This window comes from Osmia bicornis, chromosome 1, assembly GCF_907164935.1.
Source record: "Osmia bicornis bicornis chromosome 1, iOsmBic2.1, whole genome shotgun sequence".
Classification (NCBI taxonomy): Eukaryota; Metazoa; Arthropoda; class Insecta; order Hymenoptera; family Megachilidae; genus Osmia; species Osmia bicornis.
In genome coordinates, this window is record NC_060216.1 from 4185624 (window position 1) to 4250161 (window position 64538).

Consider the following 64538-nt stretch of genomic DNA (forward strand, 5'->3'; position numbering starts at 1 on the left):
GTTTCTTCAGATTTTTTGTTAGGTTTTTCATTTTTTACAACTACGATTTGCAATGAAAAAGTCTGAAAAAATTCCCTAATATGCGCTACCGTGTTTGTAGTGCATTAGAATTTTTTCACAATTTTCGAATGTTATTAAATAAGAGAAATGGGGCACCATCTGGCGTCTATTTTGCTCCCCATCACTGCCCCCCTGGTTAAGATAGGGGGTTGAAAATTGATGTACAGTATTTTCTTTTGATATGCTATCGAATGACGCATTGTGAATTTAATTGGGTTCAAGGGCCATTTTGCCTACCTTACCCGGCTATACCCTTTGGAGAGATCATTTTCAAAGACTGCAAGTTTCCAGAAAATCAGTTTTCCGTCGATTGCGCTGAGCTCACTGCGCTGAGTGGTGGGGGAAAAGTGGGGCTGGGTAGTGGAAATTCAACAGATCAGCTTTTAGGGAAATTGAGCAGAGCATTCCTGCGTCAGTAGTCGTAGAAGAAAACAATCTTTGAAACGTGTCAAGTTCAGTGTTTGGAAACAGTTTTGCTGTAAGTGAAAATTTTATTTTCTCAGAAATATGTGTACTTATGGAAACCACTCACCCTCGATTTTTTTTAAAACATAGTATTCTTACGTTTTTTTTATACGCTGATTACGAATATCATAGTGAAAAGTTGGAAACTATTTGGCCATCGTAAGGCGGCCGGTTACGAAGTTCTAATTATTAAGAATAGGAATAATTAATTTTCAAATTTCAAATGTCAAGCTTTTAATTTGATACTTTACATTATTAGTATAATAACAATACTATTGAAAATAATATTTTTCTATCGTTTTCTTTTAACTAATGGAATGCGTGTAATTTGCGATGCCGGTCACCGGTAACCCCCTCGACAGTCAACGTGTAAATTGTGTGCGCACACTTGTTGGACTCACTGTACGTTTAATTTTTTAACGCGTCGCCGCCATAAGAATTTGCAAATAATAATGTTGTTTAAAGAATTTGTTATTATTTCGCAAAAGCGTTGCCGGCCGCCTTACGATGGACAAATAGTTTCCAACTTTTTACTTACGATATTCGTAATTAGCGTATAAAAAAAACGTAAGAATACTAACTTTCAAAAAATAGAGGGTAAGTGCTTTTCGGAACTTTATCCACAAATTCCGATTATTTTTCTTTAATTAATAACATTTTCTTTTTCTTTTTTTTATCATAAACAGATGGATGACGAACAAACGAACAACCGTAAGTATAATTTCAATTTTAATTGAAAATGAATATACTACATGATTCAAAAATATGGATGTAACGTATATATTTCCCCTTTTTCTTTCAGAATAAACTCTTATGAACATGGTGCTGCAGTTGCGGCAGCAGATGGCAGACCAACAACAGCAACATCAGCGTCAGCAAGAACTGCTGCATCAGCAGGTGCACAGCAGCAGCAACGGCCGGATGACGATGACGACGTGAAGCCGTTCCGCCGTAAGTACCACAGATTCCATCAAACAAATAACACTGTTGAACAGTGAATTTGTGATCCGATCTCCACTAGGTGATTCTTATAGTGCTTTGCACGCTGATTACAAATCTGCAAACCGTTTTGCCCCTATACGTACAGTTTTTGAGAAATTTGATTTTGAAAAAAAATCATATTTTTCAGATTTAAACAAATTTTCTAATGTAATTATAAAAGATATTGAAATTCAATTTATACTAAAAGATTCTGTAGACTTTCCTGAATACAACGATACCTATCTTTAATACATTGTAAATGTTTAAGCATGTTTAAACGATCATTGAGCGCGGAGGGACCCCGATTTGGCACCAATTTTTTAGGATATTTTTCAATTTATCTGAAAAAGTAGAGGTCCAGCGTAAAATCCAATCATACCACGCGATAGAGCAGATTTTTATCTTGACAAACCACCTGAAGAAAGTTGCAACATCGATTTTTTTATTAAGCCAGAAACCGAAATAGCTTTGCGAGAGACGAAGTACCAACAGTGGCGCTCCGCGACAGGACGGTTCATCGGCGTCCCGCCTAATGCAGTTGTTTTAAGTCCTGACGCGGAGCGCCACTGTCGGTACTTCGTGTCCCGCGAAGCTATTACGCTTTCTGGCTTGATAAAAAAATAGATGTTGCAACTTTCTCTGGGTAGTTTTTCAAGATAACAATCTGCTCTATCGCGTGGTATAATTCGATTTTACGCTGGACCTCTACTTTTTCAGATAAATTGAAAAATATCCTAAAAAATTGGTACCAAATCAGGGTCCCTCCGCGTTCAATGATCGTTTAAACATACTTAAACATTTATAATGTATTAAAGATAGGTATCGTTGTATTCAGGAAAGTCTACAGAATCTTCCAGTGTAAATAGAATTTCAATATCTTTTATAATTACGTCAGAAAATTTGTTTAAATCTGAAAAATATGCTTTTTTTTTCAAAATCAAATTTCTCAAAAACTGTACGTATAGGGGCAAAACGATTTGCAGATTCGTAATCAGCGTGCAAAACACTATAAGAATCACCTAGTAGAGATCGGAACACAAAAAAAAAGTTAAAATTTGTTGGACAGTGTAGTAAGTAAAAGCTGGATAAGTGCAACATCGCTATCCTCTCCACTTGGGGAGATCCCCCTAGGCGAACCGAGACGCTCGACCAGGAAGCCGTGTAATATGATTCGAACCGTAATATCGGTGTGACTAATACTAATTCAACGATAAAACTTTTTTATTTTTACCTTTTTCTTAATGAAATTTTTACTAATGCATTGGTGAGATTTTTCTGATTAAAATGATACCAAACACGATATAGTTTGAATTATATTTATTTATTTATTCAGAATATGCTGCGGTAATTGTAAAAGTAACTAATTGTAAGTCACGGTATTTTCAGTGTTAGATTTGTATTCCACGAAAAAATAAATATCTAAAACTACCACAATAGTATATACAAATTTGTCCACTGCTTGACGCAGTCTGCGACCTTTCAGAATATTCGGGGTCTGTTTTCTGTTATAAAGTCTTGCCATAAAACTTTGAAAAAGGAAGGACAGTCAATGATGGGCCATGATGGGGTATGTGCGGGCAATGACGCACTCAGAATTTGTTCTTGGAGGGAGCTAAGTTGAACGAATAAAAATATTTTTAATACAAAAAACAGTGTTATTAATATGTGACATAAACAGTAACACTAATTTAATTAGGAACAGATTTTGGAAAATTTTCTGCTGTTCCCCTTCGTTTTTCTTTGGGGGATGCTAGAGCCCCTTAGCCCCCCCGAGTGCGCCAGTGTCAGCGCGGGGTATGCAAGGACGCGAACTTTCAAACGTTTGGGTCGTTCGACTCTGTTCACCACATGGCAGAATAAGGGAATATACTAAACGCTTAGTATGTCATTCTCTGTTAAAAATGCCTACTTCCGCTACCTGTGAAAAAGGTAAAAATGCCCACCTGTTAACAGTCTGCAAAGAGACGAGTCTCTGTTAACAGTTTAATGATATTTTTGGTTTAAGAATCATTATTTTATAAATATAACAGTAATTTTCGAATTATTTTTTATTCAGTTCTTGTATTTCTTCAGAATGTTATATATCAAATATTCTTATTTTTCATATATTTATTTAGTATCAATTATTACAATAATTGTATTATTGTATTACAATAAGAATGTAATACAATGATAAGGTAAAATATAATTGTTTTCCAAGCAGCACCGACGAGATAATTATTGTACTGTGGCAAAGCTAAATCATCTCGTTGGTGGTATAACAGTTTTTTTCGGCGGTACAATGGGTAATATCACTATTCTACATTATCCATCATTCCTATTTACCGATCATACCCCAGGCCCACTGGGCCCACTTGGCGTGCCGAACTTTAACACAGGGACTGGCAGTCTTTAACAGTATCTCGTCGGTGCTTTAACACAGAGGTTAGCAGTCTTTAGTAGCCTCTTGTCGGTGTCGGCGATGCGTTGTTTGGTGAGGGTCCTTGTGCTGGACGTGGAGATGGCACCACCAGGACGTTGGGTGACTTCTTCGGACCGGACTGTTGGCCGCAGGACGTTGTCCCCGGGGGTGCTTCTTGTAGGCCGTCGGCATCCTTGTGGATTGGATCTCCTCTTCTTTGGGATGCAGCGTCGTTGGACTTTATCCTGTCTCCCGATCCTTACTCTCTCTGACCCTTTTGACCCGAAACAGGTGATTGGGAAGGATAGGGTTAAAGGGGATATTGGGAAGGGGGTAGTCACTTGGCTATGTAAATGGAGGGCAATCGTGTCACCACGTTATAGTGTATAATACATATATTGTATACATATATTATAAGTACTTACACAAATTACAGTTCTACTGAAACAAAAAAGTAATAAAAAAGGAAATTCATACAATGAAAGAAACAATTATTTAAGAACTGGTTGATTGAGATTTCACTACATTACAATGTAAAAAATGATCTATGTAAAAGATCTATTTATGTAATTTCTAAGAACTTTCTCATGCACTCGTGTAAATAGTAAAAGGTATACTTCATTCAAAAGTAAGTTTTGAAGAAAAGATTTATTTACCAGAATCCTTATCGTTTGTCCTCAAATATAATTATCACGATTGATAACAATAGCCGAAGTTAAATTATAGTAGACGGATTATATTTAACTAATTTTGTAAAGAGTGTTTTGAGAACCACTGATTATGATAACAATAGTTGATTGATAAAATTATACGTGATAATAATAACTGTACCTTCCCTGATCACTTGTAGTACCGTTGCAGTTTCCAGGCATATGTACTTAAAAACTCTCCTAAGCTCCACCGTACAGTAGACTCTTGTTATATTGCCATGCGAGCGATTTGACATTTACATGAATTTTAAAGCATACCAGTCTTACTCTTCCACCATCATAGTCTATGAAAAAGATATGTTTTTTTCTCTCCCCTCCTCCCTTCAAATGAAATCTTGGAAGTCTGGTAAATTTTTCACTCTACAGCCCCGTCAGCGTCAATATAACAAAAGTCTACTGTACCAGGGTTAAGGTTTAAAGTGCCAAGACATATATACATACATTCTCCATATGATGTATTTCAAGTATCTCACGAACATATCACCTTATTTTTCCTCATTCGAAACTTTTCATCGGAACGCGTAACATCCCGACGTGTCCGTAAACCACGCCTTAATCCTTTGCTCCCGGCCTTTGAGTGGTGGCAGTCTCGTTTTTCGGCAGTAGCAAACTGTGTGCCGCGTCGCACGCGTATTATTCGTTCGCGCCAACGCATTCGAGTCGGTTCGCCTCGACATCGCGAACACATTATCGTATAACCTTCTTCCGATTTCAAATATAACCTTCGACAGCCTTCTTCCAATTTCACGCTGTCCATACCTGAGAAAGTGTTTGTTTAAACTGTCGCTGTTCCTGGATTTCAGCCTATACACTATTCACCTACATAATCGTTGACTACCGATATTAGGACTCTGATCACGCGCTCAGCAGTAAGTAACTTGCGGTACTGATTGCACGCTACTTTAACAATATATTTGTGTTTGTAAGTCACATTTTCAATCAAATTGAGGATATACCTTAACCCTTCAAAACCTTGTGGTACATACGTGCACCGACACGGATATTTTTTCTCAAAATTATTCTTTCAAAAAAGACTGACAGTATAATTAGGTACTTCGTGTATAACTTTTTTTCATCCCCAACACTCTTTTATATCAAAATATCTAATTAGCAACTCGATTCTGAAAATTTATAAAAATTGACAGTCATAAATATTATAAATTCGTCTCCAAAGAATTAATTAAGATCTGAATGCCAATATTTGTGTATTCAGAAGAGAAAGGATGCATTAAATCGGCTTTTTTTATTGTAATTGGAATAATTGTATTTGGAAATACATTGATTTTTGTGTCGTAATGCAAAATCATATGTCGAACACAATGTTATTTAATTCACGTATTATGAATCGTATACATATGTACTAGGTTATTTTGATGCACTATATTTTGTATATTCCAAAGTTGCAAAATTGTGAAATTCGAAATTCAGAACTTTTATATTACAGAATTGACAAATTTTCAAATATCCAAATTTCCAAATTCAAATTCCAAAATTGCCAAATTCATATAAGAAAAATCTAAAATTCGGATTCTAAAATTTTGAAATTCAAATTTTCAATTTTCAGGATTGATTAATCCTTACTAATTTAACGTATGATTTGGAGTTTAGATCTAATTTTAACCTTGTATATTCCTATGTATACTCGTTTTGGTGTACATACATTGCTGTACTTTAATATGATTTTATTTTTGTATACCACTACCATCCCCATCGCGGCTTCGCCCGCTCTCATAAATAAAAACTTTGAGAATTTGAAGTAATAATTGATGTATTATTTTTTGGTGATCAGAAACAGTAGAAAAGCGGCGATCCCATACTAACGCGTACATTGTCACGATCGCACATGGATAAGCAGAATTTAATGCGATAGTTTCGACAGTTTTTCAAAAATATCTCAAAAACTAAGGCCGAGCGGCGGTTAAATGTATAGGAAAAAGTTGTTCAAAATGTTGATTTCTACAACATATTTAAAAAACATCGAAATCGGAGGTGCTGTCCGTAATCTAAATAATTACTTTCACCACTGAATCTAGATTTGCCCCTTTAGAGGTTGATTAGAACAAAATCCTGAATTATGTTTTTAATCTTTTGTATGGGTGACCTTCGTGAACAAAAACCAAGTCGATATCTGTTCGGGCTTAAGAGATATTGACGAATCCGTGTAAATGGATTTTAAGCCTTTTTACACTCTTAAGGGTCAAATTTCTAAAAATCCCTTCTTAGTGGGTACTTACGTCATGAGAGGAATACACTACCCGAATTTCATGTTTCTAGTTTCAGGGGTTTGGGTTGGGCATTGATGAGACAGTCAGAACATTTGTCTTTATATAGATTATAATAACATTGTTGGGGATCAAAGTGGCCCTACATCAGACTATTGGACAGACATGTAACATCCGTCTTTTCAGGGTGAATATTATACATTTTTAACTGCGAATATTTATGCTGATATAACGAATGCATGCAAAATTTGCTTAATATGCGAAATATGTAAAATAAAATACGTTTAAATATTTTATAAAAACATATTTATATAAACATTTAAAAAGAATTAACTCATCATAGAATAATAATATTTCGTTAAACTCCATGATACCAGTAACGTTATAATTGTATGTGTGAATTTGCTAAAAGAAAAAGAATTTTTCAAGGATCTGAATAATAGATCAAAAAGTACCTTGTATGATTTTTTTACATACAGTAGTCAGAAATCTATTTATTCATTTTTAATGATTTACCGTGTAGAAGATCTACCAGTATTTAACTCTTGGACAGCAGAGTCTGACTGAGTTAATCGTGATCCAAACTTACAAAATATATACAAGGATGTTAACCTAAAATTAAATGTATAATTCTTAAACAAATAAGTCTCACATATTGGAATAATAACTTTTAAAGGAACAGTGTAAAATTCAGAAAATAGAGATAATATAAAATACGAAATTACATTGAAATTAGGGCTCTCTTTATGGTCCGCCGTATGAGAGTTAAAAGAAATGTATACTTAGCATAAAAATAACAAGAAAAAAGATATCTAAACCCTTTCTAAGAACTTTTGAATATTTATTGAACGTAACTCCTTGGAAGCAAATATTTGAAACGACAATAGACATCAGGAGACAATGAATCCTGCCTAGTAACTTAGGAATTCGAAATTACTTATTCTTTCTGATGGAAAAAAAGTATAAGCACGCCTTTGAATAATTAAGTAACATGTTGGTGAAACGTATATGAGTATCATCTGAATATCAGGCAATGACCGGAATATGGAAATTGTAAGCGATAGAAAAGCTTGATTTTCGAATCTTGTTGCAGAAACTTGTCCACCAGAACCTGTTTCGATAACAAAGAAAATAGCAATAAATAATGCATTTTATCAATTCCATTATTAAACTTGTCAAACAACAATTCCAATTTTTAATAGCAGAAAAATATCAAAGTAGCGATAAAATAGCAAACATCGAAAGAAAGGAATGATTTTGTTGAGTCAAGGTCATAATCAAGGTTGACGGAAAATTAGAAATACAAGAATCACATAAATATTCTGTGGGTTTCGAATAAATATAAGTACCATTGTTAAATCTTTATATTTATACGAAGACATCAATTTAGTACTTACACTTACATCGCTAACTCTTTTCAACTGAACATGGTCAATGACTGAAGATGGTCATTTATGACTGAGACGGTCGTCGAATAGAGGGTCAGATTGACCCATAACAATTTCAATAGTTGTACACAAAATTGAAGCTATATTTAAGTAGAACAAAGGATATACAGATACCGGAAAGAATAAACATTAGAACATAAAAATTCATATTGGACAAAAATGTACCAGCATTCGCCATGCCAAGGTTAAAATTAAATTCAAACTCTAACTCATACGTTAAGTTGGTAAAGGTTAAATAACTTTTAAACTTGGAAATTGGAATTTTGCGATTACGAAATTTTCAAAATTGAAATATCAATTTTGCAACTTTAACGTTTAAATTTTGAAATTTGTTTTTCGACGCTTTGAAATTCTGAAATTGGAATTTTGAAAGTTTGAAATCAGGATTTCAATATTTGACAATATTTCAACGTTGAACTTTAACATTTTTGAAACCCTCATACTCTGAATGTTGTGCCATTTTGACCCAGTTTGTAAGTACTTATATTAGGTAAAACGGACGCGACATTCAGTCTGTGAAGGTTAAAATATGTCATACCAAACATATCCATTTCTAAAACGACAGTTCAGCTGTTAGTCATATCAGAATATTGTTAATGACCTTTGTGATTTATTCAAAAAATTTTCAACAATTACTACTTTTCTCAAACTAATATTTTTTAATTAAACCGTCCAAGATTGAATTGAGATTAATTAAATTATTTTAAATTAATCTTACAATTCATTTTCGAAAACCATATTTTCTGATTGGAACTGGTTATGTATCCTTTAGCTGTATTTTATTAAAATGTTTTTCTTTTATTTAACTTGTAAAGTAGTATTAACATAATTGGTTATTGGCAACTGCAGTGTAATTAACCTTCGAACGGTGGTCCATGGAGAGCGCCCCAATTTTAATTTAGTTTTGTGCTTCATATTACTTTCGTTGGCTATATTTTACACTGTTGTTCAAAAAGTTATTCTTCCAATATATGAAACTCTTTCGTTAAAAAATTACACATTCAACTTTAGGTTATTATGTTTGTACATGTTTTGTAAATTTGGGTCTTGATTTACCTACACTCCGCTATTCAAGGGTTAAACAAATAAAATTAAATTAAATGGAAAATACCAATATATTTTCCTGATTGAAATCTAACTGTGTTAGATATTATTATTCGAATGACTTTTAAAACCAAGATTTTTACGAGAAACAAATAATGTTTTACTAGACGTATTTTAAAATAATTTATTCAATGAATAATACGCTATGAATTTTTGATCATCACTCGTTGAATAAGTAATTATTAGGAAACTTAACAATACTTAAATAGCACTAATAATAATTCTAATAAGAAGTTATAATTATTAGAATAATAAATTATTCACTTATTATAGCTAATTAATTTTATTATATTTGAAAATTATACCGAAAGATATTCATTATTCGTAAATAGGTATACACCTTTCTGAAATTAATCTATAAGGAAATAATATATGAACTGCACTTTAATTTACTGTTCACTGTAACTGATAATGCTGTTCACCATTTAACTTTCTTTTAGATCATTCATATGCAATAGGCGTTTCTTATAGCTTTTCATGCGCTGAATACGAATTTGTAAACCGTTTCTTGCAAGTAGCTCCAGTTTTTGAGAAATTGGATTTTAAAAGGAAATGAATGCAATTTTTCAACCTTGAAAATATTTTATGCTTAAAAAGGGATAGCTATTTAATTGTTTTTATCATAAAATTATTTTATGAACTCTTTTAAATGAACTCATATAACTGATACGAAAATCTATATATGTAGTTTATTACTTACATATTTTTAATATTATTAATTTTAATTTATTGTTATTAAAATTGAAATTTTAAAAGCTCAACGTTCTAGAATTCAAATTACAAAGTTTGCAAATGCCAGATTTTCAGAATTAAAAGTTCCATAATTTTAAAGTGTCAACATTTCAAAATTTAAATAATAAAACGTCAGAATTAAAATTTTGAAATGGAAATATAAAAATTTCAAAATTCAAGATTCTATGAATTTTCCAAAACAAAAAATATTATTTATTATGGCATTAAAAACGTTTGAATCGATTTAGGATTACGATCAAAGCGAGTACGACTAATTAATGCCAAATCGCATTGATTTTCATAGAAATTTATCAATTTATTTTAAAAACTAACGTATTGAGGGAAAATCTACTAATACTATATATATAATGGAGCACACGTTTTTCATTTAAAACAAAAGTAATAAATATTCGTTGGACCACTTTTATTTCCAACGCAAGAACAAAATAGTTAATGAGCACCACTGTCGATGAACACCGCTCTTAGCCCCACACGTTTTACATTTTACTGAACTATTTCGTTTCTTTATTCAAAACGAAAGCGAGCCAACAGTATTTTTCTATTTTCTATTGAAAAAACATGTTGTAGATAGATTCTCTTTCACAGCTCTAGTTTTTAAAACAAGTTGAAAAATATTTGCACAATATCTACAAAATAGAAGATCTACCTTTTTGCTTTCAAAACTGAATTATTTAAATTACTCATACAAGGATATTAACATAAAGTTATGTGTATAATTTTTAAACGAATGAGCTTCACATATTGTAAGAGTAATGTTTATAAGAAGAATATAAAGTTTAGAACATTAATATTAAAATAATATTTAAAAAAAAATTAAATCAAATTAAAATTGGGGCTCTCTTTATGGTTCGTCGTCCGAGGGTAAAGAATTAGTAATTCAAATGCGTGTATTAAAGAAGTCATTTGTGTAGTCGTTTTCATGAAATTTCAATTTTCAAATTAAATGCTATTTTATCATCTCGAAATTTTCTGTTTAATACGGAAGAATTTAATATATCTATCATTTATTATTTATGCAACAAAGTAAGAAAACAAAAAGAAACGTATGTAATAATAATGTATGATAACGTTCATGATATATCTCACGTGATTCATAAAGCGTGCATTCGGATTTTGGTCGTCGTCAACCTTTAGTAATCTCCATAATGCAAGAAGCCAATGTCCCTCACGAAATCCTTTTAACTTTTTTTGCTGTTATCTCGTGAAACAAGCTACGCGCGCGGTAAGATTACGAGCGTGGGTTTCAAATGTATATTCACTTCACGATTTGTCCACTTTCAGTTTCTTTCGTATACATAAATCGATGACACTTCGAAGCAAAGGAATATGGTCGCTTTTGAAGCTGATTTAAAAAAAATTGTTTCTCTTATGTAGAACTGTCTCTAGAAATTGCGGGACCTGGGTCAAAAGTGAAAATTGTTGAAAATATTTAATTAGAAAGACATAATATTTAAAATATATTGATAATACGCATATTTTATATTTGTTATTTATTGTAAAATTTTGTACTTATACCGATTTGATTTGTATTATAAATAAAAATTCTATTGCTCAAACGTTCGTTGTAGAAGCTGACCGCAACACTTAAACACTGATCACTGTATACACAATATTAAGTGATAGAATTTTTGATAATCGAGCACGGGGTTCGGAGCAAATGCCCCGTTTCCACAGTGCTGAAATTTCCTTCAGCTGAAATTTTTTTCATCTGAATTTGTTATAGAATAAATGATAAATCTTTTTTTTTCATAACAATGTAGATGTATAATAAATCTTAATTTAGTAGTAATTATAGATTTCTATGTATTACGATATTGCCCTTTTTTCGCTTACATAAATTGTCTTCAAAAAGCATACAGTATCGAGAATGAAAACTTTCGTAAGGAAAATGGCAAGGTAGAAAAAAAAGATCCACTACTCGTTATAATACTCAAGAGTTAGCAGGTATTATAAATCAATTAAATTTTAAATTTATAAAGTTTTTATTCGGTTTTCGAACCTCCTCAATAAACATTCCAGTCTACTTCTACTTGTGTGCTACTCCAACCCATCACTACATATAAAGACTCGAATCTGCTTTGTTTAGATCCTGATACAATTGGAAGTAGGTACTATTCTTTCTTATTTTATAGATAAATACTGATAGAGAAATCAAATTTCATTATTCAGAGTTTGAATCTACTTGCAAATTGCTTCAACTACTACTCGTGAAAGATTGGAATTTGTTTCGCTTATATTTATTTGTATGTATGTCAAAGTACTATTTTTATTTGGTGAATTTGTAGAAAAGACGTTCCTCCACCGATTTGTAAAATTCGACATTTTAAATAACTTTTTTCCTCTAACCTATATGTCGGACTTGCTTAGTTTCCACGATATTCGCAAAAAACTGTGAGTACATACTACTGCATTGCATTTCGCCTATACATATACGTTCGTGGCCGTGTGTTCGTTGACAAGCGACCTTCGCTTATCTATTGTTTTTGCCAACAACACTACGTGGTCCGGCTATCATCCATATAACGGATGAACTAAAAATCAAATTTAACTGATTTCAATGATTATGAAATTTGACTTGCGTTGCCAAGTAAGAAACATTAATTTTACTTAACCTATCCTAACTTACTCCACTTATTAGTTTAATATCTTTATATATATAATTCTTCTGTGCGTGTGTATGTGACTGAACTGCTCCTAAACGGCTGGACCGATTTTGATGAACTTTATTGTGTGTGTTCAAGTGGATTCGAGAATGGTTTATATTCACAATTCGGTCCACTACAAAATGTTTTTTTACTTAATTTTTTATTTATAAGTTGTTGTTGATCTTGGAATGTTTTACATTGGATCTGGCAAACAGCGCTGCGATCGCGAAGCCGAATATTCAAAAATATTTTATTTTACTTCCAGTTTGTCCCGATAATTGATAAGTCGAATTGCGGTAACTGTACACGTGATAACGTCAGGTATTGTAATAACTTTTTTTATAAAAATTTTCATCAAAACGGTACAGATTGTTACAACTTATTCAAAAAAGTTTGAAATTTTCGGATTTAAGACATCTGTACAGGACAACGTCTGTCGGGTCCGCTAGTATTATATAGAAATCCACATTTTCATTAACCTTTTCTTTTTATCCAACTAGATTATGTTAGGTTAGATTAAATTAATATACTGGCTGCCATTAAGCGGCCGGCCATGCCATTCAAAATTATTGAAATAAGTATACTCTGTTCAACGTAAGAATAACCAGTTTTCAACCAGTTTTCGACCAATCTGCGCATCCCCCACCATTACCTACCGATCTGGCGCATACGATTAGTCGCGATTCTATCCCTACCGGTGTCTATTAATAATGGTACGGCCCAAATTGGGGGCGATATCGGTGTATAAGGAATTAATTGTCACCGCGTATGAAGTCGTCAGAGTAGCTGTGTTGCCTGTGGCAAAAAAGAGAAGAACGTATGCGGTAAGTGGGGGCTTCGAACGTCGTTGCGCCACCTGTCATCCAACCCATACGCGAAACGAGTTTATTCTTACGTTGGATATAGTTTATGTTTGATTTTTTATCTGACTTCGAAAAGGAAGAGGATACTCAATTCGATGTGTATATATATATATATATATTTTTTTTTTATGTATGTTCACCGATTTCGCTGAAACGGATGGTCCAATCGGAACAAAACCTTTTGCATCTGCACGCAACGGAAAGCTACTAATCTCAACATAGAATGATTTCAATGATCCTTTAATATATTGTCGGGGGCATGATTCTAAACATCTTTTTCATTATGCATAATTAACGGAAAGCTTTAGTTTTCGAGATATTCGTGAAAAACTATTGTTATTTTTTCTGCATTTGCTCGCCGATTACTCCGAGACGGATGGACCAATCGGAACGAAACCTTTTGTATCTTCTAAAGTATGTCTCCCGATTGGTCCCGTTAAAAAAACATTTTGCATTTTTTCATTCCTGACGATTTTTATTTACGTCCGGCGTACGTTTGCCGATTACTCCAAGACGTATGGACCAATCGGAAGGAAACTTTTTGCGTCTTGTAGAGTATAACTCCTCATTGGTCCCGCAAAAACATTTTTGTATTTTTTCATTCCTAATGACTTTTATCGCAGAAAACGTAATACTTCATTTATATCTTTCGGCGTTTATGCTGCAGGGAATGTACCGATTGCGATGAAACCTTTCACATTTAATAGGAGGTATATCCGCGATGATCCCATTTGCAAAAATTTATGGAATTTGTTAATAACTATTGTTATAGCAAAAAATCGATTCCTTCATGTTACTTTGCAAGGAATGTATCGTTCGCGATGAAACCTTTCATATTTAGTAGGATATACAGGGTGTCACGCGACTACCTCGACAGCCGAAGAGGGATGATTGCTAAGGTGATTCTAAACAACTTTTTCCTTTGCCAAAATGTTGATTAAAGCTTGGTTTTCGAATTATTAACAAAAAACACCGATCAATCCAAGCGCGTATAGCGCGCAGTCTCAGGGACTGCAGTGTCGGCTACGAAAACCTGGCCTGACGTAGGTCGCGAACGAAAGGCTTGGCACCCCGTTGGCCTGGCACAATAAAAAAACTGAACTGGTAGAACATTATTCGTCGTTGTTTAGAATGAATACGGAACCTAATCTCTTGTCGCCTGTCATAATGTAAAAAAGGAAATTCTAAGGATTCTAAACAACAAATAAAAATGTTTGAAGTAGAATAATTAATAAACGTTTGAATTGGAGGTTACGTTAATGATGAAAAATTCGAAAACAATTTAAATGAAATTTACCCATTCGTTTCTAAATTAACCTGCTGTATATCCGCGATGATACCACTTGCAAAAATTTATGAAATTTGTTGTTTATTATCCATTTAAATTCGGTCAATTTTTTTCGGTTTATGGTTATTAGCTAAGCAACAAGAACACAAAATCGCCTTACACTATCCTACAAATACTATAGATTCCAAAGGATTTAAAAGTGTGAAATAAAATAATTTTTAACAAAAAACAAATCCAACTTCGAAATGCACTAAAAAGTGTCAAATAATTTCTATTTCATTTATACCAATATTCCATAGCTATTAATAATATCTACTTAATCGTTAAATAGGATATCAAATTCATTTCAAAGTTTTCTGCCAATAACGATTTGATTACGGTATGGTAAACTTGGTAATTAATATGTCGTAAGAAAAAAAATTCGAAACATTATAGATACGGCAGAAAACATTCGTAATTGTAACGATTGTATCAGAAGTTGGTAGCACTTCTGATGTATGTACACTGAGTTGCAATGAACTTGTCGCAGTGAAGTTGGCTCCAGATTTACTGACACATTCACGCCGTGTCGGTGAGACGATGGGCGAGATCGACTCACCGACGCGGCGTGAATGTGTCAGTAAATCTGGAGCCAACTTCACTGCGACAAGTTCATTGCAACTCAGTGTACAGGGTGTCCGCGCTAAAGTGTGACAGACGTTTTATTTCGTAACTATTGATGATAGGAAAAATTGTTTATATGGAAATTGCACGGTACAAGGGGGCCCATGTTTTGGCGTGAATGAAAATTTAGTTACATTATTAGTTTAAAAGATATGATGGTCAAGTTTCGTTTTTTAAATGGAACTATATATTTTTTTCAGATCATGTGATAGTGCTTTTCAAGACGAATTCATTAAGCTTTAATGTATACACCCGATTTTAATTAGTTTTCAAGATATAACGTTTACAAATTTCCCGATTTTCAGTAGATACGTTTCGGTTTGAGTGGCAAGTCGTAAAAGCGGCCCTATTGTTGTATTAGAACAGATAATACGGAAATTATCCTTAGATACATTATCAACAGGTGAACCTATATATTGTCCAACGGCTTATGACAAAACTCCAGATCTACTGAACTTCGCAATTATCAAAGGATTAAACAAACCACACTTTAAGATGCAATCTTGTCTGGATCTTACCTTTGATCATTCTCCGATCTTACTTGATTATCTGTATAAGGCTACACCCACAGAAACAAAACCATACCTATACAAAATCAACACAAACTGGCAGCAATTTAAAGAATACCTGGAAAAAAAATAAGCTGCAATATAGTGGAGAGCGGTGACAAAAGTAACAGCGGGGCGAAGGTAACATTGTAAATAACTCAAAATCTATTATTGCTTTTATCGCAAATTTTGAATATACAATGCGGAATTGTAATTAAAGTACATACAAATATGTATGTTTTAACAACATAGATAGACGATTAATACATATATTAAATAACATTTGACAGCCTAAAGTAACTTTTTCTTTGTGTTTTAAAATTGTAATATAAATATTCCTTATGCAAATAAGTGCTTATCCTTTCTCTTAATCTTTGATTTGACTCTTCTGAATGTATTACAGGTTACTTGACGCTTTTAAGTGTCCCGTTAGTAAAAATTTGTAATGTAAATCTAAAAGCATGGTCGAGGACGATTGTAACATTGGTAGTCGGGGACGGTTTTAACGTTTCCAGTGACCGGGAAGATAAAAAATATTATCTTTTTCTTTATATGAAATCCTATAACACGAGCAAACAAAATGAAAAATGGGTGCAATGTAGCGAATATAAAAACAGGGCACACGAAGCCAAAACGTTCCTTACATATTCTGTAATTGCGATACTGAACAGTTGACTACAAATTGTACCTTTTTTTCATTTATTACTATAATTTAAATCAATAAATATTTTAGTTTTGTAAAGATGGATTTATGTTAGTTACAATTTCATGCAGCGTTACAACCGTCCACTCGTCAGGGACGGTTGTAACACTTTACCCGGTCTTCATTTTTGATAAATAACTTGGATATTACTTGTTATAAAGCGAAACTGCTGTAACACAATAATGTTAAATAACCATGAAAGGTTTTGATTTCAACATTTTTGTTGTAAGTGAAATAGTTTTTGCATAATCGTAGTTCAAAGTCAAATTGTTACTTTTGTCCTCGCACTCCCCTACCTTTGAAGACCCCAGAACAAATTTAATCAGCAGTAGTAAATTTTACAAACTTAAATCAGAAAATCATTCATGAAAACAGTTTCGACAGTTATGAAGATTTGTCATGGCATATTGCAAGGACGTACAATCTGGAAATTGTTGACAGGACACCGATCTGACATTATTTTAGAGCCTTCAAAGAAAAGTGGAGAGGTGCTTACAGGATGGTCATTTCTGGTCATATCGGATGGTCAATCGCCATTTTCTTGAAAAGGTGCAAAAACGTGCACCCAATTTTTTCTGATTCTGATAGAGGAAGGTTTTCTCTTTCCTTTAGTAATAATTAAACCCGTTGCAAGTGGTTGCAACTTTTTAAAGTCCTACACAAAGTCAAGGTTTTAGTTAAATGTACTTCGTTTCAATCAGATCCTATTATTTAAAAAGTTGTTAACATTATAACTTATTTTATGCACTGAATAGAATCTATGCTAATCTGGTAAACTTTATAATTCATTTGAATTTTATCTTTCCGAGTAAAGTTCTTTAGAATCGTACATTGAAGTTACGGGTAATATTATCAGCGTTTTGTTCTGACGAGTTTCTACTGACTTTGAGTGCTGACCACAGCAAAACGTAATCAAATATAAAATAAAATAATTTTTAACAAAAAATACAACCGACTTCGAAATGCACTAAAAAGTATGAAATAATTTCTACTTCATTTATACAAATACCCAACAGCTATTAATAAAATCTATTTACTCGTTAAATAGTATACTAAATACATTTCAACCTTTTCGGAGGCGGCGCAAAATTAAAAACTTTTCTTCTACTAGGAAGATTCTAGTTCAGACGTCGGCAACCTATCAAATCATTATTGGCAGCATCGTATATTCGGGTATTTTTAATTTTGCGCCGCCTCCGAAAAGGTTGAAATGTATTTAATATACTATTTAACGAGTAAATAGGTTTTATTAATAGCTGTTGGGTATTTGTATAAATGAAGTAGAAATTATTTCATACTGTTTAGTGCATTTCGAAGTCGGTTGTATTTTTTGTTAAAAATTATTTTATTTCACACTTTTTAGTGGAACGAGCAGTATTTGTAGGATGCCGTAAGGTGGTTTACCGTTCTTATTGGTTAATTGCAATAACGATAGTTTTTAACGATAACAAGTTCTATACAAGTTATAACAATAGTTATTAACAATAACAAATTGCATAAATTTTTGCAAGTGAGATATCGCGGAAATATCTCCTATTAGATGTGAAAGGTTTCATCGCAATCGGTACATGCCTTATAGAGTACACATGTATATTAGAAACAGTAGAGAATCGGCGACTGCATGCCGACTCATACGCAGGTAGAGACACGTAGGCATACGTAGAATTCAATGTAGTAGTAACAATAGTTTTTCACGAATATCTCGGAAGCTAAAACTTTCCGTTAATTATGCATAATGAAAAAGTTGTTCATAATCATGTCCCCGGCAACATATTAAAAGGTCATTAAAATCGTCCAATCTTGGCATTAAAAACTTCCTGTATTTTGCAATAACAATTAACGGGACCAATCGGGAGACATACTCTACCAGATGCAAAAGGTTTCGTTCCGATTGGTACATCCATTTCGGCGAAATCGGTGAACATACATAAAAAAAAACATATGTAGATACTGATCGAATTGAGTAACCTCCTCCATTTCGAAGTTGGTTAAAAAACGGATTACACTACGTTAAACAACAGTTTGTTCTCTATCCATGTACGCAAATAGTTTTTCAATTTTTCAATTCACGAAAATCGACTTTTGGTCGCCGAAAGTCCCACTGTGCGTCGCCCGAAGGTTAATAAGAACATAAAAGATTAGTAACGAGTTACTTGTGTGTTAGAAAAAACAGTCGGTATCTAAATTAAATAATCCTTGAAGAAGATTATGGATATGATCTTTGTAGACTTTTTACCGTTATCTCATTATAAATTAAGATAGCGTTTGATTATGTATAATAGGCACAGTTTGTCGAAAAAATGTGGGTACAGACTTTTATGTGACAATATACATACTTATTTATGGCGGTATGTCATATTTATATCATCTTTGAATATATGTAAGTACCTACTTCCGTAACAGCTAAACAAAATATGAGTAATTGATTTGATAAATGATTCATAAAACCTTGTACAAGTTTTTATTATTTCTGAGATTAAAATATGAAATTTTAGAAGACTGAAGTTTGTTGTTCTTTCTAAAAGTATATGTATATTTTATTAGGATATGTAACATTGTCCGTAAGTACTTTGCAGTTCTTAATCTTAAGAAATATTTATTATTAATTTTCTAGTGAATGCTTGTGTCGGATATACAGTCATTTTAACGTATAACAATGTATAATAATTATAATAGTACTTATACAACATTGAAAATACATTTAATTATAACAAAATATATAAAGAATAGTCTCGGGTTTATGGTATGCGTTGTGGAAAATAATTTTTTCGATTATTTAAATTTTCCGTATGAAAATGGTTTTCACATATCAGCGTTTATTAACACACTCACAGTACTGAATTACGGACGTAGTACACAATTACAGTAAAGTGAAATCTGAAGTCTTACTTTACTTTATACTTTATACTTTAGAAGTCGGTGAACTTGTAGAAAAGATACTCCCCTTCCGGTTTCGATGATTTTTTAATATATTGTAAAATTCGACATTTAAGGCAACCTTTTCACTCTAATCTATATGTCGGACTTGATTAGTTTCGGAAATACAGTAAAACGTTTATAAGTCGTTACCCGGATAAGTCGTCACTCCGGATAAGTCGTCCTCCGGATAAGTCGTCATTTCTCAGTCCCTTGAATGACGACTTATCGAGGTTTTACTGTATTCACTAAAAGAAATCTTTACTACTACAGTGACTTCTGCCTCTACATATGCGGCTGTAACAGCGTATGGGACCGTCGCGTCGTTTGCTTACTGTTTATCTAAACACAGGCATTGGACCCGGCAAACTCCAATAATAAGTTCATGAATCCTTGAAAATTAAACTTAACTCATTTCGATAATTTTGAATTGCATGGCCGACGACCTGATAGCAGTAGGAATATTAATTTAACCTAACCTAACCTACTCTAGACGCATAAGAGGAGAAAGTTGATAAAAATAGGAATTTTTATAATACATTTAACCTAATCAGTGAATTAAGTTAGAGTGAACTTGTAAAAAAGCTACTCCCCCTCCGATTTCGATGATTTTCAAATATGTTATGGGGAAAACTTCCGAAAAGCCCCATCACCCCAGGACAACCAAACTTCGGATTTATAGTAATTGAGGGACGAGAAATCGAATGAAACCATTTTCAGAACTGGCAAATAAACCGTTCTCGAGATATACAGGGTATTCTAAAAGTGCGGAAACCCCCTATTATCTTGGTAAGAACGCATTTCCATACAAAATGACTAACCCTAACCCTAATCCTGAACCCTAACCCTAATCCCAACCCTAACCTAGGTTAGGTTAGTCATTTTCCTTGAAAATGCGTTCTCATCGAGGTAATAGGGGGTTTCTGCACTTTTAGAATACCCTGTATATCTCGAGAACGGTTTATTTGCCAGTTCTGAAAATGGTCTCATTGGATTTCTCGTCCCTCAATTACTGTAAATTCGAAGTTTGGTTGTCCTGGGGTGATGGGGCCTTTCGGAAGTATACCCGCGATTGCGCAGCCCCACTACCTCACAGTCTGATTTTCAGGCCGAATGTAAGTATATTTCATACAGAGTATTCGAAAAGTGTTGGACCTTCCTATTATCTCGAAAAGAACGCACTTTTGCGCAAAATGACTTACCTAACCCTAACCCTAACCCTAACCCTAAGAACGGTTTATTTGCCAGTTCTGAAAATGGTCTCATTCGATTTCTCGTCCCTCAATTATTATAAATCCGAAGTTTGGTTGTCCTGGGGTGATGGGGCCTTTCGGAAGTATACCCATGTTATGAAATTTGTTATTTTAAGTAACCTTTTTCCTGCAAGCTATATGTCGGATTCAATTAGTTTGCGAGATATTCGCAAAAAACTATGAGTACTACTGCATTGAATTTCGTATACATCTGCGGCTGTGTGCGTCGGCAAGCAACCCTCGCTTCTCTACTGTTTCTGTTAAAATGACCCAGTATTCGACATGCGAAAGTTAGAATTAAATTTATACTCTAAAACAAACATTAGATCAGATTTGGTTAATTAATTATGAAACTGAAAAATTGGAGTTATTAGAATTTAAGATTACGAAATTTAAATTTCGAAATTTTTAAAATTTGAGTTTTAATTTGAAATCTAAATTTTGTAACTTTGGAAATGTAATATTTAAATTTTAGAATTCTAAAATTTAAGTTTTAAAATTTTTAATTGTGAATTTTGAATATTTGAAATTCAAACTTTAAAATTTATCAATGTGAACTTCGAAGTTTTGATTTCGAAAATTAAAAATCTTGCATTTTTTAATTTTGAAATTGAAGTTCTTTAAATTCGAGATTTAAATTTTGAAATTAAAAAGTATGAATTTTGAAACCTTAACTTTTATATGTCGAGTGGCGGGTCACTTTGATTCAGTGTGTTTTGCATACGACGTTAAAATGACGCTGAACATGAAAATTGAAATTATTTATGAAAGCAAGATGTTACGATATGGCCTTTCTTAATCTTGTGTGAGAATGTAAAATTCATGCAGGACATTTAAAAGTGCTTTCTATAAAACAAAATATATGAATATTTTTTAAGAAAGGTATAAAAAGTGAATGTATATATAAAACTGCAGTATTAGAAGTTACGTATACATTAACTATCACATTTATGTTCTTAGGATATTGAGTTATAAGGATTTTCAATCCGAATTTATTTTACACAAAGCACTTTAAGTGTTAAAGTGTAATTTTATTGTAAGCAAAATATTATTAAGTGGGTTAACATTGATTTGATATTGCTAGTACTTAATAGAATTGCAACTTGGAATTCTACGTTTCCATTTTTATTAACAGAAAATTGTTTTAAATATTATTTAGAGTATCAAATGCTACAAAACTCAAATAAAATAATACTTCGATAATATTAGAAATTGAGTTGCAATGTATTATTGCTACCCAATTCCGCAGTTCAAGTATATAAATGTCAAGATTTAAAAATTTCAAATTTTCAAACCTCAAATTTTAATATTTTGTAGTTTAACAATACCAGAATTCAAGTTTCAGTATTTCAACATTTCAAAATTCTCTACCCTTGTAAATGCTTGGGTATCCATGTAGGTACCTAGTTATAAAAATTACAGCAATTAAAATACAGAAACGTTAAGTATAGTGCAGGTGGATTCCCATCCACAAAAAATTGCATTTAACTGAAACAAGGATATATTTAATACACTGGTACACGTGTACTTCTTACTTTTAAAAAAGATTGATGAAACGAAAAAAAAAAACTGTTGAACTCTTTTTCTTTTACGAATGTAAAGATTAAATTACCTCACAGGGTACATTAATTCCAACCAATTTTGATTGCCGTTCTTATTTCGTTCTACCACATTTTTCCTTTTTCATGGTGTTGAAATAATCATCGACCTGTTATTGCTCGGAGGCAAACGACTTTTCTGCTTTCTTTATTGTTACTGGCAGTTACCACAGTGCCTCGTCATAACACATAATAAACTTGGGCGCAAGCAGAAAACTACTTAAATTCAAGTGTAAATTAAAATTGTAATATTATTCTGGTATATTATGCCCACCTTCTCTGTAGATCTCCAGCCTACCGGCATTTGCATATGGACGTTTACGTGGGAAAATTTGAATTAATATTTGCTTTATTATTCGTACTTTTTAGTTATATTACATAATAAATTTCATAGTACCTCGTAATTAAAAATTATACTTCTTTTTCTACATTACTTTTAATATTAATATCATCAAAATAAAAATCCTGAGAGTTCCTGCTAAGCCTACATTGCCATTTTTCCGATGGGAGCTTGATTTGATAGTCAATGTATGTATGTACATACATATAATCACATTATTACATCAATACATAAATTAAATTTTAAGGTTTCAAAATTTGAAAATTCAAATACCAATATTTCAAAACCTAAATTTGAAAATTCAAATACCAATATTTCAAAACCTAAATTTGAAAATTCAAATACCAATATTTCAAAACCTAAATTTGAAAATATCAAATTTTCAACATTTAACTTAAAAATTTCGGAACATAAATATAAAAATTTGAAAATTTCAGTCTTCCAACATTTCAAAATTCCCGTTTTAAAATCTCAGAGAAATGAATTTGAAACTTCCAGAATTCAAATTTGAAAATCTCATCTTTTAAGATTCACATGTTAAGTTTTTAAGTTCTAAAATTTTAATTTTTAAGTTACAGAATACGAGATTTCCAAACATATTAATATGAATACAAATATTGAATGAAGTATTCTCTAAAGGACGTTTTTGTTCGTATAATGAGACCGTTTTTTTCCCTACAGAAGCTTCCTTGTATTGTTCGCTATTGTACACATTTAGCCATCTTTTCACAAACTTGTCGCCTGCCAATTTTAATTCTTATATCGAAACAGTTTTAATCATATAATTATAATCTACTATATGTTATTTTTTATAATACAACTATGAAATCACTTATGTAAAAAATAATTTTTAGTTCATTTGCCACACATTAATGTAATTAGTCGATATTCATATTATATTTTTTCTAATTTTATAGTAATAATAGCTATAATAGTAAAAGTGTATTTAACTTTCCAACAGAATGTATTGATATCTAGTATATTTATTTTCACTCAAAAGTTCGATAACAGAAGTTTGATAGATTTAATTAGAAGTCTGATTTTTAAAACAAAATCTTAATATTTTCAATCTACAAATTTGTTTATATTCAGTCGACTACTCTTTGACCCCTTTTTGAAATACAAATATGTTCATAAAATAATTCTAACAACTTTATTTCGATAAAAATGTAATTTATATTCCCACTTATATCATCTTACATATGTAGAATTATTAATTAGCTGTATCTGACTTATTTATTCATTGGCGTAACTAGGATTTTCTTTAAAGTGGATTAAGTCCTCTAGAAATTTTAGACTTCTGCACTTTTAGACTTTTGAAATTTTATAAACTTCTGAATATATTTGGAATACATTTTGGAAATCTGAAGTATTCGAATTTTTGAATTTTTAATTTTGATATACTGGAATTTTGAAAATCTGAAGTTTTAGAGATTTAGAATTTTAGAAGTGCCAAATTTTGCAATTCGAGAGTTTTAGAATTTTGGAATATTGGTACGCTAGAATTCCGAAATTTTTGAATTTTATAGTTTTATATTTCGAACATATACAATTTTTGAAATCTGAAATCGTGAAATTTTGATGATCTGGAATTTTAGAGATGTTTGGAATTCTGAAATTCCATATTTGGAGGAGGTCAGACCCGTTCTGGTCCCTCCCTAATTACGCCAATGTATTTTTCGTGTAATAAAATTTGCTTAACTTCCATATTATTTCCTGTAAATAACTTTTAAATGTGTCCGCGATGTCAGCCTATGAGTAGCAAGCGATTTACTTATGTACCAAATAAAAGTATGGTTATTCAACATTCGTGATATCTGATTTATTGAAATATCCAAAGCATTTTAGATACGGGTTTTATAGCTCGGTAATTAATTTATCAATATGTCGATTCACGTGCACTGTAGTTAAATTACCGTTGGATTCAATTAACAGAAGATCAGGTTAATGTCAACTATAATGTATGGTAATTTTATTCGATGTTTCGGCTTAACCTTCGTCAAACACATTATGTCGAGCATGGTTCTTGCATTAGAAATAAGATATTGTGACATATGAGAAAAAAGTAGTAAAGACAAGTTCGATGTTCCTTTCTTTTTTTTTTAATACTGTTTTATGCTTCAATAAAAATTACTGTTGATCATAATTAAAAGAGGATTATTAAAAATTTGAAATGAGTTTAATCCTTCGTTACGTGGTTTTCTTTTAATTTTTAAAATTATCCTCTTTCCATTTTAATTTTGAAAATAAATATTATATTACATAATAAAAATATTTTTTGGTTTTAAAGTATAATTTATAATATTGAAAATTGTTAACATTATATGAAACGAGTTTATAATTTTCTAAGAAGTCTTTGTAGTCGTTTACTTAATTTATTTATGTAATTTACTTATTATAAGAATGGCTAATGTATTAGGATGAAACTTCAATGTTATTGAGTGTAAATCAAATTAGAAGTTGAGAATTTTCAGTACATTACAAAATTTAGATTAAATATAACTTAGGATCTTGAAAAATTGCTTATAAACATTTATTGAATGATCTTGAGAATTTGTTTAACAAGTTAACATTAAATGTTAAATAATAAACTTTAGCCTACGTTTTATATCAGTTTTATATCTCAAACTCAAATTTAAAAATCCAGATTTCAAAATTATAAAATTCAAGTTTCAAAGTTCTAAAATTCACAATTTTTTAGTTTCCAGAATACAAATCTTCAAAAAACATTAAATAAATTTTTCCCACATAGGCGATTACATCTAAGTTAAGTAGTAAAGTTTATACATTTATTCAGACTGCTATTTATTGATTCAGTAATTTCATTATTTAATGGTAAGTATTAAATGGTCAGTATTTATAAAAAAATATCACTACGTAATATAACTATGTTGGTATTACACCAATCTGTCCAAAATGGTTGGTATTATAGATAAAATAGTCTTTTCTGCAATTTCTGAAAATACTCAATTCGGCACACAAGATTGGTGGTATAAAATAGCCGCAAGAAGATATAACTTAATCAACCTGATCCATTTTTCTAAATACACATTTGAAAAATAAACATAGATGATGCAATTTTATTGTTTATTTATATATCGATATACAGATATTTATATATCGATCCAAACATTCGTGTATACTAATCATTTAATATTTACTATTAACTTTTCAATGACGGACCATGGAGAGAGCTGAAATTTTAATGTAATGGTGTATTTTATATTATTTTTATTTTATAAATTTTACACTGTTCCTTTAAAAGTTATTCTTCCAATACCAATAAGGTATAATTAATACACTGTTTAAGTGTATGTCCTGTAAGTTTGGGTCTCGATTGACCCAGGATCTGGTATTCAAAAGCTAATTAATGAAAATAGCGATCGAATAAATTTCCTCTAAACATTTATTGGATTACCTTAAAAATGTTTTAATAAAATAACATTGAATTTTATAATAATAAATTTTAGTTTATATTTCATTCTTATTAAAAATTATAATACAATAATTTGCACTTATCGTTAGGAAACTTTTTAAGCTGTTTCGGAAAAAAGTGAATAATGCTTACGGCAATAGGTGCTGGTAACAAATGATATATGATACATATGTATAATGAACAGCTCCAGAACCTCATCGATTGTCGTAATTCGACCCGATTGGCACCATACACGTACCGTCCACTTTCTTACGCAAGATTTTATTGCTACTAACTGACTCAAGGCCGGCTGTCTACAATTTATTCATGAAGTTCTCTAATCCATTTGGTCCTTTAATATACATAGGAAAGAAGCTTCACTCATGATTGATTTTTTTCATCTTGAATTTCAGAACAAGTTTTTCCAACGGTTTGATAGATATACTTAATGTTTTATGAATATCATTACACATTCCAACATTTATTACCAAAGCGGAATCTGCTTATTATGATCACTTTGGAACTTACAATTTTTTATAACAATAACCAGTTGATAGCATTGAACATTATTAATTTCAATTTATTCCAAATAATTATGACAACATTCCCCATTCATTGTATCAATATGTTTTGAAAAGACAAAGAGTACGTGTTAGGAAAAGATATATTTATGTATTTTCTACTCGTGTAAAAGGCAAAAAGTATACTTCGATTAAAAGTAAGTTTCGTAAAAAACGTCCGTTTACAGGAGATTCTCAGACAGAACGCAGACAGAATTGTAGAAGTAAACAAATTTTTCAAACTTCCAAACTTCTCATTTAGAAGGAAGGGGAAAAGAGACAGAAGTGTATTCTCATGGTCTATGATGATGGAAGAGCGCTATTAGGATGCTTGAAAATCTGTGTAAAGGTCAAATCGCTTACGTGGCAATATAACGAGAGTTTACTGTAGTACTTTACAAGGAATTCTTATCGTTTGTACCTAAATATAACTGTCATAACTGTTAACAATGGCCGAAGTTTGATTATAATAGACGGATTATTTTTAGCTAATTGTATATAGAGCGGCGGTTCTCAATCTTTTCATAAATGTGAAGAGGCGAGGCTACGAATATAGGATATTCATTTTATTTTTGAACGTAGAGAGTCTCAGAATAGTCATAAATAGAAAAATCAAACATGTAAAGGTTTTATTTTTCAAAGAAGATTTTATTTTAGGTTTCGCACAAAAAATATATCGTCACGGCGCGGAGTCGGAGTTTTTCACGCGTAGAGTAGGAATCGGCTAGGGAGGAAGTTCGTGGATAGAAGGATTTCTTTGGTAATGGTTAACAGAAAGGTGCCGTATGCACGTCTTCCTCTCAAGGTTAGGATTAAGGCGCTGAGGTACCGGTCGTCGGGTGATTCTCGGTTGCCACAAGCCCTTCGGTATCACGGGGTAAGGTTGACTGCATTTTGCTGAGTGCCGAACGAAAGTGGTCTTCTCAGAAAGTTCCAGTGTGCTTATTCTCCGTAGACTGACTTTTCCTTGGAAAAACGGCTCTGTTTTATACTAAAAGGTGAACCTAGGCCCGCCCAATCAGCGACGACCTAGTCCTGAGCGCGAAGAGTTTTATGGTATGACCTGCCGGGGTGGCTCGGTGCGTCGGAGTCATACATTTAGTCTAGCATACTATATGTTTTTCTTACACTACTATGTACATTTATCTTATTTCCTATCTTAAGCGCTACAAACATAGTAATTTGAGGAATTCCATGAAGAATATGCTGTATAAGTATAAATATTATAGATTTTACAAAACTTTTATTTCTTTTTCCTTTTTTAAATGATGGAAAATTCGGGCTAATAGAAATTCAGATAGTGATATGAAACAATGTTACTTTTGGGAAGAACAAATAAAAGAACTACGATTAAACGAAGTGTTCATTTTATTTCGCCCATAACTGTCATGATCGGTATTCAATCCACAATTCACCTTTACAATTTTCAGAACAGTATACAAAATATGTACATTTTATATGTTCATATGTTCATTTTATTATTTAATAATAAATGTAAAAATGTAACATAGTAATATGAGACTGTCTCACATTGGTATCAATCAAGTACCTCATATTTCTATCAATTTGTCATTTCAAATATTCTTTGATATATCTACTAACACCATGATTATTGTAATATAACTAACCCGGTTTGCTTTTTTAAAATTCACAAAAACAAACCAAAGTAAATCAAGATGTACGCGTAGAAACTTTCTGTTACGGCCAAAACCTAAAACGTGTGTTAAACGAAACAATTATACCTATCAAGAATAGTTGTTATGGGAGAGTATTTTTATCCGACTTCGAAAAGGGAGGATGTTACTCAATTCGATCAGTATATTTTTTTTTTATGTACGTTCACCGATTACTCCAAGATGGATGGACCAATCGAAACGAAACCTTTTGCCTCTTGTAGAGTATATCTCCCAATTGGTCCCGTAAAAAAATATTTTGCATTTTTTCATTCCTAATAACTTTTATTGCAAAAAATGTAATGCTTCATTTATATTCTTCAGCATTTACTCTGCAAGGAATGTACCAATCGCGTTGAAGCTTTCACATCTAATAAGGAATATTTCCGCGATGATCCCACTTGCAAAAATTTGTGGAATTTGTTATCGTTAATAACTATTGTTATAGCAAGAAAACTACATATTCCTTGGTGTTACTGTGCAAGGAATGTAACGATCGCGATGAAACTTTTCACATCTAATAGGAGATATTTCTGCGATGATCCCACATGCAAAAATTTATGGAATTTGTTATTGTTAATAACTATTGTTATAGCCAAAAGCATATTCTATAGTGTTATTTCGCAAGGAATGTACCAATCGCGATGAAAATTTTCACATCTAATAGGAGATGTTTCCGCGATGAACCCACTTGCAAAAATTTGTGGAATTTGTTATTGTTAATAACTATTGTTATACAAAAAAAATCTGTTCCTTGGTGTTACTCTGCAAGGAATGTACCGATCGCGATGAAACCTTTTACATTTAGTAGAAGATATATCCGCGATGATCCCACTTGTAAAAATACATGGAACTTGTTATCGTTAATAACTATCGTTATTGGAATTAACCAATAAGAACGGTAAACCACCTTACGGCATCCTACAAATAATGCTCGTTCCACTAAAAAGTGTGAAATAAAGTAATTTTTAACAAAAAATACAACCGAATTCAAAATGCGCTAAAGAGTATGAAATAATTTCTATTTGATTTATACCAATATTCCACAGCTATTAATAAAATCTATTATATTTAATCGTTAAATAGTATACTAAATACATTTCAACCTTTTCGAAGGCGATGCAAAATTAAAAATACCCGAGTTAATGATGCAGCCAATTCAAATCCAGTCAAATCAAACGATTTGATTGCGGTATGGCGAACTTGGTAATTAATAAGTCGTAAGGAAAAATTCGGAACGTTATACAGTTATATGTAGATGATGCGGAAAACATTTGTAATTGTAATGATTCTATTAGAAGTTGGCAGCACTTTTGATGTACACTCAGTCCCATCGAAGTTGTCGCAGTGAAGTTGGCTACACATTCACCGACACGGCGTGAATGGGTTAGTGCGCCAACTTCACTGCGACAAGTTCATTGCAACTCATTGCAAATTTCACACTTTTTAATGGAACGAGCAGTATTTGAAGGATCCCATAAGGTGGTTTACCGTTCTTATTGGATAATTACAATAACAAGTTCCATACATTTTTGCAAGTGGGATCATCGCGGAAATATCTCCTGTTAGATGTGAAAGCTTTCATTGTGATCGGTACATTCCTTGCAGGCTAAACGCCGAAAGATATAAATGAACTATTACGTTTTTTGCGATAAAAGTCGTTAGGAATGAAAAAATGCAACATATTTTTTTTACGGGACCAATCGAGAAATATATTCTACAAGATGCAAAAAGCTTCGTTCCGATTGGTCCATCCGTCTCGGAGTAATCGGTGAACAGACATAAAAAAAAAAAAAAATTTTTAAAAATGCTGATCGAATTGAGAACCTCTTCCATTTTCGAAGTCTGTTAATTTCAATTTCAAGGTTTCAAAATTTCGGAATTAGGTTTTAAACCTTAATAAAAATGGAAAAATTCCAATTTCAAATGCCAAAACTTCAGAATTGAAGGGTTTAGAATCAATATTTCAAAACTTTATAATTCAGATTTAATAATATTCAAGTGTTCAAATTTCAATTTAAAAACTGAAATTGTAAAGCTTGTATTTTAAAATTGCGAAATTTAGATTTTAAAATTCCAATTTTAAAGTTTCAAAATTTCAAAATTTAGATTTAAAAACTAGGATCAACATTTTTTAAATGAAGGTATTAAACTTTTACATTTCATATTTCGAGACTGCAAATCTTTTAAGTTTTAAAATTTAAAACCCAGACTTTTATGTTTCAGGATGTAGCGATTTAAGATTTCGTAATTTAAAAATCTCGAAATACAAACTTTAAACTTTCAGGGTTAATTAACGTTTACTGACCTAACGTATAATTTAGAATTTTTAATGTTAACCTTCGTACACCAAATGCAGGATGTACATTTGGACTCACAATCATTATATGTATATTTCTGTGTACTTCTTTTGGTGAACATGTATACTTTGTTATACGTAAATGTGTTTTCAATTTTATACGCAAACATAATGCTCCTCCTGTTATGAGTGAAGGTGACACTGTATTTGACTACCGTTTCAGTTATATGTAGAAGATCCATCTTATATTGATAAAGATGTGGTCAAGTGTAGTTAACCATGAAATGGTTATAACAATCGAATCATACTTTTTATATCAGTTTTGCATCAAATTACATTAGCACATTGTATTTAGTAAAATTTCCAAAAGTTCAGTAATGTTTAATTTTTTAGGTGAATATGATAACCAGGTACCGGTGTAGCAGTATCTTTTTCGTGCTGACTTATTTCCTTTTTCAGGTAAGTGAAACCAAGTTGAAAATGTTAAAACAGACAAGAAAAAATAGAAATTTTATTTGTTGTAAAGTTAAACCTTACAAAAGTAACGAAATAATTCCAAAAGTTCTGTAAACAAATAAAGAAAAGAAACTTTCATTTAGAAATTTTTGTATTTTTTCATAATATTTATTTTATTAGATCTCTATCAATAGATTATAGTATATTATGATCACATTCCCCATAATTAACAAGTATAATCAATTAATACATGTGAACTATTTTGATAAACAGAAACAAAGTGTCGTACTTTAATCTTGCATTGTTAAAGAAATATTTATTCACACATATTGAACCTGTTCCAATTGATACGAGTTTCAAGAAAAATGATCACTGATGACGTAACTTGCCATTGGCGAAGAAAGTTTACCATAGTAACACGTTGTGAAGAAGAGAACCCCTCATTAAAGAAGACTTTCAGTTGAAGAATATACATATGTTTACGTCTACGTGTCTCATAATACTCTCGTTAAAACGTTTTGTTGCTTTATGAATAATCTTACAGGTGTCGATAGGCTTGTTATTATACAATCAATGAGTATAGGGTAAAGGCACATAATATGGAGCACCACAAGATCCTGATAAATATCTATTGGCGTAACTACATGTAATTGTAAGTAGAGAGGCCAAGGTAGTCCCCCCCCTCCCCCCCCCCAAATCTGGACTGATCCCACCCCAAAGATGTGGACCTCCACCATTGTAAGATTTTAAGATTCCAAAATTTCAGATTTTCAACATTTCAGAATTACATAACATGAAAATTCTACAATTTCGAAATATTCGAATTTCCAATACTCAGATTTCCTACTATTAGAGGCACTATTTTACATTTCAAGATTCAACAATTTTACAATTCTGCAATTAAAAAATTTCTAAGGGATCAGTCCCACCCCAAAAAAAGGTCCAAGTTACGCCAATGGTAGTATAAAAATTAAAAGATTCAAATTATAAGATTTGCTCTTCATTGCAATTAAAGCTATTTTATGTTTTTATTTTATTATTTGCAAATGAATATAATACTATTTATATTATAACAAGTGTTGTAACATATTGATTTTATGTTTCATATTATGTGGTTCACATTTTATATAGTAAAATTTATTTAATTATTAGTTGCAAATATTTATGATAATACCAGAATAATGATTATTAAGGTTCTTAATTACGTTTACGTAAATGGTCATGGACGTTTAATGGATCCACCAGCAAGGAACAGTATGTGGCGCTTTGGGTATCCAAATCCTGTAAATTACAATGACAATGAGCTGTTTTGCGGTGGATATGCAGGTTTGTTGGATATAATAATGATTCTAATATAGTTTACTAAAAAAATAACTTATAATTCAGTTATCTAAATTTTATGTGCGACACGTAATATATGATATAAATCTTATATAGGTTATTTAAACATAACATAAAATTATAACAATACAGAATGTGTTGTAATAGGTAATATCAGTGCCGGATTAAGATTGCTAAAGCCCCTAAGTATTAAAAAGATGTCTAAGCCCCCTTATACAGGGTGTCCCATTTTAATCAATAAATGCGATTATCTCGAGAACTATTTGTTATTTGAAAAAATGTTTCATAAGAAACTTATTTTATTTTGAGGGGGGCGTAATCCAGCGCCTCTATTTTGTTTGTAAGTGTACGCATGAAGGTCATATTTATTTTTTGTATAGGAATTATATAATTTTTTATGCACTATTCTATATATCCCTGTAGTTTGAATAAAAATGTATTGACTTATTTATGTCGAAAAACTATTGTTTTTAGAATGTAAAGGATAATGATAGAATTGCAACACCTTATATCTTACAACATTTTATTTTTAAAAAACTGAAAACAGTCGAGCAGCAAACATTGAATACATGTCTACAAATGCTCGAATACGTTACCGTACACATCAATACATTTTTGAATGCGTCACTTAATATCAGCTTGAACATTCATGAATATTTCCAGAGTGACACCTTTGAATGCATTAGATATTCTCTCTTCCATATCTTCAATACTTGTCGGCTGACTGTCACATTTTCCAAGCACCATAATCGTGTCAACAATTTCAATAGGCAGATAATCACACATTTTGCATGCTGTCCCTAACGATACTGGTACGATAATGAGGGACCTACGTTTGGGACATCGATATATTTGTTTATGTTTTGATGACCACCACGCGGAACCGCATGTACCTACTTTTCAAAGAATACTAGGCGAATGTACACTTGCATACTTAATAATTCGCAATATTAAAATTTAAATATCTCCCAAAGTAATAGTTTTTCGACATAAATAGGTCAGTACATTTTTATTTAATATAGTGAGATGCATCGAATAGTGCATAAAAAATTATATAATCTCATTTAAAACAATAAATATGACCTTCATGTGTCCTTTATGCGTACATTTACAAACAAAATAGCGGCGCTGGATTACGTCCCCCTCGAAACAGAACAAGTTTCTCATGAAACATTTCTTCAAATAACGAATAGTTCTCGAGATAATCGCATTTATTGATTAAAATGGGACACCCTGTATAGGGCGTTTATTTTGATGCAAGGCATTTTTTCTCAGATACTTCTGATAATTTTCGTTAAACAAAGCGTTTTTTACAATCATTAGTCAGTTTTCAATTAATTACAAATTGCAACACTAAAACCTGCCAAGAAATGTTTTTGTTTTGTTTTTGATAAAAAATCATGTTGGTTTCGGACCCATTTCAATGTGTGCTCAATTCCTTCTCACACGCATATAAATACCTACCTATTATTAGTAATGTTATTGCTATGTAAAAGATTTTAAATTCAGAAGATTTTTTGATGCCCCTTTTTCCTAAAATTCGAAGCCAGGCATGGATAAAGTCCTCTTCGCCAGCAGCTCATCGGTCCCCACTATTCAGGGGGTAGACGCGGGTAATGCAGCGAGGTGACATTACCGGCAAAAACGGGTTTACGGGAATACACTTTTCAGCTTTATGTGACAAGATTTTGAGCTGGGAGTCGGTTCATTGGAAAACGGATTGTTCAGTGTAGTGTGCTCTGGTCGCGCTGCTGCCTTCTCTTTCTCTTCCTTTCGATGCACGGTTGATGGAAACAATGTGATTGATAAATGAAACTATGATTAAATGTTTTTATACTAATAGTTCTATTTTTAAATGAAATCAAACTTGAGTCTTTATTTAAAGAGGAAAACTGAGTCTTTTCGCGTGACACTGTTATTCACGAAACTCTGCTCGAAGTATTTCGAAATACTTGACGTTCCTCGGACGAAGACCGCGCACCTCGCGACTGTATGGCCGACTGTGTTCGCTATTGCACGGGATCGATTTTTTATGGCTGAAAATGTTGATTTTGCATGAGTTGAGAAAAAGTTCACTGGCATATTGATCCATTGAAATGTTGGTTCGTTAACACATTTTCGGCGCAGCGTTTCGAAAAGAAGGAAGAATTTGTTGACGCTGGTAACTTTAAAGAGGTTAGTCAGTGAACTGATTTCACGGTTACTAACCCGTTTGTAACTTTAAAACTGAAGATAATATCGTTTTTTGTCGGGACGCAACAGTATACATTTACTGACTCGTCTCGTTGGACGAACTATAGTTAAAGTCTAGGAAGGGTTTAGTACACGTCAGTACGGTTTGCTTACGGAAAATCTCTGTAAAGAGGAAACTCTGCAAGATCGGGTATTCAAGTCACCTTCAAGCTACACTTAACCATAGAGTACGTTGTCTGCAGTTAGGCATTATTTAACCGTTGTAGTCCGTTTCTTGTTGGTTCGCGTTCGTTAAAACCGAGAAAGATTAGATTCTTGCTTCGCAGAATCGAAACTCAACGCTGTTAACTCAATTCATTTTTCCTTTGATAAGGTTGTAAATCTAGAATCATTCTTCAATACCACGACAATTGTAAAGTCCCGGTACAAGAGAATACTTCTAGATGTTTTGTAATTTATATATTGTTGTTCAGTTGTAATAACCCGTCCAGAGAATCCACTAAAGTGTACCTTTACCACTCGAGGTGCACTGATATTTCAAGTTACGGCTCTCTACGTTAGCCATACGTAGGTTCGTCCTCGCGTCTTGACCTTTCCTTGAATTCACTATGATCGTCTATTTCCTTAGGCTCCCAATGGTACCTAACAACACTGGTCAAGCCGACTAACAAACTCCATAATCTAAAGAAAGCCCCAGCTACGCAGCCGCCCCCTCCGGCTCGTAACATAGGTACAGTGCAGTACTTTGCGAAGTGAGCGACATCGCCTCCCTTGTATGCGCTGAAGTGATTCGTGGGGAGCCTCAGGTGCAATTGATGGGAGTAAAGTCATTGCATCTCTGTTTATTCATTTAAAGAAAGTAGATTTTCAAGAAGGCTCCGAGTAATTTTTTTTATCTGAAAAAGGGGCTGTAAGCTAAACAAGTTTGGGAATCTCTTGTATAGTGCGGATAGAGAAAAATAGCTCGTGAGTTATGGTTTGGCCATGCCTGCCCTCAGTCAGAGATGTTCAAGTCGTGGCTCACGAGTCACTTCTCCTAAGTACGTTTTTGCCTTTATCATTCTACCAAACTACAGAGGAATGACCCTCCACCAGCTTACCACTTTCCTCTGCTGTCTTTCTTTCGACATTAAACGCAGCTTTGAGTTATTGAGCGATACACGTTAGTAGGAGTATGGGCTAGCTTATAATAAGAACACAGAATATCTGATGATGGAGACCGACCAGCAGCTAGCGCAGATGTACTTAATTATATTTCCCTTCAGTACATGTTTATTTTGCTTATAGGTTAATCCTGCACTGGGTGATATATAATGGAAAGATGATAATTATATTATGTTGTAACGCATAAAATTTAACATACAGATTTTGTTGTATTAATTTTCTAAACCTTGTTCTCGCTCAATAAATATTTTTCTCTTTGTACGTACGGATGATACTGTTTTAAGAACTTAACCTTGTGAAGCAAAAATGCCGGTCATTTGAGTGATACTCTTTTACACATAATTAAAACAAATCTCCATGGATCATACTCCATCATTTTAAACAACGAGGTATTTATTAAAGTTTAAAAAATAAAGAAGTTAGGACTATTTTAAATCTCTCCATGATTTTTTGCGCTTAACGCGTAACTATTGCTAAAAAAATGTTGAATTAAGTTTTCACATAATTTAAGATTTGTATTGTATTTGAATTTTCCATTTGTTTTTGCGAGGAGAATTGGCGATTTTTGGGACACCCTGTATAACTCGGTTTTAGAAATTTTAATTATAAGAAAAATCGTAAATTAAATATTACATTCGTATAATATAAGAAGATATTATAAAAGCATTGTTGTTTAGTTCAATGGGTGCAGAATAATGGTGAATGTGGAGTTTGCGGTGATGCTTATCATTTAAACACCCCAAGACCACACGAAGCAGGAGGTGAATACGCTAAAGGAACTATTGTTAGACATTACACCGTTGGACAGGTAATTGACTTTTCTTTTTCTATAGTATTACACACACACACACACACATATACATAATATTACACATGGTATATTTAATAAATTTGACAAAATAACATTTAAAGAACATAAAATTCTATCACATTATATTTATGTATTCGGTTTCATTGGTATAATTAGGCCAGGGTGAGTCTGATTATCTCAGTAATGTAAATTGGCCCTTTTGCTATGCTAAAATATTAGGATTTTAAAACTTTAAAGTTCGAACATTAAAAAATTTCAAAATTCTACAATTCTCAAATTCTAAGATTTTGAAATTTAAAAATTAAAAAATTTCAGAGGCTTTAGAATTCCAGAACTCCGAAATTCTAAGATTTTGAAATTCCGATATTATAAAATTCTGATTTAGTTGAAATTTAAAAAATGGCTTACTTACAAATAAAAAAAATATCTGCGAGAAGGTGATTCGAATGTTAGTACCCAAAATTTGATACATTTTATTACGGTAATGTCACTCTCTGTGCTACGGTTGAAATGTATTTAGTATCCTATTTAACGATTAAGTAGATGTTATTAATAGCTATGGAATATTGGTATAAATGAAATAGAAATTATTTTACACTTTTTAGTGCACTTCGAAGTCGGATTTTTTTTGTCAAAAATTATTTTATTTCACACTTTTTATTGGAACGAGCAGTATTTATAGGATGCCGTAAGGTGGTTTACCGTGCTTATTGGATAATTACAATAACAATAGTTATTAACAATAATGAATTCCATAAATTTTTGCAAGTGGGATCATCGCAGAAATATCTCCTATTAGATATGAAAGGTGTTATGGGGAATGTATTTAACGTGGGCATTTTGTAAAATGATCGCCCATCGTGTAGATTGCCCATTTTTGGGGGCAATGTATATAACGGGCAGGTATTTCACAAATGTCCCGGACATTTTATATAATACCCACGGTTCGTTGGCATTAAACTTATTATTATTATTATTATTAAAACCATACCTAGATGTGATAGGTTAGGATAGGCCACACACTTAAATTCGGCCGCAGTTAGGCGGCTGGCATCGCTTTCGTTATTACTTAAATAACACTATTGTTTCAGGAAAGCGCCTTACTGCGACCGGATTTAAGCATGTAGCCTATTTTTGTCGTGGGGGAAATCTTCCAAAGACGCCCTCAGCTACCCTGGGGAGGGGCTGGGGGAGTGTCGGATTTTTACCGGCTAAAACCCCCACGGTGATCTGCACAGGGCTATGGTGAGGGCCCCTTGGCGCATAGCGCCCCATCTCGGGGGAGGATTTAACCTTTGACCCTCCCCCTAAGTGCCATCTCCGCGCACGCCGGGGGTCACACCCGACGCTGGCTATTCCTCGGGCCGCGTGCAATGACGACCGGGGCTCCAGCCCCGGCCACCTGCGGCCCAGCGACTCCACTGGGAGCCGCCGATCTGCGATGGGGGAGAGGGGCAAGCCTCTCCCCCCGTTCTATCACCCTGGGGGAGGCAGAAGCCTCCCCCCACTACATCTACCTCATCCTGTTGGGGGCGGTGGGCAGAATTATCAAGGCCCACCGCCCCGTCCTCCTCAGCTAACTGAGCCGTCGGGGGGCCTCCCCCGACGGCGTCGTCTCCTGCGAGCAGGGTCGACTCTCTCCCGAATCCGCTCCGCCTCCTCCTTGAAGGCGATGACCTCTTCGCAGAAGGAGGTCATCGCCCTCCACTGACCCTCGCCGGCGAGCATGCTTCCCACAATACCCGCCGGCGAGAGGTCCACTCCCACTTCGCACTGCAGGGCGTGACGGGCCCGCGCAAACACTGGACAGTGTTCCACTGTGTGTTGCGCGGAGTCTCGCCCCGCCCCGCAGTGGTGGCATATAGCCGTCGACTCTCTACGAATCCGGCACAGGAAGTCACCGGAGCAACCATGCCCGGTGAGCACCTGTGTGGTCCTGTAGGTGATCCGACCAAAGCGCCAGAAAATCGTGGCGCAGGCCTTCGCCTCGTACTTGAAAGGTACGGGACCCGCCAGAGTCATCGCCACCGCGTGGGAGGCCGTGCGGTATCCCCTCACGACCCTGATGGCCATCCTTCTCTCCACTCGTCGCAGCACAACTTGGCTGCGGCGAGACGCCATCAGGGCCTCGGCCCATATGGGCGCCCCATAAAGGGCCACGCTCCGCACGATTCCCGTATAAAGGCGGCGAACATTTATCGGGGCGCTCGGCCCCTTGATATTGGACAGCAGCCGCCTAAGGGCGTTTGGGGGGCAAGATGGTCGAAATGCCTTTCGAAGTGCCAGTGGCTGTCTAGGTGAAGGTCAAGATACTTGAACCCTTCGCCCACCTGGACCCTGATGTCACCTACCCGGATTCAAGACTGGGGCGGCGGTGCAACCCCACGCCGAGGCGAGTAAAACCACATCGTCTCGGTCTTGTGGGGCGCTATCTGCAGCCCCAGTCTCCGGAACGCAGCTGCGACGGCAGCCATACCAATCTCCACAAGACGACTGGTCCTGCTCCAGTCCCGGTCGGTGGCAAACACGTACGTATCGTCCGCAAAGCACGTGATGCTAACACCGTCCGGGACCATGACCCGCAAAACTGGGTTGTATCCCAGGTTCCACAATGGCGGCCGCAAACGAGACCCCTGGGGTACACCCTCATCGACGTCCCTCCGATAGATTCGTCCGTCCCGGCCCACATACATGATGGACCTATCCCGTAGGTAAGCTCCGATCATCCGTCTCAGTACTGGGCGCACTTCGTGATCTTCCGGTGCCCCCAGTATTGTCCCGTGGGGCAGGGTATTAAAGGCGTTCACTATGTCTAGCGAAACGCCGATCGCCACCCCGCCCCGGGACGTGACCGAGTCGCTTTGAGAGCGCAGCGAATCGATCGCATCAATGGTGCTGCGCCCCCGTCTAAAGCCGTACTGTGACTCGGCCAGATCAGGGCCTACCCGGGATAGGTGTTCGGCGAGGCGGTCAGAAATCACGCTTTCTTAAAGCTTCCCGACCTCGTCGAGCAAAACTATAAGCCGGTACGCGGAGGGACTCTTCGCGGGCCGTCCTTCCTTTCTAAGCAGGACCAGTCGTACAATCTTCCACCCGTCGGGGAATACCCCTTCCTTGAGACAGGCGCTAAAGAGGCGCCTCAGTTGCGGTCTAAGGACGCGCAGGGCCAATACCCAGGCTCGGCCGGGGACGCCGACGGGACTCGGAGCGGTGTTCCGAACCCCCATGCGCCTAACGGCCTCGGCCAGCTGCCCCTCCGTGACCTCTATGTCGTCGGTCCATTCGACTTGGACGGGCGGGGGCCAGGGGTGGCTACCGTCGTCACGAGGGAACAACGTGTCCACCATCTGACCCAAGAACTGGGGGTCGAGGCTCTCCGTCACGAAGGGCGCCCAGGACCTTAGTTTGCCCATCGCCCACATAAAAGGGCGCCCCCACGGATCGTCGTCGAGAGAGCCGAGGAGCTCTTGCCACGCCCGGGATTTGGCCTTTCTGATGGCCAGCTGCAGGGCTACCGCTAACACTCTGTAGCACCCGAACAGCTCATCCTCTCCCGCTGGTTCCTTCTCCGTGGCCTAACCTAACCTATCACATCTATGTAATATGTAATTCTACACAATGCCCGGTCATTTTACAAAATGCCCTTGTTAAACACATTGCCCGTTACAAAAGGTTTCATCGCGATTGGTTCGTTGCTTACAGAGTAACACCAAGAAATGAGTTGTTTGCTATAACAATAGTTATTGACAATAACAAATTTCACAAATTTTTGCAATTGGGATCATCGCGAAAATATCTCCGATTAGATGTGAAAAGTGAGTCTGCTTCGAGCCGTCGTCACGATAAGACGTGTTTATCAACACGGGAGCTCGAGTATTACTTTGCGTAGTTTTCGAAACGTACAGAGTTATATAGATATCGTGTGTGAATAAGTGGAGTCTGAAAAAAGAGATACAGTGTACTGTATCTCATAAGTGATAATTGCGTTTTCCAAACATGAATGTTTCTGGTATCAGGAACATTCAGTCTCAAAGTATTCCAGTAATATCTCGACCAACGGCAAGTAACCACAGAGCTTTGTACGCCAAAGTTGCTCAGCAATCAGTTTGCCCAAAAAAGGAACAAGCTATCGTCACTGATTCGGTAGAAGGTGTCACTGTTAAAGAATATGCAGTCGCTATTGTTCAACTAATTGGACCACAAAATATACTGTACATATCGAGAATATCCCATGGCAGAGTATGTTTATATCTAAGTTCCCAAGAAATAGCCGATAACCTTGTGGAATCACAGAAATACGTCATTATAAACACTCACAGACTAGAATTACGGCCGCTAATTTCTAAAGCGAAACGGATTATACTTTCTAATGTACACCCTGTTATTCCAAATAATGTAATTGAAAATAAATTAGCCGAATATAACGTCTCTCCTAAATCTCAAATCTCTTACATCAGAGCAGGATGGTTACTTCACACACATCCTCAGTTTTAGAAGACAGTTATATGTGGAGCAAGACGATGGTTGTAAACTACCTAACTCAATACAAATTGAGCATGAAAAAACCGTTTACTGGATCTACATTTCCGCTAAGAAGCTTACCTGCTTTCTATGCAAAGAGGAGGGTCACTTAGCCAAACATTGCAAAAATGTGAAAGTTAATAACCAACCGACAGTGATCAACAACACACACGCAATCCAGTGACAATCTCTCAACAAAAGACAGGGATCAATTAATTATCGGGGATAGTTAACCTTCCCAAGTAACGACAGAAGAGAACAGTTTCGTAATTCCGAAAACTTGCTATGCGAAACGTCCTTTATCCAGCTCAACTGTTTCGGACGACATTACCGACACAGCAGGCAGTTCATTCATGAATGAAAGGAAAGGTGATAAAATTATGTCAGCCACAACTAATAAAGTAGGAAACAACTCCAGACAACCAAAGAAGAAAAGAATCAAAACGCAAGAAGCTCCGACAGATATAGGTCAAAAACTACAGCCAGCACAACGCTATTTCGAAAGTAAGGCAATAACCCCTGCAATTGATTTTGCCAGCCTCGCTCAGTTTCTTACAGAAACATATGGGAATCCAGATACTGCCCAAATACCACTAAAATACTCAGGGGACCTATCATCGATCACTAAAAGATCTCTTAAAGTCGTATTACATGTATCATTAAAAAACTTGATAACCCAGTCGATATAAGCGTTACCAGCGAAGAGCTCTCCTCAACGGAAGAATGAACTTTTTTCCTCAATCTGCTCCTATGCAAACACAAAATTCCTCCACATCTTATCAAGAAAACTCTCGCAACAATTTGAGAATATTATTTTGGAACGCCAGAAGTATTAACAAACATAAAGAAGAGTTAATTTCCATTTTGAAAAATATCGATATATGTATTTGTATGCGTCGAATCATGGCTTAAAAAAGAAACTGGTATAGATTTCGCTGGATTTAACTGTTTTCATAAGGACAGAAGCCATTCCCGCGGGGGTGGTATTCTAATCTTATTGCGTAAAAATTTATCCTTCACTGAAATTACTAATTTGGACATACCAGATGAGAGTGTGGAAATGGGCGGCCTAAAAATAACTAATGTATATCCGGCTTTTAATTTGATCGCAAGACAAATGGGATCGGATTGTCAGATGTGCTTCGCGGTCTGGTGCTGATCGTTTGGTTGTGGGTGATTTCAACGCATATCATACCGCGTGGAATTGATCACAAACCGATGCGAATGGTGAAAGATTCCTGAGGGCTCTCGAAGATTCTGACCTTGTCATGCATAATACAGATACATTGTCTCACATAGATTTTTATAGGGCCAAAAAATCCAATATAGATCTTATACTATCCTCAAATTCACTTGCCGACAAAATACAAGTCGAAATAAATGATGAAACCTGGGGGTCAGATCACTATCCAATCTTTATTACCGTTAATTCAGAGAAAACCCTATACCACAAAAAGTCATTTAAAATCTATTCAACAAAAACAAATTGGGATGGAGTCTTCAGTTCTCTTGAAGGTTCATACTCAGAGTTTCTGTCTCAAGACTTTACTAGTCTGTCAGCACCTTTAAAATATAATAAGTTCATCGAATGTATTACTCAGGCCTTAAAAATTAATACGCCAGTTAAGAAGATTGTATGTCCCGCGCAACACAGAAATCCAGTCCCCTGGTGGGATTCGGAATGCGAGCAATTCAAAAAACAAAGGAAGGAAGCCTACCAAAAATGGGAACGCACGTACCAATTGGAAGATCTTATAGCATATAATAGGGCAGTGGCTAGATTTAAAAAAACTTTCAAATTAAAGAAAAAGGCAAGCTTTAGGGCGTTTGCAGAAACAATTAATGTCCGGACGAATAGTACGTATACTTGGAATAAATGTAAAATTTAAAAAAATAAATGGATTAACACTCAGCCTGCAAGTATATCTGATAGCAACATACAAATTGAAAAACAGGCTACTGAAGCTCTTAACAAAATCAGTCCTCCATGGGTGCCTGCTGATCCCCTACCCGTATGTGAAAATAACGAGTTTTTTGATGCGCCTTTCGATCTAGTCGAATTTAACCTCGCTCTCGACGTCCGAAACAATAAATCAGCGCCTGGGCAGGACGGGATTGATTATTTCGCGTTAGGTAAACTCCCGATAAAGTATAAATTAATTTTATTAGATATTTTTAACGAAATGTATAGAGATAAAGAATATCCACCTGGCTGGAAGCAGTCGTACGTGCATTTCATTAAAAAAGCCGACGGTAAAAGTCTTTGCCCAATCACGCTCTCACTGTGTACCTGTAAGCTTTTCGAAAGTCGTCAAAAACCGTTTACAATGGTGGTGTGAGCATAATAATCTTATCCTGAAAAATAAAACTGCTTTCCGTAAAGGACAGTCTTGCATGGATAACGTCTGCAACTTAGCTCTATTTGTCGAAGAGGGTTTTCAAAATAATAAAAGTACCCTTACGGCATTTCTTGATGTTCAAGGAGCATTTGATAACGTAATCTGCGAAATTTTGTTATCAAAGCTTGCTTCAATTGGATGCTCAATTAAACTTATTTCGTTTATTAAATTTCTTGTATATGAAAATATCATCTCTACTGACCTTGCGGGGGATAAAATTAGGCTTATGTTTAAAGGTGTACCTCAGGGCGGAGTGCTTAATCCCCTGCTATTTATTCTTTATGTCTCCGAAATTTCAAACAACCTCCCTAAAAGCCTAGTCCTGTTACAGTTCGCGGAAGACATAGTGATATTTTCAAAAATCTCCCTGTTACGTCGGTGTAAGAAACTAATTGAAAAATCGATAGATACAGTTAGAAGTAGTCTCAGATCTTTGGGCCTGGAAGTCTGTGCGCAGAAAACAGTTATCATTTACTTTAACCGGAATAAACACTCCCCACGTGAGACGGACATCCGGATTGACGACGTCACAATCAGATCTAGTCATTCGGTTAAGTTTCTAGGAATCATTTTTGACCATCAATTGACCTTCATTCCTCATGTTAGGTATGTCCAAAGTAAATGCTTTAAAGCCCTTAACATAATAAAATTTTGATGTGGGACGTGGTGGGGTTCAAACTCTGAAACACTCCACACGTTATACAAAAGCTTTGTCCGTTCACATATAGATTAGGTTCATTTGTTTATTTTCCAACTCAAAAAAACATACACTTGAAATTAGAAAAGATACAATTATCAGCTATTAGACTTTCTCTCGGATACAGAAATAGCACCCCAAATAATGTTATATTAGCAGAGTCTAAACTACAAACAATTAGAGACCGCGCACAGTTCTTAGGCTTCAAATTTCTAACAAAAGCTCTTTCAAATTCCAATTTGGTAACCCGCACTTTTGTACACCACTTCTACCATAAAACAAGAAGGAAGAAACGAAAGAGAAAGAGGCTTTTTCAACATTGTATATACGCCATCTTGGAACAAATTGAAAACAAACTACATACAAGTACTCATCATGGACTATAACATACTAACCAACCCTATCGATATTAATACCGAACTGGGTAACGTACTCCGTGAGGCTAAAAACCCAAACGTAAAATTAAATGAAATGGTAGAACAGCGGGGAGTTATTTCAATCTATACAGATGCAAGCCAAATTTCGGGAGCTAAGTCAGTAGGGTGTGCTTGTATCTCTGAAGAACTAGGTAATTTCGATTCAAAAAAGCCTTCCTATAGAGTCTTCAATTTTTACGGCAGAATGTGTTGCAATTAAGGAGGCAGAATTACATGCGACCTGGTATCATTTTAAAATTCGCACTAAATCGAATATCGCACTATGTGAACTAACATTAATCGAGACTTACCTGTATACTGGTTTTTGGTCGACGCGATATGTGTATAGAAACAGTAGAGACAGGCGATTGCATGCTAACCCATACATCGCCAGAGTAGGCGGTAGAATACACGTAGGCATACGTAGAATTCAATGTAGTAGTAACAATGGTTTTTCACGAATATCGCGGAAACTAAAGCTTTCAGCTGATTATGCATAATAAAAAAGTTCTTCAGCATCATGCCCCCGATAACATATTAAAGGGTCATTGAAATTAACCTACGTTGAGATTAGAAACTTTCTGTTTTTTGCAATACTAATCCGTGGCAATGAAAAAATGCAAAATGTTTTTCTAACGGGACCAATGGGGAGTTATACTCTACAAGATGCAAGAAGTTTCGCTCCGTTGGTCCGTCCGTCTCGGAGTAATCGATGAACATATGCCGAATGTACATGAAATAGTACGTTTTTTTCCAATAAAATCCGTTCGGAATGAAAAAATATAAAATGTGTTTTTAACGGGACCAATCGGGAGACATACTTTAGAAGATGCAAAAGGTTTCGTTCTGATTGGTCCATCTATCTCGAAGTAATCGACAAACAAAGCCAGAAAAAAATATATATATACGGTAAAAGCTGGATATATGCAACGAAAGTTTGGCTGGATATATGCAACATCCCTATCCCCTCCACTTAGGGGGATCCCCCTAGGCGAACCGAGCCGTTTGACGAGGAAACCATGTGTATATGTATGGTATACTGATCGAATTGAGTATCCTCCTCCTTTTCGACGTCGGATAAAAAATGACTAAAATTTTTCAACGATCCGATCAGTCACGTATTTCCATTTTTCCGATATGCACTCGGTTTTTTTTTTGGTTTTTTTCGCAATAAGGTCGGGAGACAGGGAGGGTGTGCCCCAACCTCCAGGACTCCCGTATAAATTGTTCCTGCGGGCAGATGCTCGCTTACCAACTAATAAAAGAAAATTATCTTGGCGTTACCGACATGAATGTAATTGTTGAATGATTTGAGTGGGGAGCAGGAAAATTTTCAAAAAACCTGCTAACATAGTAATCAGAGATGGAAAATTAGGAAACAGATAGAGGGAGCACTGGGGGCACCAGTGCACATACAGGGCCAAAGCCAAGGGATGTAGCTGTACTAGATATCAAGGATATCAAAAATTGTTGTGGCTTTACATCCTGTGGATTGATTATTCCTTGTTTACCTAGTATAATCGTGTTGATTAGTTCATCGAGATTTACATGTAGTTCGGAAAGAACAAATTCTGTGTGTATAATTAAAGAGCTGATTATTTCTTCGTCTTGTACATTGTCTTGGAGTTCGCTAAGTTTTACTTGAATTTGATGGATAGATTGAATATGAGAATCGTCTAATACTTGTTTAATAAGGGCTGATTGATTAGAAACGATGATTTTTAATTTGTTATTCGAGTCAAATAGTTTGTCCATGTTTTCGTTAATTATCGTTAAGTCGTTTTCATCTAGAGTACCGAAAAGAGATTTGGATATTGAACCAACTATATTTAATATACCACGTTTATGAATAATTCTTAATGTTAATTTCAATTGAGCAATCATTTTTTTTATTGTTACGAGTTCCTTTACTAAGTTTTGAATTTCTGTTTTGTACGCGCATTTATTACAATGTTTTGATAGGCCTTCTAACGATTCTGCAATAACTTCGGGTTGTTTTAGTAGGTAGTGTGGATTAATAATAATAGATATAGATACTTGATTAGTATATAAGTAACAATTATCGATGTGTTCTAAAAATACTGTCGAATTATTTAAAGGTTCAGTATGTAATTTACAGTAGATTGTTCCAATGAAGTAGAACAAGAGGGTAAGGGTCGTCGGCCTGAAATAAAAAGTTTTAATCGATTACCATGTACCTTTAATTGTCGATTCTCCGATGGAAAATAAATAGTATACGTTGGAGGAGAGGCCTGTATTATTTCTGCAGGTCCTAACCATTCATGATCGAGTTTATTTCGTTTATGATCGTTATGTAGAAGAACTCGATCATCTATTTTGAATATAGTCTGTAATTTTATAATTTTTCTGTCTTGATCCCGTTTATAGCGAGCTTTGTTTTTATTGAGTGTTTTTATTACCTCAGAAATGTACGTGTCGTGTCGTCTCTTCCAAAGTTTAAATAACTGTTCTTTTGTCATCGAAGGAGTTGCGAAAATTGTTGAGGGTAGATTAGCTTTGTGTCCGAATGTTAGTTCAAAGGGTGTATAACCTGTCGATTCATGAACTGAGGTATTATAACCCATACAAATAAGTTTAAGATTTTCGTTCCAATCGTTTTGTCTTTTGGCTGTACATGTACGAATTAAGTCTTTTATCGTTGCGTGTGTTCTTTCAAGGGAACCGTTAGATTGTGGATGGAAGGAGGTCGTTTTAACATGTTGGATTTTAAATGCCTGTTCAAACGTTTCCATAAGCTTACAAACAAAATTCGTTCCTTGATCAGTTAAAATTTGTCTAGGTGCAGAAAATATGTATACATAATGATCCAATAACTCTGGGATAATTGTAGTGGCTTGCTGATTTTTGAGGGGAACGAGGACAAGGTATTTTGTTAATTGATCTTGGATTGATAGGATAAATTGATTTCCTCTTTTTGTTTTTCTTAATGGGCCGAAAATATCCATGGCGATTTTAGTATTAGGTTCTATAGGCGTATCGGTTATGATAGCTTCTTCCTTTTGCCTAATTCTAACTAGTTTTTCATGTTGACAGGTTTCGCAATTTTTTATAAATTCTGTAACGTCTGCTTCTAAGTTGGGCCAGTGAAATTGTTCTTGAATTCGTTTTACAGTACGATTAATACCTAAGTGATTTTCCTTCAGGATTGTTTCTTTTTCTTCCAGGGTGTAATCCTGCGGAGGTTCTGAACCGAATATAATTTTTACGTTTCTAAATTTTGTACTAAGAAATCGTATCATCATTTGAATGTAAACCTTTTCTAGTGGTGTTATTTTCTCGTCTCCTATTCCTATTGGGAAAGTAGTTTTATGTCTATTGTCGTTAATTAGTTCTGCTAATTTATTTATCCATGTTTGTTCGTCGTAGTCACCTAGTAATTCCTTTGTTAGTTGGTAGAAGTGTGGTCGATTAATTTTTTGTGTTAGTGGTGCAGGTGTTATGTCTATTTTCCAATTTTCATATTCGTTAAAATAGTCAGGATTTGGGGAGAATTCAGTTGGGACTTCTTCCGTTTCTTCTGGAGATGATATAGGAAGGTTGGATTCTTGTGAGGTGATAGGGTACAACCGTGAAAGAGTGTCTGCGGCGGTATTTTCTTTACCTTTTTTGTATTCTATGTCATAATCATACTCTTCGAGTCTCAATCACCATCTCATGAGTCTAGAAGAGGGATCTTTTACATCCTTTAACCATTTTAGCGCTTGGTGATCAGTCTGAATTATGAATTTTCTTCCTAATGGGTATTGTCTTAGTCTTTTGGTGGCCCAAACTATTGCGAGTAGCTCTTTCTCGCTTGTACTGTAATTCTTTTCAGGAGAATTTAGTGTTCTGGAGATGTAACAACAAGGATGACCATCTTGGGAGAGAATTGCTCCTAATCCTTCATTTGACGCGTCTGTCGTTAGGGTGAATGTTTTATTAAAATCGGGGTATTGTACTACTGGGGCTTCGCAAAGTCTTTGTTTTAGTGTGTCAAAAGCGAGTTGTTGTTTGTCTGTCCAATGGAATGGGACATCTTTTTTTACTAAGTCTGTTAGTGCTTTTGCAATTTTTGAAAAGTTACGGATAAATTTTCTATAGTATCCGGCTAGTCCAAAAAAAGATTTTATATTTGTAGAATCTTTAGGCTGTTTGAAGTCTTTTATTGCATCTAGTTTTTTTGGATTTGGTTTAACTCCTTCCGCAGTTACTACATGACCTAAATATTCTAGTTCCGGTTTGAGGAATTCACATTTGTCGGGTTGGATTTTAAGTTTAAGATCTCTAAGCCTTTGGAATACGATTGCTAAATTCTGATTATGTTCTTGTATCGTCGACCCGAAGATGATAATATCGTCTAAGTAAACAAAACAATGTTTTCCTATTAAACCGCGAAGCGTCGCCGTGTCCATCATTCTTTGGAACGTTGCTGGAGCATTTTTGAGACCGAATGGCATTCTATTGTAATGGAAATGTCCTTGTGGTGTAGAAAAAGCTGTATACTTTTTAGAATTGTTGTTCATAGGGATCTGATGGAATCCTGAAGAAAGATCTAACGCGCTAAATAATTTCGGTTTGCCTAGGTGGTCCAGAATTTCATCTATATTAGGTAATGGGTACGCGTCTTGGTCTGTCAATTCATTGAGTTTACGGAAGTCGATTACTATTCTCCATTTACGTTTACCTGAAGCATCCAATTTCTTCGGAACTACCCAAACCGGCGCGTTATAAGGAGAGTCTGATGGTTCAATGATTTTTTTAACTAGCATATCATTAATTTGTCGTTCGATTTCTTGCTTATGGCATTCAGGTGGTCTATAACTTCTTATATTAATAGGTTTTTCAGATTTTAACGTAATAGCGTGTTCTGTAAGGGATGTACAAGGAAGTAAGTCAGTTTCTAGATTAAAAACGTCAAGATAGTTAATAAGGATTTTCTCTAAAGGGCCCCGTAAACTTGGATCAATATGTTTGGTTCTAATAATTTTTGCAAATTTGTTAATTTGATCGATTTTATCATCTGGTTCTATTTCGTTTGTAATCTGATGGTCTTGCTTACCAGTGTTGATGTAGCATATTTGAACAGGTTTTCCGTCTAGATATTGTGTTCGTTTTGTTGTTTTTCCCGGAGACAGTGTGTGAGGAGTAGTTTTCTGAAATGGTATAATTTTGTCGTTAATTTTTAATGATTCGTTATTGATTTAGTATTTATATTTTTCTATGAATGGTAGGCCCATTATGCCGTCTTCTATTAAAGGAAATGAATCAGGGACTATGTGAAAGGTATGAGGTATTTGTTGTATCTGAATTATAGTCGTCTCGTGAGTAGTATGTTTGTCATTACCCATAAAGAATGTTTTGCTTTCTGTCGGCTCTATTCTTTTGGCTACTGATCGCTTGAGGATGTTGATTCCTGCTCCTGTGTCCACGAGTAGTCTTCCGATTCTCGACATTCCTGGAACTCTGCAGCGTAGTAATTTTCCGGTGGTGCAGTTGATTCAGATGTTGTTTCTGTCACTTTGTTCTCTTGAGAATTGAGGTTGTTCACTCTTTGTGGTGGAATTTTTCCCTGGTTGGCCACTTGAAAATTTCGAGCGTAGCACTTGTCACTGGTGTGTCCTAATCTTCCGCACTTTGTACATTTCAAAGGTATCGAGTGGTTTGGTCGATCACTTGGTGTATTTGGGCGTTGCCCTTGTTGTTCAGGTGGAGGAGTTCTGGATGGCACTTTTCGACGCTCCATGGCACGATTCGCGTCGCGAGTCCACAGTTCCATGTCGGCTGCCATTGTTTGTGCCTCTATTAATAATTTCGGTTTACTTGGTATTACGAGCATGCCTATGTCCCTGCAGAGATTGAGCACATATGTTCGAGTAGCTTCTGTTTCTTCTTTTTCTATAGCTATCCTTCTTGAAATTGGATTTTGGTGTTTATTTTGAACGGCGTAAATTAATTCGTTGAGTTGCTGTCTAAATCGTAGGTTATAAGACTGTACTGTTTCCGTTGCTCCTTGCCGTATTTGTTGTAACTTATTACGGCAACTACTAACAGTATTAGGTATTGAAACGTTTTGACGGAGTACTTCGTAAAGTTCTTCATACGTTTCAATTGACGTGTATCGAATACTTCTTTTCGCATTTTCCGTAATTTTTTCGATCAGAATTAATTTTAGTAATAATGTTTTCTCAGAACAATTACTTCTGGCATACCTGACTGATTTGATAAAATCTTCAACTCCTACATCATCTCATCCTCGTAAGGTATCGATGGTTCGAATGGCGTCAACTACTTTCATCAGTTCGTTTGGCCTGATTGTTGAATTTTGGGGTGGTTGACGGGCCGTATGCATTTCATCTTCTTGTTGATTATCTTGATCTCCGCCGCTTCGTCTGGTGATCCTCGAAATAGTAGACGCGTCTTCAGTGAGGGTGACCAGTTTCAGCTGCTCTGCAATATTTTGGATTTCTTTTGCACGGTTTTGGTTTTCTTCTCCTAGTGTTGTCAATTGTGGATTGATTCCTTGTTCCATCCGTTGCATCCTATCCAAGAGTTGCCGTAGCACGTTCTCTTGTGCGGCAGGTCCGGAGGCAGTCATTATTGAAGATATTGAGGACTCAGAGGATAAGGAGGATAAGTCTGAGTCTTGAGAGGAAATGCTGGGTGGTTTTAATCGGTAATGTTCAAACGCCAGCTTTTACCTTAGGTTCGTTGGATCCTTACGTATCACGACAGAGTGGCACTCGTAGTCCCTTCGTCTGGAGTTCCATAGAAAGTCCCGTTTGGAAGTTTTTCTTCGTGATATTGAATGGATCCTGGCAGGATCGCCAAAATGTCACGTAGAAAGTTCACAGGTTTTTAAATGAATAGCACTTCTAAAGGTTTGGCACTTTATTTTTATAATATGATCTCGACTGACTCCGCTTATGTCCGGTAAGGTCTTTTATACTGTCGCTGGTGGTGGAGAAGGGGCCGATGATTGACAGGGTGGGATGTCCGTGGTACACCTTGGCTACTGCTACTGCCGGCAATACTTGAACTTTATCGACTCATATCTCGAAAAGTACTCAACCGAAGTAAGCTCATGGAATTGTTTTGAAAAGCTCTCGATATCAGCTACAAGAGAATGAAATAAAAAGTAGGGATTTCCATTTAAAATTTTTAACTTGACCTTGATAACTCCTCCATACTTACGCTCAAGGTCAAATACGTACCACCGTTTGATGCACCTATTGAAACCCTTCAACTTACCTATCAAACATTTTTTCCTAAAATGTCTTATTTTCGAGATATTTCACCGGTCCGGTACTTCTTCCTCACCCTGTATACATGTGTACTTACTCTGCAAGGCATGTATGTACCGATTGCGATGAAACCTTTCACATCTAATAGGAGATATTTCCGTGAAATCTCACTTGCAAAAATTTATGTAATTTGTTATTGTTAATAACTATTGTGATAACTTGTATGGAACTTGTTATCGTTAAAAACTATCGTTATTGTAATTAACCAATAAGAACGGTAAACCACCTTACGGCATTCTACAAATACTGCTCGTTGCACTAAAAAGTATAAAATAATTTCTACTTCATTTATACAAATACCCAACAGCTATTAATAAAACCTATTTACTCGTTAAATAGTATACTAAATACATTTCAACCTTTTCGGAGGCGGCGCAAAATTAAAAACTTTTCTTCGGCTGTAGTTCCGAATACGACCGGTCGCTTTATAAATGAAGCGGTGTATAAATGAAGTAGAAATTATTTCATACTTTTTAGTGCATTTCGAAGTCGGTTATACTTTTTGTTAAAAATTATTTTATTTCTATATAGGATTTTTGTCACTCCTTAGTCTTCACGCGGTCTCCCTACTCTTAAGGTGATGCTAGCGTCGAAAACTTTACCGACAGTCCTTAGAAAAATCCCTAGACGCGAGTTTTCAAATTACGTCCTCATTTCTAAACAGAATGTAAAAAAATTTGAGGGACGTGTTCAGTAGGCTCTAAAGAATATTTGTCTGGTCCTTATATTATCCAAATCGTCAAAAACTTATAAAATATTGAAATTGCTGTCTGTCAACGGTCAAGAAAATGGCGGATCGGACTCACCTGCATTGATTTATTCGTAATATAAACATTTCTGCCAATAGTTTGTCCAAATGAAGACCAGAGCGCCATTCCTTGGGTCGAATAGAACAAAACAAGCACTCAAGGGATGATGTACTTACAAAATCTTCTCCTACGTTATGTCGGTAACGCAGAGAAGGATATTGCCCTAAGTAAAATCTTTTTTGCAAAATTGAGGGTCTTAACATTCGAATCACCAAATATCCTTCTCGCAAATATCGTTCTTATTTGTAAGGAGCTTATTTCCAAGGTTTCAGCCAAATCAGAGTATGAGAGTTTTTCGTGGCTCTAAAATTTTTCGTAAAATTTTGGGTCTTAAGTTTCGAATCGATATAAATCATTCTTGCAAACTTTTTTTTATGTACAATGAAGCTGTGTACAAAAGTTCAGCCAAATTGAGTTTGACAGGTTTTCGGAAATACACCCGAAAATTGGATAAGTGGTAAATTTTCATCGCTGCACGTACCATTCACACTAGGTAGTGCTCGTGAGCTCTTCAGCGGGCACTTGATCTGCCCATCACTGGTAATAAACATGTTGCGGGCATTGCCAAATCGACAACTTTTGACTACCATCCGGACTTTTTTACTCCATTGAACCGTAGAAGGTCCACCACTATATCTACTAAGTACTGTTCGTTGCTAGTAAGTTACCCAGCACCAACAAACTGAACCGACAGAGTGGCAAGGGTACTGTGTGTTCCACCTAATCCCCTCCAGGAATCCGTAACTTGAGAAGTCAGCGGTCACATTGCATAGGCGTAAAATTTCCAAATTCGTGGGGGATACATTTAACTATATGCGATTTTTTCGGGATATTAATGGATTCTGTATAATACTTGTTCTTGACAACAGTTGTTATTATGCAAAATTTATGGAAATTACATTATGAAAAGTGTAAAAACTCTCCTGTTTTCTTAATAATGTAAACCCCGAATCTACGTCTACGTCAATGCGTCCGATTCGTCGCTCGCTATCGCTTCATCTCATTTTATTTCAAATCTGTCCTTAGCGACGTTCCTCACGCGATAGATTTATGGATGTAAGGGCCTCGGCCAATAAACATAATACGTGTGACTAGAGGCAGGTCAACGAATTTGATTGGACGGCAACTTACCAGCAACGTACAGTACTTCCACTTTCTCTTGACTTCAAACGCATCTTTGAGTTACTATGCGATACACCTTTGGAGGGGTACGAATGGAAAAATAAAGCATCTAGTGAGGGGACCGCTTACCTGTTATCGTTGAGGATTTTAACCGTGTCTGTCGTATTGTATCATGCTTCTCTACAATATTATTTGAATTTACAGGATATTGATGTCGAAATTGAATTAACAGCAAATCATCTCGGTCGTTTTGAAATGTATCTTTGCCCAAACAACAATCCAAGGAGTGAAGCAAACCAAGAATGCTTCGATAGGTAAAACAAATTTTCTATGATTCCAAGTAGATACTTGTGCGATGCGCTCACGGAAAGAAGAGCCTTAGAAAAAATGTGGATATGATTAGTCCCCTAATGCCCTACTTCAACTGCTCATGTAAAACAAGAGTCAATCGGCAGAATGTCCTTCTTGTCCCTGTACCATCTTGGGCAGAGGTCCCCAAACTTATTTGGCTTATCCCCCCCCCCCGTTTTACTCAGCGCCCATAAAGGGCGGTATCATCCACCTTGAGAAGCACTGTGGGGAACGGACAAGGTATTTCTTTTCATGAGCACATAGTATGTATTATACTCATTATCTAGAAATAAATGACAATTAATCTTATAGTGTCCATTAACAATTTTCATAAAATCTTTTATATCTCATTAACTTTTATCATATATTATTTGTACCACCCAAAAATTTATTGCCATTCTGTTAAATCATTTTATTATTGTGATATTAAATTTTCTTTTTCTCTGTACTTAAATTGTGCATCTGTTCCTGAAAATCAGTCTAAAGATGTTCGACATTTGACTGATGAGCAACTACGCCGACGAGTCAGTTTCTCAATTTGCAAGCTTGAAAATTTGAAAACTTTAAATTGCTATACTCCTAAAATTTTCAATTTCTATATTTCAAAATTTAAAACTTCTGTATGTCTAAATTTGAGTGTTAAAAAAATTGATAAATTGAACAATTTTTAATTTCTTGCCTCTAAATTTCCAAATTTTTAAACCTGAAAGTTTAAAAGTTGGACCATTTTGTAAATTCATTAATTTGTAAAAGTGAAAATTTCATATTCCCACACTTCATGCTGTGCGTACCATACACGTCAGTACCCGTGAGCTATCAGCGTGTACTTGATCTGCCCATCATTAGAGTACCTAAGTCAACATACAATACATTCCATTTCTTTTCGAAGGTACCCATTGTATGTATCTGGAACCAGGGACGTCCGTTTTGAGATTCCTGTAGAAACGGAAAGGAAAGCTATATTTCGATATAGAGTAACTTTACCGTCCTACATTACATGTTCACAATGCGTGATACAGTGGAATTATTATACCGGTTTGTACTTATTTGTATGTATAATTAATATTATTTGTAATATGTGGATTCATTAGCGTAGCTAACAATACAATTTTTTTCTGGCATGGGCTAGGTCATTTAGAGATTCTGGAGTTCTGAAATTTGGAAAATTGACATTTTGATATTCTGAGATTTAGGTAATCTGTGGCCAGGCCCACCTTGGCCTCTATGTAGTTACGCCAACATATGAAAATCAAGAATAACGAAATAGCGTTTGCGGCTTTGTTTTCCAGTAGTTAACGGTTAAAAATTCGAGTAAAAAGCGCCTAAAACCTGCGATCCCCCAGCACCGACGACTGAACATCAGGTCAACAGGGGTCGGTACAGTCATAACCAAGAATCGAAGCCGAATGCTGCAGTACCGAGAAGCAGAATAGCACGAGGTAAGTTTCTACTATTCAAGATTCTTGATTATGACTGAACCTTCCCCTGCTGACCTGACATTCAGTCGTTGGTGTTGGACGAATTACAGGTTTCAGGCGCTTTTTACTCGAATATTTAAACGTTAATTACTGAAAAACAAAGCCGCAAACGCTATTTCGTTATTCTTGATTTTCGTCTTATTTTGAATCCTAGAATCAACCCTTCAAAAATCTCCCACCAGTTGTCGAACACTCTGTATATATACAGGGTGTCTAAGCTAAACTGTTACAGAGCTCTTATTCCGTAACTATTAATGATATAAATAATTGTTGATATGGAAATTGCATGAAAAAGGGGGCCTATGCTTTGGCCAAAGTGAAGAATCTTTTGCATTATTAGTTTAAGAGATATGATGGTCAGGTTTTGTTTTTTAAATGGAACCATATATTTTTTTTCAGATCATGTAATAGTGCTTCTCAAGACGAATTCATTAGGCTTTAATGTATGCACTTGATTTTAATTAGTTTTCAAGATATAACGTTTACAAATTTTCCGATTTTCAGTAGATACGTCTCGGTTTGAGTAGCAAGTCGTAAAAGTGGCCCTATTGTTGCGGTAAGTGCCACAGCGACTATTCTTTGGATTTGCCGTTTCTAGCGCAGACCCCCGCGGTGGCACTTACCGCAATAATAGGGCCGCTTTTACGACTTACTACTCAAACCGAGACGTATCTACTGCAAATCGGAAAATTTGTAAACGTTATATCTTGAAAAATAATTAAAATCGAGTGTATACATTAAAGCTTAATGAATTCGCCTTGAGAAATACTATTACATGATCTGAAAAGAAATATGTATATCTCTTAAACTAATAATGCAAAAGATTTTTCACTTCGGCCAAAGTATAAGCCCCCTTTTTCCATGCAATTTCCATATCAACAATTTTTTGTATCCTACTACTATATAAAAGGACAGCCCCTTTTTCGTTTGGAACCGCTAACCGCGAAAACTACTGAACCAATCGCTACCAACTTTTAACTACATCATCTTCATGGTCCCCGGAAGGGTTAGCAATAATAAAATCTACCGATTTTTCATTACAATGTTATACTATTAAAACAGTGATTTATATGTTAATCCCCGTTGCGCATGCGCTCTTACCACCTGCAGCCGCGCACGCGCTCTTGCACCGCTGGAGTGTAGTTTGAGAATCACCCACTAGATGGCGAGCGGCATTCCACAAGAGACTTGGCGAGTTCAGGCTATAAGATGAGCGCACCTAAGTACTCGCCATATCAATTATTACTTCAAATTCTCGAAGCTTTTATTTATGAGAGCGGGCGAAGCCGTGACGGGGATGCTAGTCATTAATAGTTACGGAATAAGAGCTCTATAACAGTATATATGTATATGTTACGGTTAATATAACAGTTCCAATTTGTATTAATAATAACCAGCCATCATTAATAATATCCGCGTCTTTTAGTAAATATAAGTAATAAATTGTAATAATTATATTTACCGGTAATTATTAATAATTACTTGTGTAGCTTGGTACATTTGATAAAAACCTTTTTTTTATTATTTTCCACTATTTATGAACAAATTTATACTATATTTTTTAACGTGGTTATAAATTATTTCTATATTTTTGTTCAGAAAGAAGTTCTTACAAAATAATTTTTATTGGAAATACTGTACTACAGAAAATAAGACATTTTTTTATAAATTACTCCAAAAAGTTGTACATTTATCTGGTTATAAATTACTTATTTATTTCTATAGAAAGAAGTTTTGACAATATTTATTGATAAATTTATAAAATTGAATATTTATTGATAAAATTATACCTACTACATAAATTATAACAATTTTATATAAATTAATACAAAACACAAATTGTATACTCGTCTTATTTCTACACAAAGAATTTTCGAAAAAATGATATTTATTGACAACATTATACTATTGGACCCATCCCCATCGACTTGCTTATTTTGGAACAAAACTGTATTTTTCCACTCCTTTCTTTACATTTACCGAAGATAGTTGGTAATTATTAATAATTACCGGTATATGTGATAAATTCTTACAAATTAATCACTTTGATTTTTTTATTGGATTAATATTAATAATGGCCGGTTATTATTAATATAAACCGATTAATTACAATACTTGAACCGTAACATGTACACCCATAGAATTTTTATATTCAATAGTTCGTAACTTTCCAGAATAATAAAGCAATAACTGAGATTTCTTGCCACTGTTTGTAACACATTTTTTAATTGTTTGTTATTAGGTAACATGTGGGGTACCTGTGAAAATGGAACCGAAGCAAATGGGTGTGGAAGACCAGAAACGTTTCGAAATTGTGCTGACGTAAGCATCGTTACCAGCACAGCTGGTGTGCCACCACTTTTCGTGCAACAGGATAATCCCTTTTTACTTTATTATAAGGATTATCGTTCTCCAAATAATATATTCCCTCTCGTTGTTAGGTACGTATTTTTGCACTCATCGTCAATAATATATGTATTATCTCTCTTATATCACGAATACTTATGAATGAGCAATTCGATCAGTCTTGAGGATTCACAATTGAATGTAAAATATAATAAAATAATTTTGGAGACCAATTTGGGAATATGAAATTTTTCAATTCTGGTATTTTGGAAGTTCGAAATTATTGAAATTCGAAATTCTACAATTTTATAATCAATTTTAGTGTGGAAATCTGAAGTTTTTGAATTCTGAAATTCTGGAATTTTGGAATTAATTTTTTGTAGAAATCTGAAATTTTTTAATTTTAATATTCTGGAATTTTGCAATTATTAATTTCTGAAATTTTTTAATTCATGAATATGTTCAGGACTTCGTAATTCCTTTAAACACTTTTATCATTTTCGAAGTAAAAAGATTCATACTTAACCTCTTCAATACATTGCAATTGTTTTATGTAAATACCCTTTGAACATATTTTGGGAGATATATGTTTTTTAAGATATTTATGAAGATAAAAAATAATGATAATTTTACACTCTTTTCTCAATTTTATTTTGTAATAATTTATACTTTTAATTTCAGATCTCAGGTATGCCTAGCTACTTCCCTTTACCGTCGTATTCCGGGAATGAACGACTGGTGTCAAACTAACTGTCTTCGATATCCACCAAATTGTCCAGCCGCTATTTGTCAATGCCCGTAAGTTAGGAAAATAGGAGTTCATTGATTTCTTTCTAGCTGATAGTTTATTTTTAGGTCATTATAAAATATTGATTATTGCTAGCAATAAGTATATTAAGACGTTGATCGATATGAAAATCATTTGTGACTATATAATTTTATATATATATATATATATTTCATTTTAATAGGGAAGAGTGCGACGCAATCGGAGAAATCGCTGGCAGAGACGGTGCAAGTGTATACTGTATGGATAAATGCCTCGTGTATCCACCTAACTGCCCATCTCATCGTTGTCGTTGCTATTAAACAAATTAAGCTCATATTTAGAAATATTAGTTTACATTTGAAATAATTACGTCTTTTAAAAAAGAATTATACAGTATTAAACACAGCAATAATTCTGTGATTTTATATTCAACGAACGTTTCAAAATGAACTCATCATTTACTGCCTTTTTGGATACAGTCATAACTAATTAATACACACAAAAATAAAACAATTATTTCTGTCATTTAAATCGGTTACTCTTTTTGATTCATGAGATTACGAACCTGTTCCATTACTTTTTTAAAAGAAAAATTAAAAGTTTTGAAAGTATTATTTGCCACGTGCAGAAGCATAACATATAATTGAATTTACTATATACATTATGACCCTCGGTTCGCGGGGGCACTTTATTTTGTTAATCGCAATACACAAGATTCGTTGGGCGCCAGCCACTCGCTGTGGCAATCTAAAAGTGAAGGAAAAGGGGTAGAATCGGGGTCTTTACAGGGGATGGGTCTCGTGGCACTTCCGTCCGTACAATCTTCGCGGGGGAGTTCCCGGGGAGGACTGTTGGGGGGAGGGGGAATTTCAAGGGTCGGGAAGGCTCTCAGGAAGGTTCACTACGTTACGCGTTCGAGAATGGGACTAAAAAGGGTCAAATGGGAAGGGAAGGGGCTTGGACGAAATCGCGGAGTACCGTGCGCGAACGAAGGGTACCCGGGCGCAGAAATACACGGTCGGAGAAGATACCGTTGCCGGATTCGCGGGTCAATATTATACCGAAACAAACTATACTCGATTTCTATACTTAATGTTCGCTATCGTAACGCTAAGCGCCAATTGACGGCTCGTCGTCGCCGCAGGGAATTTTTGGAGAGGGCATTGGCCGGTGATCGGGATCGGTAGGGCTGACGGGCTCGGCGATTCTGGCTACGGGTACGGTGTCCTTTTGTGGGGCACTGAAGGATCGTCGTCGGCCTCGGGACGGGGTCCTCCGGGGTTTAGGGTTGCAGCATCGTTGTCCAGTTTTTCCGTTGCCCCTACCGGCCCGATACCGGCGGGTGGGAGAACGGGATAGGGGTTAGGAAAGGGGTATTAAGGGACAAGGGCGTGGTGGGCGAAAATCTGGATTATTGTAACGGGGGGGGGGAGCACTCGTGCCACCATGTTACAACATATAATAATAGTAAATGAACATCTTGTATTTAATTTTAACAAAAGAAATTAACTCGTAACAAACACGCATGTGAAACCACCATGCTTCATACAAGTAGAAGAACGCAGATATATAATATATATAGTAACAAAACATATTTAAACGTGTATAGGGAGTAAAGCATTACCACAACAGAAAGCGATAAGAAAAGTTTGTTTTTTTTCAATTTACGTTCAGTTGGATATCTTTATTCCCGACTGTAAAATGAAGTAAATAAAATTTTGGAGTACAGTCAATTTTTCAAAATTTAATATATACATAAACTACATTTCTGAAAATTGCAAAATTTTATAGTTTCGAAGTTTTAACATTCAAATTTCAGAATTTCATTAATTGTATCTTATTCTTTCTAATTCGAGTATATTTCTTTACCCTTTGGTTATAAACGAAGTTTCAATATTTATTATAGTACGATACATTTAACAATAAGTTTTTAACAGGATTGTTTTATCGCAACATCATAACGAAGAAAATATACTTTCCAATATTAACAAAAGTTACCAAATCTAAATGAATGATGAATCGCATAAAATTTCAAATAGATGATTGGACTGATTGGCGTGGAAGAATATTAAAGTATTGCAAAATCTAATGAATGAATAGAAAATTTTAAATTGGAATTGGAAATTTGATCATCTTCGCGAGATCGATGAGGAACGTTCCAGAATGGTCAGCATTATCGGACCACACGAGTGATGTTTCGGGTTTACATCCGGCGGTTCTTAGAAATAAAGGCGATCTGTAATATTCGAAGCGTGGGGCCACGTTAATTTCAAGAAACGAATTTGTTATATTAACTATCTGAGTTATGTCGCCAAGAGACAGACTATCTTAAAAGCATCAAAGACCGTTTCTACGTTCGATTAGGGAGTCCCCAGAATGCCATATGCATTTTCGAATCACATCCGGTCCATGTAAGAAAAAAGATGAAAGAAATTTTGAAAAAATTCCTGTTCGGAATGTAGCATCGGTAAGTTTTGACCGATGACCGATTTTTTTTTTAATAATCCTGTAATTATTTACGTAAGTTAACATATTTTATTCATGTACTAGCTGCGTTACCCGGCTCTGCCCGGGAATTTTACTCAACTATTATTATCCCTACTTCCTTATTTCTATCCCCATTTCCCTGTCCCTATCCCTACTAATATATAAAAGTGAAAATGTCTGATCGTTTGTTCCTCTTCACGTTTAAATGGCTAAACGGATTTTAATGAAATTTGCACTATTGGACTGCTTATTCTTTCAAGATGGACATAGGCTAATTGTAAGTCATATTGCGATTTGTTATGTTTTTGTCACCGCGATCGCAGCGCTGTCTGCCGGATCCAATGTAAAACATTCCAAGATCAACAACAACTTAAAAATAAAAAATTAATTAAAAAAACATTTTGTAGTGGACCGAATTGTGAATCTAAACCATTCTCGAATCCACTTGAACACACACAAAAAATTTCATCAAAATCGATCCAGCCGTTGAGGAGGAGTTCAGTGACATACAGACGCACAGAAGAAATATATATATAAAAGATACTCGCCATGAAAGCAGTTTTTTGAAGAAAAATGGTGATGCTGCGGCTTTCCACCGTTCCTCTTAGGCCATTCTCAGGGGGAATGACAATGTAGCCGCAAGGGCTTCATGTATACTTACTTACATACGTGTTGGATGTCCACTATGACGCGCGACGTAGTGACTACGTTTATGCGGGAAAATTTGAATTAATATTTACTTCGTCATTTGTACTTTCTAGTTGGTGAAGGACCGAGCGATGTTCGACCCCTGCGTCGCGAATGATTGCCGGATTTCTCGCGTCCTTCCACAGTTGTAAATCTCAGAATAGTCTCGATGGCTATCAGTCCGTCGCGATGCGTTGTTTTGCCAAATTGATTTTGAAACAATAGTTCAAAGTTGCAATAGCTTAATTTTCTACGATTTCTCAGTCACGAACGCTTGACCAATTGTAGCGTATAAGTTCGAACTTTGTCGTTGATCGAATAAATCTAGTCGAAAGAATCTGATGAGTCTTTTTCATTCAAAATTTATGTCGTACACCGAACAAAATTTGTCATGTCCAAACAGGACGTATTCCGAATTGGACATATTCCAAAGCAGACGTATACCGAGGTACCACTGTATTGTCTTCCATTAAAAGTATATTGTCTTTATATGAATTAATATGAGAAAACACTACGCGGCCATGTTTTAATATGATAGAAAATGGAAATGCGCAGTAGAAGCACACTTTATGTCCTTATGTCATGATGTGACATTTCTATACTTCCTAACTTTGTAAAGTTGTAATTCTTGTTATCCGCCTATTACCTATACTAAACCTATTACTGGTTTAACAGAATTACCCTACAAAAGTAAAGGTAGGTATCAATGGTAATCAACACAAAACATACTTTAATCTTACTATAATATATTTGGTATTAGGACATTCTATTGACAGCTTAAAATATTACGCATGTATCACATATTATACATATGTATGCAACGAATAACTTCATCTCTGCTTTTACGTATACGTGCGCGTGTGCATGTGTAACGCATGCATACCTACATATGCGTAAACGCAGCTAACACAACGAAAACGGTCATCATGCGTAAAACACTATCATCACAACAATTCCCTCAATAAAGTTCATGGTGCACCATACTTTGTGCCATTTGCTCATTGCATGTCCAGTGAATCTCTGATAAAAATCCATTGACTATAACTCGACCATGACTAATCTTCTCCCAACACTGGTAGGTTTTATTTTTTTTTTTGTTTAATCATTTTTTTTCTTCGTAACTATACACCGTTTAACACTTTACAAAACTATATACACTAAAGCTTTTTATATTCTATAACATGTTCTCAAGTTTCTAAATAGTAACATCTTTCTCTTTTGTTAAGTGTAGCCGCCAGTTAAGTGAACATGATTCAACATGTAAATAGGCGCATTCTGCGGTTCGCTAGTTGAATTACAAATTCTCTAATACAAACTTCGTATCCCTTTAAGCAGCCGTGTAACGTCCATTAGTGATTTAGAATGTAACAAACAGGATGTGTCTTTTATAAGGATTTTCCACGTTCACTGGGGACTTAGTGACACTCCTTTGGTTTTGACTAAGATTACGCCTTCATTGCTTTTTTCCACTATTTTCATTGATTCAGGTACCAAAAGACTCCTTGAAAATTAATCCTTTCAGAGCTAGAATATTCAGCACTGACGTGTGTGTTATACGATATTTTGATATGTTCAGGCCTAGGATAACAGGTGACTACTGGTAACTTAATGATAACTTGGGTAGATTTACCCAAGTAGGCCCAAACTTGTTAACACGTTCGTTTCTGTACTTAATATTCAACTGGACTTGAATATTAATACTTTATCTGTGATGCGTTGTGAAAAAGAAACTTCAGCGTTTTACAGTACGATGTATTTGAAATTCGAACTTTGCAATGTGTTAGAGAACAATTACGTAGACGCTACTCGTATACATATACTGCTGGATGCATAAGAGTGTATACCCTCGTGATTAAATCAGGCTTCCCTAGCGAAAATAGCGATGAGTTCAAATTTTCAGGGTAATTCTACGGCTGAAAATAAGACAAAAATCAAGAGTATCGAAATTACATGGAAAGCTTCATTCTCGAGAAAAGTGCATTTCAAAATCAGTTTAAGTACACGTGTATACTTAACTAATAACCGATGTTACCGATTCCACTATAGAATGTTTCTGTGACTGTTTCTAAGCATTAAACGTGTAATAATTAATGATAATAAAGTAGTCATTGCATTGTGCTTAATTTATTATTTATTTGTTTAGTATACATTTTGTAGACAAGATATTGTTAAAAATTGTTTACCATTTTCTCGTACGCAGAGTTGTAGTTTTCGAACTAAATTTTATCTTACTGTTTGCTGCGTATCCTAGATTTTTATTTTTTTTAAATGTTCAAGATTTA

The 64538-nt window shown here is 35.0% G+C and overlaps 1 protein-coding gene across 1 annotated transcript; it reads left to right on the plus strand.

Annotated features, from left to right (window-relative positions):
• Positions 1–5250: 5250 nt before the first annotated feature.
• On the plus strand, positions 5251–59668 carry LOC114880008. The gene is made up of 9 exons (XM_029195535.2): positions 5251–5486; positions 31302–31367; positions 32558–32690; positions 36740–36870; positions 54343–54452; positions 55379–55524; positions 58210–58408; positions 58995–59111; positions 59285–59668. Exons 2-9 carry the CDS (start codon positions 31308–31310, stop codon positions 59400–59402), a joined length of 1014 nt encoding a protein of 337 aa, XP_029051368.1. The 5' UTR covers positions 5251–5486; positions 31302–31307; the 3' UTR covers positions 59403–59668.
• Positions 59669–64538: the final 4870 nt, after the last annotated feature.

Excerpts from the sequence above, each read along its gene's own strand:
- LOC114880008 (XM_029195535.2), top strand. The coding sequence starts at position 31,308 with ATGATAACCAGGTACCGGTGTAGCAGTATCTTTTTCGTGCTGACTTAT. Across the intron at positions 36,871-54,342 it reads GACATTACACCGTTGGACAG|GATATTGATGTCGAAATTGA; the intron begins GTAATTGACTTT and ends TTGAATTTACAG. Across the intron at positions 54,453-55,378 it reads AACCAAGAATGCTTCGATAG|GTACCCATTGTATGTATCTG; the intron begins GTAAAACAAATT and ends TTCTTTTCGAAG.